The 72,089-nt window shown below is 37.4% G+C and overlaps 1 protein-coding gene across 1 annotated transcript; it reads right to left on the reverse strand.

Moving 5' to 3' along the window:
• Positions 1-4,446: 4,446 nt before the first annotated feature.
• On the reverse strand, positions 4,447-54,613 carry EPS15 (epidermal growth factor receptor pathway substrate 15; the record flags this gene model as incomplete). The annotated part of the gene is made up of 26 exons (XM_082003075.1): positions 4,447-4,593; positions 5,861-5,911; positions 6,473-6,651; positions 9,235-9,397; positions 9,912-9,988; positions 11,189-11,258; positions 12,057-12,193; positions 13,072-13,107; positions 14,506-14,596; positions 14,959-15,036; positions 15,588-15,785; positions 17,752-17,949; positions 18,560-18,721; positions 23,639-23,711; positions 29,483-29,568; positions 33,212-33,371; positions 34,263-34,408; positions 35,959-36,159; positions 38,318-38,377; positions 38,841-38,966; positions 39,425-39,490; positions 39,911-40,006; positions 41,012-41,059; positions 41,408-41,497; positions 46,510-46,551; positions 54,443-54,613. The coding sequence occupies 26 exons, from the start codon at positions 54,611-54,613 to the stop codon at positions 4,447-4,449; spliced, it is 2,952 nt and encodes a 983-aa protein (XP_081859201.1).
• Positions 54,614-72,089: the final 17,476 nt, after the last annotated feature.

The raw sequence follows: 72,089 nt of genomic DNA on the forward strand, positions 1-72,089 counted from the left end.
GAATGGCAATGCAGTCAGTATTATTTATGTAATTTTTGTTATTCATGTTTCTTTAAGCAGAATGTACATGAAAGTGACTTCTGTTTCAGGATATTGCTGACCTAGACTTGATGGCTTGTCACCTGACAAATTAGAAGTTCCTTCCCATCTTTTCTGGGATAACAGACACAGGCCAAAATTTACTGTGAAGCTTCCCACAAAAACCCGCAACCAGGGATTCTAATAGTCATTTATCAGCCTATAAAGCACAAAAGGAAAAGATTTCTACTTTATTTTTTCCCCTCCCTGACTTCTGTCCACATAAGAAATTCCTTAACATGATGCTGTCTTCCCGCCCTGTACGAGTACCGAGTGATAGTTCTGTAATGAGTGCAGACAGCAGCTTCCTCATTGTAGCCTCAGAGCTCCCTGGAAACACAAGCTTTCTGGCTGTTTTAGTAGCATCGGAGTTTGACTGGTACTATGAATAGCAGAGATAGTCTTCACATCTTTCTGTCCAAATGCTATCTTGTTGCTGCACCAAGGCTTAGGTGCTACAATCCTGGAAAGTCTGTCACTCCCCAGCTGGTTGTTCCCTTTGCCACTGCTTCAGAGGTTTGTTTTGCTTCCTCCTCCTATCTTTCAGTTTTAATACCTACACTTTGCTGCCAACAAGGAAGACAACACACAAGTTATTCTGCAGAGAGTTCAAGAGTTTGGTAACACTCACACAGGTAACTAAAACTCCACTCTACCTACCCGAAGGGTAAGTTTCAAACTTGGATCAAGAAAGATCTTCAGTTTGGGAAAATTACTGCCTGTCTGCTTCCAGTATAAATTGTTGACTATCTGCCTTTAACTTGACATTTTCTTGTGTTTTATAATCGCACAAGGCAAACAAATCCTCTTCCCTCTTATGATAAAAAAAAATGGCTACAACTGAAAGGCAACTTTCATGTCACTCTAACAATGGAATTAAATGTAAGTGTATTCACTGACATGATATGGAATTCCATAAAGAGAAGATGTATGACTTCAGTTGTCAATGTGTTCAACAGATACATTACTTTTCCAGTTCTATCCTTTTATAAATTAAACCTGTATGCTCTATATTATCTAAAAACATTATCATCTAAAGTACCATTCCATCAGTATTGCAAAAACATGAGGTCGCACATCCATGCACACAACCATTTTGAAGATTTGGGCTGAAGCATGACTAAAACAGTCGAATACTAAAATTATAACTTTGCCAAATATTCAAATTCTGAAACAATCAATTTAGATTTAAGTAGCTAAATGAAAACTGTTAAGAATTTAGTGGGGAAACAACACTAGGCAACATGGTTCTGACAGCTGGATGCCATTTCTGTGAAGAGGCGACATACAGTGGGTTGCAAAGGATGGCAAGAAGTCCACACAAACCAAAGAAACCGGTAAGTCCAATACTGAGGTCTAATACAACAGCTTTTAAGTATTAAGCTGATGAGTTACTATTCTCTGTCACATCAAGTCTCCTGGCTTAAAGGCCACTGGGCAGAAGCAGACCACTTTCTAGAGAACTTCCACTTAGAAGTCAACCCGGAAGGACTTGTCAGTTCCTTCATTAAGCCCATTATTTAATGGCAATAAAGTATTGCCATTTCATTCCTCGTCAATACTTCACAGCAACATAACAGACATAACATCAATCCCCAGTACATTCTTCCAATGTAGTTTCTAGTTAAGTTGCTGCAGATAACTTGTATTGGAAATGTAACTGTCAAGTGGCCAATTCATCTGCTAGACATTAGATAATATCTTCAATCTTTTGAGTGCAATATCCTGTGAATGCAATAGGAACTTTTACATGACAGTTACAACTTCATAGTATAGGAAGTTAGAGAAAGACAGTGAGACGAGGATATCAGATTACTCAAGATGATTAGCAACCATCTTCAATTTCATGATAAAGAGTTAAATGGACTGCACACAATCTGGAGGGGAGAGAAAGCCGAAAACAGCACAGAGGCAAAGTGTGCCCAAGATGGAAAGCTGACAGGGGACTTGGGGGGGGGGAAAAAAAAAAAGGGACAGTCTGCAAAAAGTTTCAGATAGCCACAACGTGTGTGAACCTGATAAAATTAATGAAGATATTATGTTGCCTAATCCAACTGATGTCTCATTAAAAGAAAATAAGCAAAGATATTTGGGTCTGCTTAGATGAGTATATTAAAATCTAGCACTGCTATAACAAAAGGATCAAAAACACATGTAAATGGTTGCTGGAACCCCTAAACCTCTGACCAAGCAGTCTACACCTTGACATGGAAGAGACATTATGCTGGCAGACATATTTAGAAGAGCCATATATGCTTGGTCAAACTAAAGATCTCTTAAGCCCTGTATGTTGACAGCAGCCAGTAGAGGATGCTTACATATCTTCACAGATAAATCTTAAGTATCTAAACATTTGGGCTCTGCAACCCTTGTACAGGCAAAAATCTTGGGACAGGAGTAGCCTGAATTTTCTCTAAAGCTGCCACAACTCCTAATGAAGCAAGTGACAGCTGGGATTAGCGTGCACTTCAGCTAACCTCAAAATTCAGGCAACTTCTTTCTCTGAAAATTAATCCACTCCCATCAGACCACAAATCAGAACACTTTATATTGTTTGCATTACATTTATGTGTTGCTTTTACAGCTCACAGCACCCTTTTAAAGAAATTAGGCAAACAGTTCATACTTACGTACTTAAACTTTATTTCTTCATAATTACAGGCTATTGTTAGAATTTTTAAACAAAAGGGAAGTCTATAAATAGAGGCTAATCCCACCTGAACAAGTGTTTTTTTTTAAAAAAACAGTTAAAACTTCATAAAGTAATGCCATTTAGCTCACAGCAGTGGTTTGTTGGTAGTCTGAGTAAAAGTACTATAGTCAGAGTCAGTAACATGAAATGTAACATCAAATGACTCAAAACTTTAAATTCCATAAAGGAAAGCAGGAATATATATATAATATATACATATAATATTGTGTTGGTCCACTGAGTATACATTTTTAACAAAAGATAAGAAACTATGTAACCCAGTTAAGCATATGATTTGCAAGATTAGTGTACACTCATTACAAAGATGTATAGATAAGTTATAACTATTTAATACTTGCAAAATTTTAAGTTACTTTTTTTGAGCAGGTGTTTAAATGCTCATTTCCCAGTGCAAAAGAAAAAACATCCCAGTCAGGTTACCCATTTTTCTGGAAAAATTGGAAACTACTCTCAAACTTGCACAACAGCAGCACTGATAGGTAATGGGAAGAGCTTAAATATACTGAAGCATGGCTGAGTTCTCCCCTTCCCCCCCCCTCAGTGCTGTGTGTTGAAACGCTTCAATTTCCTCAACAGAAATACCACAGGTTAAAAGTGCAAGAAAAAAAAAAAATCTCTTTATGCTGCTGCCACCCATTTTTCTTAGATAGGGCAAAAGATTATTCTTTTTGGAATTATTTAATGAAACTGATTCTGCAGAATGATCTTCTTTCAAAATGAATAAGTTATTTTCATTAAGTTATTTTCATTAACATTCTATCCATCCTACTCTGACTCAGTGACCATAAAGAAATCATTCAGTTTAAGGTGCAACTATCAGTTGGCATTCAATAAATTACATATACAGAAAACAACTGTGGTTAAAAAAAAAATTCAGACTACCTGTTTTTTATTTGTATTCTCAATCCTATTTCAAATGGAACTTATTAATTTGCCAGTTCAGCTGCGTACTTCACAGGCAAAAGTGGCTCAAATAGCAGTGGGGTCTCGTAATTTGACAGTCATGTTGGCCAACAGCAAATGCACATGAATCTTCAACTTAATTGCTTTACAAAACAAAATAACAGGTCTGTCTTAAAACCTATGACCTTGCAAGAAAAGCATTAAAGGCTTCAGAAAGACACAGTCTTTCTGACTTAGACTTCACGGAGATTGTTATTTCAAACCCAAATGTAGACCCTTCAATGAAGAGAAAAATCTATATGCATACGTATAAAGTAAAGCACTCCACAACTCTGGCATTACTAAAGTCTTTTAGAAGGATAAAAGGTTTCAAATGACTAACTGCTTGATGGGAGACAGTCAGCCATGGCAGAATAATTGCTATGTTCACTTTATGCTCAATTACCAACTGCTGACAGATTACAGTCAGACTACAATCTCACTACCTGCATTTTAAACTGATTTGCTTACAGCTGGGAAAAGTACTTCGTTGTCCTGAAAACTTGAGAGAAACTGAATGCTAAATTTAACAGTTTTTTCAAACAATAACCAAAAGGATTGAATTTAGCAGAAATATTCACACCACTTTCAGAAATTAAAAACCTTTCATAGTTTCTTGTATATATGTATTTTCCAATTAACATTTAAATAGGTTAGGTATTCAGGAAAAGGGACAAAACAGTTGACATAAGACAAAAATCTTATTCTAAACTTCATGCTTCTGATATTTCCGATTTACTGAGTGCAATAGCCAGTTCCAAGTCTTCTTGCTCTTGCTGTTTTAGTCTTGCCAATCTTTCTTTCTCTTCTCTCTCACTTTCCCTCTTAGCCCATTCAATCATGTCTTCCTCAGTAGAATACTGCATTTTTAAAAGACAAAATAAACCAGATTAATCATACAATGATAACTAATACTGTCCAAGTCCTTAGTTTAAGGGACAACTACAGTTTTTCAAAATATTGTATATACTCTTCAAATATTACTAGCATTTTACTTTTAATGCACTATTATGATCAGCTTCGCCTAAGGTTTAACTATTAAGAACTGCATTGAAGCCATTCAACTGATGTATTTTTATGAAATATGCCATGTTTCAAAATTCAGTATTAAAGTTTCAAAAACATTACTGAGCAAAGTGCTATAATTTAAATTCAAACTATTGTGGATAAAAACCAGTTTCTTAAGAAAAATTTTGAATAAATCAGGAGAATATTTTGCAAAATACACCCCTGTCCACACTGCGGGACATCCTGATTTACCCTACTTTCATTAGGGGTGATTTTTCCATGTGACAATGACTGCAAAAATTAGCTGTAGAATGACTGTTTTTAATTGTGCAGATAAAAAATACTTCTACCAAGCAGCAGCAAAATAATAAGGTAACCATACAGTTAGAAGCCTAGTAGTGATATAGAGAAAGGTCAGTGTGATACAAGAGGAAAAAAAAAAGAACAGATGCTTTCCATGTATATTGATGTAAACAGAATGTGAACTAAAATTTCTGTGTTACAATCATTATAAATCAGACACAGTGAAGGGTATTATCTTAAATAAAATACAAAAGATTATGCAGAAGTTTGTGTCTAGTCAGCATGCAGAAAAGCTAAGAGGTAGGTGAAGTCCATGTCTTCATGAAGGTCCCAATGTTAAGTCTGAAACAGTTTTCATAATATACTCTAGCTAGTTTCTGCTTTGGGAAATAAATGTAGAAAAGCTTGAGTTCACTTAGTATTTTCAGTAATTGCAGCTGGAAAAGTACACTTTTTCCTTCATAAAGATAATGAACATTTTTGCTTTCTCCTCCACATTTCACATTCTTTCCTGCAAACTAGCTTCTCAGTCCCTCTAATACAGTGATCAATAACAGCATTTCAGAAATTATCATGCTACAAGACACATCAACCAGTGTAAGTCAATTTTGAGAGCCTGGCAATCCTCAGTTTACTTCAATCAAGCACAAAGTTTATTAGGCCTGAAAATAAAAAAAAAGCAGTATGATCAAGATACTGTAAATGCAAATTGCATTTAACAGTTACCGAAGCTTGAAAGTGAGATGATGCCTTTCAAAACTCCTATTTGCAAAAGCTCAAAAGAAAAAAAAAATATATATATAGGCATGCACAAACCTTTAGATTTGCTTCTACTGCTTGGACACCACGACTTCTATGAAATGGATTCTGGTTATAAAGAGACACTTACTACTTTTTACTTCATTGTACATAAGTCTGGAATTTACTAGCCATTAAAAACTCACCAAATTGTGTTTCATTAACATACACCATTATGAGGCTGTTTATCAGTATTTCAGTACATTGAAATTATGACCAAATGGTTCAGTGACAGCTAAATTAAAAGCACACCTTTTGATTTATTTTTAATTGGATAGTTTAACAGTGTGCTTGTTACAGATAGGTAATTTAAAGCTTCTGCATGCTCTGCTAAAATGGATAATCCCTGTAACATAGATATTTAAGAAGTCCTATTCTCTAAAAGCTAGGAGGCCTTCATGAAAAAACTCACAAAAGCAATGCAATTTAAACATTAACTACAACATTTTGCAGTATTTTGTTTTAGGACAGCCTCAGCTGTAAACTAAATGTAAATAGTGTCTTAACTGGAAGCCATATCCCTTTTGTGCATGGGATGTGTTTTAATCTTTTAAATTAGACTGGTGACTTCAGTGTGAACAATTCAAAGCTGTCATTATACTGAAACAAATGTAAAAAGTGTTTACTCACAGTACTGAAGTTTGCAAAATTGTTGGGGTCAGCCTCTTTACTGATGCTGGTGGGAGCAAATGGATCACAGAATAGATCTGCTTCTTGTTCTTTGGGAATGTCTGGGGTGGGGAAAGGCTGAAATGGATCGCTCGGTTTAAAGGAATCTGAAGAGTCTATTTGATTGATAGGTCTTTTCCCTTAGATTAAAATGAATTTAAAATGAATTTAAGATAGCAGGTAATAACATGCCAAAAATAGTAAAAAACAAATTCAAAAGCTACTTGGAATGCAACCTCTTCTAGTAAACTAGTGGAGTTGCAATGACTTCAGAGGCAGGGTTGCCAATTTAAAAAATGAGGGTATGGTCCATAGTTTCGTAAAGGGTAATCAGATAAAAGGACACAGGCATGTTAATTAGTACATAACTGTGTTCTTGAATCATTAACTGTTTGGGGAAGAGAATTTCTAACAGTTTTGAGCCCCTATTCTATCAGCACGGTATTTTTTTTCCTTCTGCTTACCAACTGTCCATGATAATTCCAGCAAGGCTCTTTTATTATTAGTTTGGATTAAGGTAACACTATTTCATTCAGAGACCAGAAATATATTTGTAAGTCTTCAAAACAGCACGTCCTCTCATTATGCTAATATGGAATTTCTGTAGTTTTTAAACTAACAGAATGAAGGAGTATGGTAACAAGCACTCACAGGCTTAACTATTTTGTTCACCCTTGTCTAAGTAGCTGCAGATACAAAGTCAGGCACAAGCCCCCACTTATATTGTTCCTTCTTCAGCTTAACCCCAGACAGCTTTCAACACCTTTGAAGACATTAACCCAAATACTTCCAAGAATAGGGGAGCTGAATTTCATCCTGCCATTCTCTCCATATGTTACTGCTGACAAAAAAGGTCTCTCTGCAGTTTCTTGAATTCAACTAGTGGGTTTTGCAAGTGGTTTGACATTGGTCATATTTTAAAACTTGCTTCTGTTGCCATTTTAGATTAAAACTGCAGAATCGAACGAAAGTGCTTATTATTTTGCATATCAGTGTGGCAAGTTAGTCTAAAAATTATTTCATAGACCAGAAGAGATTCTAATTTGGCAATGATTTAGAGAATACCCCCTCGGGAATGTACAATTTATTTAGACACTTATCAGATAACCTTGCTCTCACTCACTGATGACGTTCTATTACTGGCAAAAAACACACGTTTATTTCTTGAATAATGTGGGAGAAGCCGCTCCAAATGGCATTTAGGGAATTTTATTTCTACATGGGAAGAATTAATAAGTATAAGAATATGAAGTATACAATCTCCAATCTGCCCAAAAAATCATGACATGAGGGTACTAATCAGTATCTAGAAATGCAACGGATTTCAGAGGCAAGCAAACAGCTTTGCTGCACACTGTCCAGCAGCGTGATAAGTTAAGACAAAAATTTTGCGGTATTTCTTTGAAAAAGCATTCTCTTGTTTTGAATCAGACCAAGGGAATAATTAAAAACAAATACACTTAAGTATTTCCATTTTTTATTTCCAGTAGGAAAATAATTTATTGGGAATGGTTATCAAGATAACCACAGCATCATTTGTAATATGTGCAAATCAAAACAGGCCACTTCTTTTCTAGTCCTGTGTTGATAAGGATGCTGCTGTTCTGCCACTAGAAGCTTGCATTCTAAAAGTGGATCTGTACACGTCATAGCCACTCCCATACTATGAAGTCAGAAATCCCTTTTTTTGTTTTAAATAAGGACCACCGTAAGAGGAAACATTATCAAACAATCAAATTATCACTTGTCAGCTGTTTTAATGTTATTTACAATGAAACTGATTACTTGCGCGGCGTAAGCATGAACCAGATCTCACATCAACATCAGAAATTAAACAGATGAGTGTCAAGTTTAGTATTAATACTCTGACATTTGCCATGTTCCCCTTCTTTTGAGGAAAAAAATGAATGCATGTTTAAGTTTCATGCTACAGTTTTCCCAAACACCTTAAGATTCAATCATATAGTGTAATAGTGAAAAAATGATGCAGAAGTTTTTAAAGAAAATGAAACAAAAGACAGAAACTTAAAAAGGAATACTAGTAATATATTTTCCAATCTATGCAAAAAAATTTGAGAGCGAGGAGTCTGTTGTAACACGGGCTTGTTGCAACCACAAGAAGCTGTTGTTATCTTTAATAATCACGGCCTTTTCTGGAAAGCAGAGTGGTTTGTGTCATGGTGTAGACCAGAGGACTCCGCTATCACTGAACAGAAAACAGCACAGGAAACCTGGGTTTATCGCTATGACATTGGCTAGGTTTACCGCTACAGACCTCTGGGAAGGCCACCTGGAAAAAGTTAATCTGAAAACCCGAGACAGTCATTTAACCTTATTTAATTCATTCTGCATTAAAACCAGAAGTTTTGCAATGGATAAAACACACTGAATTCTCACTTTAAGCATAGTTTAATGCAAGATTCACAATGTATCACATTAGTAACCATTTAATTTGCAGCCGTGCTACGTTCTTGCAGGTACTTGTAATAACTCTGTTTTTTCCTGTTTTCTAAATCCTTTCTCTTTTCAAAAAACGAACTATGATCCCAAACGCCATGCAGAATTTAACTCTGAGGAAACCACCAACACATCAGGAACAGACTTGTTTCACATCTTGCTAATTCATTCTAAATTCGGACACTTCACCATCCCCTCGTAATTCTTGTCCCAATGCCAGTATTGAAGAAGCTAATTGTTAACAGCATCTCAGTATCAGCTCTTACCAGGTGGTGGTGGACAGGGCCTTGTAGGAGTTCCTGTTTTAGGGGGCAGTGCAGGAGGAACATCCTCATTTTTAGCTGGTGATTCCTCAAACAAGTTTTTAGTTATGATCACATTGTTGACAGAACCTGATGTGGAAGAGCTAAAAGGATCCTCATTGTTGGCCTTCAACAAAGAGAACAGCAACATACAAATCTTCAGTGCAATTCTACTAATACTTTCCCTTCTTTTCAATAATGCAGCATCTATTTAGAACTGAAAGTTTGGACTGACACAAAATTAAAATGTTTGTGTTTGGTTTTCAACGTATTATCCACATACTCCAGGAGATTGAAAATAGAGAAAAATGAGGAATTGTTAGTGTGTACAGCAATATAAAGTTGAGTAGAGTTATACATGCAAAAAGTAATACCTTCCCTGTTAAACTCAGAAAATAGTAAAAAAAAAAAATTATAGTATCACTTCAAATACACAGAAAGTACTTATAAAGCCACAAAGATCACACTACATTCTTCACAATGTAATTGCAGGACAATTTACTACAAAGATCTCTTTTTCAAGAAAAAGTGTCAAAAGTCAAGTGTCAAAACTAATAAAACTGTCGGTAGAGAGAGTCAGCTGTATCTTGTCACTGCAGAGTTTCATGCATTTTCTATGAGTGGCGGTAGCTTCATATTACCTTTGACAGTGTGCTGAAGTCAGCAAAGCCACTTCCAAAGGATTCATTTCCAAACAGAGAGGCAAAGGGGTCTGTAGCTAAATACACAGAAATCAAGCAAACAGAATGTGATTAAAAGTTAAAAACTAAAGAGATTAAAAAGAATCTCACAATAATAAAAGCAACTGTTACATATTTTGCAGCATAGACTAATTGAAGTGAAATGTTTTATGAGGTGGGCACTTTAAGTAGCTTTTACAAAAACTCTTAAGTATCAACTACAAATTAAGAATAACAATTCTCCTGAACAGGGAATAATTCAAAAGAAATACTGGTATTCTGGTTTCCTACATTAAAAAAGTTCAATTCCAGTGAAAGTATCAAATAACCATACTACTGGATGTTCTGTTGAGATACATCTAGGTACTCTTTGTGTGCATACAACCATAAACATACATAAACAAACATATATATGTGTGTGTGTGTGTATATAAAAGACCATGAACAATAACTCACTTCTGACTGTAGGCCCACTTGCGGAATAAAGTATCTAAACCTCCTAACATCTCAATCTAATTCAACAGTACCCTTTCATTCTTATGTGCCTCAAAATATGTAAAAACTGCTATTCTACTATAATGCAAGATGTGCACTGTCTTTGCCAATACTCACTTCAGCATCTCTAGAAAACAGCATTTTTTCCCTACAGTTAAACTGAACAGGTTTACAATACAAAATTGCAGGTGGATTCATGTTTTAGATTACCACTTGTCAGTGCCAAATTCGGAAAACAGAGATTAGAATCTTCCCTAAAATATCGTTGGCCCTCAGGTGAGAGTGGGTCATAGCAAGACAAAAGGAGCAAACTTTAACAGTAAAAATTATTGATGAAGTAGTTACTCTATCCCGCATCTCAATAGTACAAAGCCATCTTGTATGTTACTTAGAAAGTGATATGAAATCTCTAAAAACAACCCTAATGGGTAGCAGTACAAACCATTCAAATAGTCCAAGCACTTAGATCAGGATATTTCACCTGTTTTAGGTAAGGCAGAGGAACTTTTTTGAGGAATCAGTCTTCAGTGATATGCACTAAAGATAATGAAACAGTTTTGTTTTATAAAAATAACCCCCTGCAAACTTGCACCTTATGTCGTACTTTATAGGAAAATTCTGAAAATGTAGGAAATCTCTAAAATGTTCCATCACAAATTCAGTTAAAACACCAGGGGAAAAAAAAAAGCAAAAGGAAATAAAAATAAAACCCAAGAAGTCTGATATGTATAATCTACTTTTACCTAGATCATTTGATGAAGTAACGGTTGTTCCACCAGGAGCAAAAGGGTCATTCTTCTTCGATATCTCTGTCTAAAATAAAAAATTCCTTTGGAGGGAAATTTGTTTTTCAGCATAAATGATTCCTCATTCCAAGAACACAGTCACGATTTATTTTAGTTTAGAAGTACAATATGCTGTTCACATTATAGCCGAGCAGTTATTGATTAGTCTCGAGCCTATAATAAGGTAAGAGTTGGGCATTAAACCTCCTCCGATGTAGGACAGAACTTGATGACAAGGTAATATTTAGGGCTGACAGACAAATGAACTAGGAACCTGAAATTTTTCATGTCATAAGTTTGTCTACTTCCTTTTGCCATCTTCTTTCCTTCTCAGTGCTGCTTCTGTTCATGCCTCACTTCCAATTTTGTTTATAAAATATACGTATACATCTATAAAAGTTAAACTTACATGTCGATTAGGATTAGAAAGTTAAGTGGCTGTAGAGTGTACCTGAGGTGAACCCAAAACAGCCAAGATCGTGAGAAATCGCTGCACCTAACAGTGGTGTCCTTGCCTCTCCACATGGTGTGCACATTATGCAGATCAGAGCTTAGTTTATTATTTTCAAATGTTCTTATCTGTGGAGCAATGAAACTCCACACTGAAACATTTTAAAAAATGTTTGTATTTTTACTTCTATTTCATCTGTGACTATTTCTAGAAAATAGGACATACAAAAAAAAGACAAGACAGAGCCATGGGGTAAGAGGTAACTTTTTATCTATGCGATTACTGAATATCAGCATTTCAAGGCATGTTCAAATATACAACGTATATGTCCAAATCATATACAGAAAGAAATAAAAGATATGCTATTAAACTTACTGTGATATTATTACTGTTGTCTGCAGCGCTAAATGGATCCGTGCCAGCAGTCACAAAAGGATCAGTGGAGGACTGTTTGAAAAAACAGTCAGCTGCAAAAGGATCTGAGCCTTTGAAGGGATCACCACCAAAGGGATCTAAAAGGTAAACATCTCATTAACATTTCTGCTAGCTTTACTTAGCTTGATATTTTAAAAACCTGAATGTTAAAATGCTTTTTTCATACTGCAAGGTGACACATTTAAGATGAAGGATCTTTGAAGTATGAAATTAATCTCAGAATAATTTGTATTCTGTGATTCAAAACATTAGACAGGCCAACATTTTCTGCATATCATGAAAAATTCTGCACAGTGCCAATGGTTCAGTTCCAGAACCATCTGAGCATCTAGGTTCTTTAACCAAGCCCCCTGACAATCAAGCATTTTACAAAACCTAGTGTTTCTCAGAACTTTCCTACCTTCCTCTTATTCACGCCCCAAATACAATTCATGTTTGTTTTTTTTTATTTAGCACCTTGTGCATGCTATTTTGCTAGAGCTTTCCTGCTGGCCATTTTGCTTTTTTGTCACCAGTCACTCCATTCAGCACCAAGCAAATAATGCAATGACATTGCCTATACAGTCAGTCTTAATAGACACTTCCCACCTTCTTCAGTATTTAGTTCTAGAGAAAGTTGGCAAGTTAAGGAGCCTTTAAAAGAGTACAGTCCTACTTCTTTGCATACAGAACAGACAGCAGGAGTTTGGGGCCTTCTGTTCACCACCTTCACATACTTGAGCCCCAACTAAGGATAATTCCAACAGCAAGAGAGAAGTTCACAGGCAGTGGGCTTCTCTGAAAACCTTTAACACAAGTGGCCAGCTGCTACTGCCATATATCTACCTATCCTCTCTATCTATGACTTTTTGGGTCATTTCCACCTTTTTTTGCACTGAAACAGTTTTTCCCACGTACTCTTCTAGTAGGAATCGTTTAGAAGAACACACACATTAGAAGTTACGAAGTTACTTACCAATTTTCCCAAAAGGGTCATCTTTGAAGGGATCACCTGTTTTAGACAAAAAAAAAAAGCATGTACTCAGTTGAAGTCTTTTTGGATATCCAACTCATTTCTGTACGTAGAATTTAAAGAACTCTCAGAGGAATAATTTCACTATTTTCAGTGGAATGGCAAGAGCTAGCATTACATGAAGCAAATATTAATCAAGTAGCTCATTACCAGCATGAAACACACACAAAACCTGCCATCTCAAAGATGCATTTCTGTGGGCTATTGTCCGTAAACACCCACATTATGTGGTATTTCCCACCACAGTAATCCAGGCTAAACACTGATAGAAGCTTAGTCCCAGTTTTGATTAATTCTTACAGACTCCATGGATAGTAGCTCCTAAGTGTTCATTTCTGTACTGGATGCATGGTTGTACTCCCTCAGCCACATCTAAGAGACGTAGATGTACCGTCTCTTAGCTGTAGGTATCTACCCCTGGAACACAGTGAGCACACAAAGCCCAAAAGGTTGGCTTCTAACAGACATACCTTTCTCCTCTGAAAGAAAGGCCTTGTCATGTGCTGTAAGTAGGACTACTTCAATATAAACAAAAAGCAAGCAATATCTACACAGAAACATTCAAGCTGTTTTAAATTAGTTTAATTTATTCATTAAAAGTATTAAGTCTGCACTGCCATTCTTTCAGAAGGCATGTGATCTTAAACAAATTTAGCTTATTTTCCTTTCAAAGCAATTGATCAGATCATGTTGATTCTGAAAGCATGTAACATCACATTAATGTGGCTGAAAACATCTGCTTCAGCAGTTAATCCAAATTAACTCCCCTTCTCCAAGTGGCTCCATATAGACAGATCACTTCTACCAACATAAAAGGAAAAAAATAAAATCGGAGCAACAGCATTCGTAAGTGACAAGTTCCTAAAATAAAGCATAGCACTTCCACAAGACGAACAGGTGGTGCAGTTCCACATTACCCTTTTCTGAGTGCCTAACTCCCCATAAGTAGGCCACAGCCATTCATTCTCAACCACCCACACCCTCCCCACACCACAGCTCACTGAACCCTCAGTTGATCTGTTTGTGGATCTGTGCTGCAAATTAGATTAATGACACCACATGTACCACAAGTATGCCCACACCCTGAAGACCAAAAATGCGACCTCAGTGTCAGGGGGGTGGGAGAAGTACTGGGGAAAAGCAGTAAGGGAAAGGTGCACTTCACTTCAAGCCCAGATGAAGGAAGGAGAAACAGGAGAACCCTGAAAGTCTCTTTTCTATCATTTCTATTTTTGTAATGCTATTGGCTCCAACCTCCTGTCGCTCACTTTCACATTTATTCTATAAAGACCAGTTCCAAGGTGAAGATTAGTCTGAGATGTCTTCATATAAGACCTGTTTCTGCACATCTGCACTTAGAGAAAAAAGTTTACTTACTGCCAACAAAAGGGTCAGACTGGAAGAACTCTAAGCTGGCTTCAGAAACTAAATCAGGCAATGGATGAGATTCAGCATCAAATGGATCTTCCTGGGCAATGCAAAAGTAGTAGAGAAAGCTTTTAAATTTTTAAGACACGCAGGATGGAAAACACTTATGTTTTCTTGTGTTACCAGTTAGTAGTTTCTTAAAGCTGAGAAAAAGAGAGACACCTAGAATTCTACATAATTTATCAGTGGAGATCCAGAATATTTCTCAACAACAACCTGCCTACTATACGAGATGAAATGTTTTCATGGTATCACATTCTAAATAAAAATTACTAAGAAGTGACAATTTTATTTCTTTATTGTTTTACAACCATCATGCAAGTGACATGATGCAAGCCTGAAACAGTTCAACTAGGATTTTTTAAATTTACTTTTTCCTCTCCCAAGTCTGAACAAACTCACTTTTTTGGTAATACTTGTAGCTGGGGTCTTTTTCTCTTCTTCCACAACAGAGGCTGTTGTTTCAGGACTATTCCTTACCTATACAAGGATAAAAGCAGTTCACCATAATAAGTAAATAGAAGACTAGAGAATATAATTTTAAGTATTAAGTAGCTAAAAGAATATACTAAGGGATACTTCAAGAGGTTCATTCTTATTATAGAACATACTGAAGTGTTCCATAAACTCTGTGAAAGTTAAAAAAAAAAATCAATCAAAAATGTACTGGGACATATGGAGGGGCATTTAAAGCAAGACAGCTTAGATTTTCTGTACTATTCCTTATTCCATTCTTGTTGCACCAACTGGAGACAGCTGCTCTCCTTTCATGTTAATTCTACTAGTCAATCTATATTTTGCTTTTGAAACAAATACAGAAAAATTTTTATTGCCACTTTCCAGCCAAGCTAAAATTGCCTCCTTTTTTGCTTATCAGCTTTCAGACTGCTGAAACATAGTCCTTCAGAATAATACCCTGAAATTTCACTTGTGCAAGTGTTTAAAAACATAATCAATCTTGACACATTCTTAACTTATTCCAACTTTACAGCTGCATTGCATCATGATCAAGCAGGCAAAACACTACTCACTGGAGACACACTGTTTATTTGATCATCTTCTGCTATACTTTCCCTTTCAGCATTCTCATTAAGGTTAGCAGTTTCACTGCTGCTGTTGCTAAGACTAGAATGATCCGCAGTTCCATTAACAAGTGTATTATGTGGCTGAGAGTGCCAACTAAATTGGTTATTTTCCAATTCTTTCAGCTCAAGTAGTTTTGTCTGCACCTGTAAACAAACAAATGTATATGCATCAGTATGACAGTACACAGAAGCTAGTAAATGACCACCTCCTCTTAAATGTTAAGATGGCAGTTACATGTCTGAAATTCTTGTTTTCAAAAGCAAATATAATAAAAACCATGTTCTTTCAATCAAAGGGTGAAATCTGAGACATAAGCACAAATCTGAATTAGAAGAGATGTAATGTGGTTGAAGGACAGACCTGAGAACCTTCTCTTGCCAAGGAAGCAGACTGCATCACTGGCGACTGGCGACATAAAGACTTGTTGCTTTGTTTCTACTCAAACTCATAGGAGTTGCAAAGCTTTCAGAGGTTTTTTGTTTGGTTGTGGTTTGGGTTTTTTTCTGGTGGTGGTTGCTTCCTGCCCCCCCCCCCCGAAATTATGTATTTGCAATTGCCTTAAACTCACATTGAAAAAAGGGTGCTTTATCAGAATTCTCATCTTCCAAGAAGGAAAATTACAAATTCACTATCTTCTCCCATATGACCTTTTAAGTCTACAAAATCCACAGTATTTCTTCCTAAGCAGTTACATCCACATTATTATTTCAGCAATATGCTTAATGCAGTGCCTCACAGCAAACATTTACAACCAACCTGCCAGTTATGAAGGAATTAATGGATTTGGCAGACTATGCAGAAGGATGAACACAGTTCAGATATTTAGCTGGCTAAATACCACTGACGTCTGGTAGGTCAGTCACCTAATAGAGTTTTCATTGCCTTGCACATGTCAAGTCAGATGGCAACAAAGACAGCACCGGGTCTCTTCATTTACCTCAGACCAACCATTAGATAATCTCACCTAAAGCACCAAAGCGCCTATTGTTCATTATTTGTGAACCAAGAGCAATAAAATCAGTAGTACTAATATAAAACCTAATTTTTAAAAAAGTTTGTAGTACAATCAAGCATAATCACTTGCATTATCAGCCTCAAATCTGTTCATCACAAGTTCACCACTAACATACTAGTATATTAATATTGAAATAGCACAACCTTCTCTCTACCTGTGATGAAACACTGGAAAACACATTTGTTTACATCTCAGTTTCTAAATCTCAAAGCCAAGTTTTAAAATTATGAATGTGTTATGAGGCTCTTCAACAGAAGAAAGTGTTCTTGCATGAACACTAGAAGTAGAAGTCCCAAGAAAAAAAAAAAATTGTTAACAAGCATGTTAACAATCATGTATTGGATGAAATGACCAACCCAAAAGTCAGCCATATCTAGGGTTCAAAGTTAATAGAAAGGCTTTTCATTTTGTTTTTAACTTTGTAACAATGTGACTCTGGCTAATATATTAGACAGCTGGCAAGTCAAAGACCGATGAGGAAAGGGTGTGCAAGCTAAACACATCACTGAAGTAATTATATATCACTGATTACAGATAGCAGCTGAAAGCATTCCTTTAACGTAACAGCAGACGCTTCAAAGCGCAGTGCTTAAAAACCAGTGCATCTATCTCTCTACTTCTCAGTATCTAGTCTCAATCCAATTTATTCTTACTTTCACCTTACTTTTCCCCCTCAATGTGTAATTTTATACTGACATCACATCAATTAAAGAATAGCAAGAACATGCCCCTGGCCACAGCCGAGGAAGAAAGCTTAAATAACTACTGTATATAAAAGAATTTAAACATGCATTACCCATTTTTTATTCATTACACTAAGACAAATTATTTATGAAATATAATATATATATAATCCCTTTTTATTAACAAAACTTGGATAAAAATCATGAAGTGTCTTGAGTGACTTGAGTCAGCCTCTAAGAATCCTAACAACTACTCGCATAGAACACATGTGTAAGCAACTGAAAGACATGAGCAAACAGTGAAGAAAAAAGAAAACAATGTCTTCCCCTTAAGAAAAACCACACTAAAGTTTGCCAGCTGGAAAAAAAATTTTTTTTTTTTTTTTTTTTTGGTCTTTCACACTGCCTTACTGAATTGATTTCCTGTTGTGAATCCTGCAGATGTTGCTGAAGAGGTCCCAGCTGTGCTTTCCCCGACTCTATGCAATGCTCTAACTCTGCAGTTTCTTGCTGCAGGCGACTCAGCTCCTCTTGAGCTTTGGTCAGTTCATCTTCATACGCTGAAATCTTTGATTCCTGGCTTGTTATTTCAGCCTTCAGCATGGCAATCTAAAGCATGAACAATATTTCAAAGCCAAGTAAAAAACCCCAACACTTCCAAATACATCCAAATACTATTATTTATGACCAGAAAAAGTAAAAACCTCATAGCTATTGCAGAGATTATAGATTATACCTGAATGAAAAGTTAATTCCCTATTGGTCTCAATAGGATGATAGTATTCTAGCTGTTCTACTGACCAACGCAGCTATTTCTAATACTGAAAATATCATTTTAGACCTTGAAGAAATACTATAGCTTTATATTAGAAAAAAATCTATGTAACCATATTTTTTTTTAACCACTAAGAAATCAGTCCCAGTAATTAGTGTTTCTAGTTATATTTATATTGCATTATAATTTTGCATTATTTGTTTGCACTTAACCTTGTGTGCAAGTATCTCTCAGTATATTTGTTGACACACTGATACTAAATTAGGAGGTAATGGAAATGAGTGACATATTTCCTATTCTCCACTGGTCACAAAAATCTTGACACTCAGGCTGTTTATTCGTTAAAGTTTTTTCTCCTTCCCTAACAACCGTAACACACTGCAAGGGTAAGTTCTTCAAAACGAGGGATTTACTGTTTCAAGGGCCTTAGGCATTAGACCTTACCAAATGGGCCTCCTCTGCACACTTCTGCCTGATATCATTAAGTTGCTCTTCCAGCTTGGCCTTCTGCTCATCAAGATCATTAAGGATTTCCTGCGCTTCTTGTTTCTGAGCTTGCAGCTTTTGCAGATTACTGCTCTCCCGCTTTACTTCATCTTGTAGGTCCTGTAATAAAACAGATTTGCTTTGCAGTTGTCTCCTTTCTCCTCCTAACCCCTAAATCCAACAATATAAACTGCAGTATTAACTCAGATTTCAAGGTATCAACAACTTAGCTTCCAAAAGCTAGCATTTATAACATATCAGACAAGCAAGTGTTCTCAAATTCTAGTTCTAAGACATAAAAATAATCAGGTTATTTGCTTTTTCTTTTCTTTAGTAAAAAGAATCTCACCAAAGTATTGAAGATGGTGCATCAACACAGAGATGAACTGTCTTACTCACAGGGAGGTTAGGGTTTAGTTTTGAATTTAGATGTCACCTTTATTCAGTCTGCTACATTATATCTCTCCTATGTTTTAGCAATATGCTTTACTGAGTTCCTTAATAATAGAAGTTATTTATTCTGCTCCTTTCCCCTCAGAAACACATGGCCAAAAAAAGGAACTCGTTTTATCAACATGGTAAAGGACCAAACCAGTGCATTATTAACCCAAATGCACTCCCTTCTAGAGCCTCCCTGCCTCTGATTTTGCAAAAATCCATTATTTTCCATCTAACAAAACTGGTAAGAAATACAGATTCCATACATGACAATGCGGTCTCTTTTATTTATGAAACAGCAGTAAGTATGCATCCTGTATTCTAAGTACATTAAGCAGCATCATATAATAATTAGATCATTTCTGAGGAGCAGGAATGGTTATACTTCAACAAGCTGCAGAGATAACACTGAAAAAGAAGTCAAGAAAATAATTTAGGAAGAAGAATGAATCATCAAGGTCAAGAGAAAGATAATACAGGAAGATCAAAAAGGAAAAGTATTAGGTGAAAAGAGAAGATTCCAGTCTTTCCAAAAAATATGGTATTTGAAGGAAGAATAATGAACAACATTAAAAAACAAATGAAGATAAAATAATTAAGAAGGATAAGAAAACAAGCTGATGTGAATTTCTGATTAGATCCTGCATTCGTGTGCTGCTTTAAGCTAAGATCCTGTTGTCCTTTTTTAGGGGCATTTTGTTTGTATGGTTTTGTGAGGGAAATAGTTCACCCACATGTGCTAACACCTCCAGATAATCAGGACAAAAACCACAGATAGAAAGGCATATGGTGCAGCAGTCAGACGCTAAGTAAATTGGTAATGTCAAGACAACTGAAGACTGTCTAAAGAAACATCACAGGTGCTTTTATAAGACAAACAAAAAAGTCCCTCCAAACCCCAAGACAAACAAAAAAACAACCCCCAAAATCAAATTTGAAGTTCTTTAAAGGGTGTAAGACTGATGTACAGCGGTCAGACTAGGTGAATTACTGGTTATTTCTAATCTATGAAATATAAACCAGTGCCCACACAAAAAGATCTGACAGCAGCTACTGATTTGGATAATTGGGACACTCTTGATCCATTCATTTTTTACATCACTTTGAAAAACAAGTATCGGCTGACACTCAGCACAAGCAACAGGGTAAAAAGTAACAGCTTGAAGAGATTTTGCTCTCCTTTCTCTGAAAAGAAGCAAGAATTCACATACACACAAGCTAAATATAGGTCACCTCCATTCTTGCTACTGTTCCTTGAATCCCAATGTCTGACCTAGGTAGGCACAGCAGTAAAGAAGCACTGAAGAGACCTGACTAAGCCTGATAGCTCCCAGAAGAGAGCAAAGGAAGAAAAGACAGACAAAAAACATGTTCACACAATCACTCCAAAACGAAACAGAGTAGATAAAATACACAGAACTGGGGGTAATACTCAAAAGATCTATCTTCATGAAGTAAACCAGGCTCCAATTAAGCTTCAATTTTAAAGAACACCCTCAGCAGAGAAGCAGCATCTTAATGTTCAAGCACTGAATGAGATTCTATATGAAAACCGTTAACATATTTGAGGTGGTACAAACTAGCATTTTTATGGTAATAGTAATCCTTGTACAAGATTTATGATCATTATAATTCTCCATGCTAATGCAGTATAGGACAAGGAAGTCTAGAGATCTGCATTTCCACAGATAGACAATGGATTTCATAGCTTGCCAGTCTGTACTTCACCAAATGATTCATGTGCTGAAACTGTTAAGCCTGAAACAGCACAGAAAAGTTAAACTTCACTGACTTTCTAATGGCTTTGGTGCACTGCAACAAAGAATAAAGAAAATTGATCCATCACAGACCACATCCAATGCTGAGTGGGGTACTCGGAGTGTAAAATCTGTTCAAGAAAACTCAGGCGAAGAAGGAGATCAAAAGGCTAGAAGGGAAGGTCAGAAACATTCTAAACTACTTGGAAGGCCACAGTCCTAAAACATCTTTCACTTTCCCTCCGCCCCCAGCAGCATCTCACATGCAGGTACATTTTTTTTCCATATGTTATTCTTTGTTCAGGAGATAATTGCATTTGTTCTAAAAATTTCTTTACAAAGTTTCAGTGTCCTACCGAAAAGCAAAGCACAGACGTTTTGACTTCATGCCAATAAAATTCTAGGGAACATGCAGTGATTGCTGGGAAAGCCAGGAGAATCGCCACTTATTTCAGTCTTAGCAGGTAGACTGACAAACCACACCCATACATGTGAAGTGCTAGATAGACGATGAGAGTCTTGTGAATGTGTCTGAAAGCCCACTGCTTGAGGTAGTGTTTAACTGCTGAGGTATACTGTCCTCCAATGTTCGCGTCTAGAAGAGCAGGCTAGTGATGAGAGAGCGAGGGGACAGCCAGGTAAAGGCACTTTCAGGTGCCACTTTATATGTGGTCAAAAACTAATGTTTTGGTGACATGTTAACTCTGTAAAACAAAGTTCTCCGCTGCCAAGAAGAACATTTCATATCTGAGCTTACTACTCCCATATTTATAGGGAAATGCTAATCCAATCACAGAATAAGTTAAGGAAATGGTGCCTTGGAAGTTTCTTGATCTTTGTTACTCTGCCCATAACTTTTTAAGAAAAAAAATCACCCCTTAATCTCTGCTACTAAAGAGCTGATATTTTAATAAACACATTAAAACCCATTGGTATGCTGTTTCTCCTCCCAACTCTTTTCCTGTCTTTGCTTTTTAGTATCTATTTACATAGCATAGAAGTTACTTTATAGAGGAAAAACTGTCATTCTTTTCCTCCTCCCATACAAATCAGTTTGATCCATCACAGACCATAGATTATATATTGTAATTTGTGTCCGTGGAAGCAATTCTGGTATCACAAACCCTGGAGTGTGATGCCATGACACTAGCTGGATCCAAGGCGGCAGATTAGAACACACTGGTTTTTTACATCAGCTTTAGAAATGTCACCATTAGAATAAAACCAGGAGAAAAAAGCATGATGTAAAGATATTCTTAGTCTGTCACCACTATTCTCTGAAGTTCTAGAAAGTTTCCTGAAACATGGAGGTCAGGTCCTCCAACATTCAGGAGCAGGAAAGGGACCAGAGATAAAAGGCCACCAGCTTATAGAAATGCTGCAGCCATATCGGATTTGATCCTGATGGTTTCTCATTTTCCAGTCAGTAATAGACTATTCCTTCTCTGCAAACTGACAGAACTCTATATTTAACAAGGGACAGATAGCTTGTATGATCACCACGAGGTTAAGGACCTAAGACAGTTGGTTCCATCATTACTGCTCTGGAACTAATGACTTAATTGATTCTGTGATGCTGCTGACTATCAAACACCAAACATGCAGATGACACTAATACTGTAACGTTAAAGATAAGGTTTTTATTTAGCTTTATATACCTTTTGTGCAAGGGCACCAGAGAACTCAACCTTCACGTGAACACACACAGATCCCAGAACACACTAACAAAATCTTCCTGTGCGCAAAACCAGGAATACCCATAAAAATTCTTAGCAGTGTGAAAAGGCAACCTGCAGAGTGGGAAGGGGAATGACCACTGCATGCAGAGACAGAATCACAGACATGGGCAACTTCCGTATGCATTCCTGCAGCTGCTGGAATTGTGACTGGCTGCCATTGTGACTCACAGGCCAGCATCTGATTATCTTCTGAAAGGTTGGACTATTAATTATCATCCAGGCTTTAAGGGTATTAAATAGCCAAGCACAAAATTCACAATGGTTGTAACACATTGGCTCTTTTTCTGCCCAGTACAAAGTAAAATGCAGAAATCTTGCATTATTTGCTTTTAATCAAAAAAAGGTTATTTGAAATAATAAAGATTCCTAAAATAAATGTAGAAATAAACGTGAGTGATCAGATATCACGCGGAAGTTTTTTCTTAAAGCAGCAACTCCAGCTGCTTTTGCAGCTTAAAATTTAATTGAAATACTGCTTTGCAGCATTTAATTCAGGGCTTGGCTAGACTGTTAGCACCCTAAACATTGATGCTGTCTGTATAATTTTTAATCCCTGTAAAACACTTGTAAAATTTAAATTTTCCAACATTCTGGAAATTCAATGTCAACCTTTCAAATAAAGATCAAACATTATTTTTTAAATTCACTTATATTAGGCAAAATTAACTTGAGGCAACATTCCTCCCAAGCTGGTAATTACTGTGACTCTTAAGAAGCAGCCCCATATATGAGCCCTTTTAATTCAGCCACTTAAGTTTATTAATTTGCACTGCTACAGTGTCGTCTTTAGTTTTAATTATACATTAGATAACCTTGCTAAAAAACAAAAAACAAACAAAAGAGAAACCCATTCTTTTATAATATTTTTCATTTAAAACTCGATCCAGGCTACATACCCTAGGAGCTCGCACATCTATATAAATATACACACCTACACCAACCCACATTCATACAGAAAATACACTTCGAAGTACATTCTGTTTCTTAGCCACCAATTTTTTTTTCTTTTCTTTTTCTTTTAAAGACTGAGTAATCCCATTGCCATTAAAACACCACATGGTGCAATATTAGGTGTCTGAATAATAATTTTGTGTCTTATTTACCTGGACCTCACATGTCCTCTGCTTGATGGTATCTTCTTTCTCCTTCAGGTCTTGCTCTACATTATTCTTTTCCCTAGAAGACCAGCAAACAATGCAAGAATACTTAAGAACATCAGCTACAGCAGGTACAGTTATCCAGCCCCCTAAGCCTGTATCTCTCTTTAAATACATAGTGAAACATTAAATACAAAAGATGTAAGGGATTTCTGCTTTCCAAATTATTTACAAGACAGAAGCCCACATAAGTGTTCTGCATAAAAAAACCCCCGTCTTTTCACCCAACTGCACTTCAGTGATAGGAATGGCTCAAAAATGGAAGGGGGTGGGAGGGAGAAATCAATGAAATACTGTCTCCAGTGATCTCACTGTTGCTATGGAGCACTTGTCTAATGAAAACTGCTGGGAGAAGTGGGAGGGATTGCATCAGATTCCATCTATTAACCCCTGCAAACACAGTAATTCCTATGCTAACAGCAGCTGGAAAACATTTCCAGCAGGCCGATCTAGCTGATTAATTAACTTTGCCTATCAGTTTTTAAATACATCTGTTGGTAAGATCAGTCAGAAGAAGAAAGGTTAGCTTGCTGTAATCACTATCTGCTTAGAGACTCCATGCATAGTTATGTGCTGCGTCATATCAAGTCTGTCTCTACAGACATTTAAAAGTGACTATTGATGACAGGGGAATTATCATCAATAAATTCTTGGCAGACATAACAATAGCTTTAGGAAAAGGAAAAAAACCAACATACAACTCAGAAGTGTTACTGTTTTAAAAAAATCGTAGGAGCATTTATCTCTTGACAGCGTATGGAATCTTTTCTCCTTTCGCAGCTGCAGAAAAGCATTAAGCTTTACAGTTTTAACACTATCTTCTGTATAGAGATGTTTACTTTTATAAAGATTTTGTTAATAAATCAGCACACACATCAAAAGCTAGGTTTATTGTTTGGTTCAAATTCTAACATTTCTAAATGAAATACCATAGTGAAAAGCTATCAAATTATATTACTAGTACAATTAAGGTAACTTTATAGTTTAATAGCAGCAGACTGGTAATCAGTCTGGAACTGTTAATCTTATTGTTCACTCTTATTTAATACAGAAGAAAGCATTTCTGTCTTCAAAGTAAAGCATTTCTACTCTAAGTTTTTTTACGCAAGCTGAGTAATACTTGGTTACTGCTAAACCATGTACAATGGACAATAAAAACACCCAGATGTCACAGATCTTAAATGAACATTTGCTCTGAAAAATAATTACTATAGATTATGTTTTGCTATTATCTCAGTATCTGATTAAAGAGCAACTTGCTGAGTGTGCCCAAAGGGAAGGCTTACTTGGAAGGAGAAGGAAAAGGACAGATGTGGAAAGAAGGACTTTGAAGAACAAGGCTAGCTATTTTGTTAAGTGTGAACCTTCGAGTTTCATAAAATTCCTCACTCTCCATTCATCAGAAAAAAGTATCATGGAAATTCTAAGCAAAACTTCACCATTTCTGTCAAAGGTATAGCACATTCCCCTAACTCAATAAACTAGTACTGGTAGCATAGTTGTACTTAGATATTTAAAGCATTGCAACACAGGGATGAAACAAGTTCTGTTGATTATGCCTTCTGTAACTTTCCATGAACAAAGGGTCTCGATCTCAATAAAGCACTTCCACAGATATAAACACAAGTCAGGCTGAAAAATACCTTCAAGCCCTCAGACATGCATCAAGCACAGCAAACATTTAGGTATATTATTCCTGATTGAAGATAAAAGAGAATAATTGACTAGGTAAACAAATACTTGTTATTTTCCCTGCTTCAGTATGGAAACTGAGCAGGAAATAGAAATGCAAGCAGGCATGGATGCTTTAATATTCAGCCTTTCCACACTGATGTCACTGATATGCACAAGAGACTGTCAGAGATGAAGATCACTTCCCTTTCATTTCAACAGAAGCCAGGTACCTAAACCTTGCAATCTGGACTATGCTAAGCAAGCAACAGGATACAATACCCACCCACAGGCAGCTTACACTGTCCAAATCACAACACAAACAAGGAATGGGAAAAAAAATCAAGTGAAAGAAGTATTGTCAGGCAGGACAAGAAAAGCTTAGGCAGCAGTCTCGGGCAAAGGAAAACAAGCTGAGTGTATATCGTCTACATATAACACATTCCCTCCTCCCCCCCCAGTAATGCATCTTTGTTTCAAAAAAAAGACAACACAGACCTACTTAATTCACTAATTCTTCTGAATGCCTCCATTTCTTTTACAAACTATCTGGTATGCCCCTGTAGGAATGCTCAGCAACTGAAAGAACCAAAAACAAGTAACAAAATTGATTTATTGGATATGATAGATTTCCTGGATCATAAAGTCCCTTACCACATCAGCACAAAAAAAAACCCCAACCAACAACAGCAAACAACCCAAAAAGAACTATGGTCTTGCCAATAAAGGACACTTGTAACCAATTCAAGCCAATTTATGAAAACAACATAAGTTCCTTATGTATTTTAGTAGTCGTCAGGTCAGGAGAACCTCGTATCAAATAAATTAAAAGCAATGATTAAAAAAAACCCCTGGCTTCTCCAATGCAGATACTTCATGATTTACAAGCAAATAATCTTAGTAAGTCCGTAAGTTTTATACTAATTTGTGAATGCAGTAATTTGTAAATGGGAGCCAGCATATCGCAGATATTTGTGATAGCTGACAACTGAGGATCTCCCAAGTCAGTAGAGGCATTAGAGCCAAATATGAAACAATCCTGGCCGGACTTCTTGATGGCCAACACTTAGAACCATCATAGTTACAAAACAAAAAAATTCATAGTGCTTTTCCATAATAAGTGACAGATGACTACTCACAGAGCTGGCAGCGTTATCTACACTCACAGTTGCCCAACATTCTTATTTTCAAATACATTTGTCATTTTGGGAATTCCTAGTGTAGTAGTACTTCAGTTCAGCAATGAGAGAAAAAATGCCTAAGCTTTGCCTAGTTTCTTCTCCCCTTTGTTCCCCCCAACCTTTTCAGTTCCAACAAGCTCAGTTACTTCCAACCCAGAAGGTGGAAGAAATAATCTAGCCTACATTAAAATTCTTACTATTGCTTTACTAAGAAGCTGTAGATCTCTGAACTTTGAAACAAAGGCTTGATGCAAGTATATGGCAGGGAGAGGTTTTTCTGTTTTTCTGGGGATGTTTTGCTGTTTCCTTACTTTTGAGAGACCAACTTACCAGCTTTATGGTCCTTTTAACCTGATTTATAATCAAGACAATATAACTGTTGCTGTCCAACACATGTGAAGGACACCACCTTTGGTGAGATGTACTAAGTTAAGCTCAATTACTTAACATACTTAGAGAGGAACATAGGATTGGTAAAGCTTGAAGAAATTCCATAAATTTGTAGGCTGTAGCTAGCTTTGAATGCATGAAAGCAAAACAGGGTTTACTAGGGAAGAAAAAGGTTTTATGGCTCAAAAAAAAGAATATTAAGAACATCTGGTCTAGCCTCCCACAATGCTGATCAAAAAAGCTCCAAATAGCTTCCTAAAAATATAGTGCAACTGAAACAGAACTTACAGGCAGCAGTGCTGACAGGCTCAAAATTATGCAGATTCCACAACGTCCACAGACAAATCATTCCCCCAGCCAGAGCGGAATTATCCTTGCTAATACGGGTTCTGCATTTTATTCTTCTGATCCTCAACCTCCACCTTCCTGACATTGTTTTTATTGAATTAGACTAAAAAGCTATTGGCTACCAGATATCATACCCACACAAACTGTTGAGCCACAAACACATCACCTCTGTATCCTTTGCTCCGTCTCTCAAAAAGCTATGTCTTCCAGACATTGTCATTCCTTTGAGGCATTTCCTCTGCTGCCTTTTTTTTTTTTTTTTTTTTTTCAAAGTGCACTTCAAAAATAGATTCAATTTCTGTTACTGGGTCTCAGAAATGCAGCTCTCATGGATACTTCTCAATGGAATCATAGACTAGAACTATTACATATTGAGTTCAACAGCTGAACAATATATCTTGTTTAATAATGAACAAAAATAACTGAAGTTTATATTACATTTTTATATGACAGCTATCAAGACTCTACAAAGTACATCAAAGTGTACTTCAATTATAACAGAAATGTGGATTTGCCAAAGATGAAAAAAGTTCCCCGCATTTACCACAGAGATTGATCTGTTGCCTAGCATTGCCACCTGCTCTTAGGGAAGGTACAGAAAAGTAACATTTACTCTGCTACCAAAATAACTCTTCTACGGTGGCTAAAGGATTTCCAAATAATAAAAAAATTACTATTCTTGAAAAAAACTAAAATGAAAAAATTTTACTCACATTATGACAATGAGAGTTTACTAGTCATTCTCAATGAAACCTAAGAAACCTCTTACTATTTTACTCCAGTTTGATGATACAGGCTTAAGACTCTGATAGTTAATCCAGCTCTATTCTGAACCTCTAAATCATATCCAGGTAAATTGCCCCTTTCTAAAAATAAATACATATTAATAGTTGCCCCTACCAGATCTTCAACAACCTAGTATCATTCAAATGTGTCTTAAATAATTGTCCAAGTATACTTGCCACTAAAAAAATGGAAGCAATGACTTTCCAAAAGCCATGGTTCCTTCATACCTCCCAGTAAGAAAAAAGAACAAGACTTTGTCTTGTTTTCAGACTGGCTTGTATGTTATGCTTGCATGCAAGCCCATCTACTGAAAGCCAACTTGATCTAAAAAGTCACACTAGTGGACAATTTATTTCCCTCTAAGATACTAACAGCAAATATACACAGTTGTAAATTGTATTTCAAGTTAATAAATGTGAGAGTCCAAAATTGGAATTAATACAGCCTGAAGAACAACAGAGGAAGGCAGAAGGGAGAAGTGAGTAGGCAGTGGGAGTAGTAAGAAGGAGAATGAGCAGCTGAAGTGAAAAAACATTTATGTATTTAGGAAACAGACTGTGCTTTGACACATTGCCAAATTAAATCATTCCTACAAGTGACATGAAAGACAGACAGATTTCATCATTACAAAGCACCCTCACTTATAAAATAGTAGAACTAACTGTTCTTAATAGAATTCTCAGTAGATTTATGATAGTAGCAAAATAATCAGTTAAGAAAAATATCTGCTATGTCTTCAGAGTATGATGAAGACTACACAACATATGAACTTGATTTTTTCTTAGTCACTTGAAGTCACCTTCTTAATTACCTTAGAAATAATTAATGGAACCCAAGAGTCTGCAGACCTCAAATTAAAACAATTTTTCTCAGTGCAACAGTTCATTTTACTAAACAGGAGAGAACCATGTCCATCTTTACCACCATCAAAACCCTAGCAGAGGTCAATATACAAACTGTCATCTTCCCACTCTCTACGCTACATCCTTCTGGATCTCTCTCATCTCACTTCCTTCCTGTCACTAGAAAAAAGTCCTTAGAATTCCCTCTACAAAGCAAAGACAACTAATACCAATTTATGTCATGGTTCCAGCAACCTAAATAGCTGCTCCATTCTCATCTGCCAATAAAGATGAACAAGAGAGACTGCTTCCATGTGAGGATGCTAAGATATGCAGCGTTCTGAAGCATACTCAGAAGGCATGATGGACAGACATTTGACAGTCTTGCTGTTATTAAATGCCCTCATATGGAAGTGTTAAACAGTATTACAGACATGCTAACCATTTATTTTAGCAAAGCAGACTATTACCACTTGGTTTTCTCTTATGCATTGAGTTGTTTTTTTTTTTAAAAAAAAGATAAGTAGCACAACTGAATCTAAGGCAACGGTGTCTATTCCTCCTTTACGTACCTCTGCAGGTCTACTATCTCATTGTTTAATGTATCAAGCTCTTTAATTGCAGAAAAATCTGCTACAGAATTCAGTCCTTGAGTACTCTGAAAGATAAAAAAATAAATACTGTTAGTTTATCGTTTATGCTGCCTAACAACTATATTCACTTTACTTTTTGTGACAGCACGAGCTATCCTCTTGTAACAATTGTTGGTAGCATTGTATTTCAAATCTTCAATCTCAAAAAACCCAAAACAGTCCAGATGCTATATTAACGAACACAGCATACATTCAATGCATCCAGTAATTCAGAGTTTGTCTCCTGTAAACTCTTGAAGACTTCTTCCACAAAAGCAGAGGACCACCTGAACAGACCAAAAAAAAAAAAACAAACCCAATCTAGTTCTAAAGTGAGATTCATCTCACAATTAACATTTAGCTGGCTTCCTAGCATTCATTTAAGAATGATCTGGCTTGTTTACTACTTTTATATTTCTTCACCCTGGTGATCCTCCTCTTGCAAAGTATAGACACTTGTTTGCAATGCTTTAAGTGATATTGAGCTGGTTTAATGTGAACCTCCAGAGCACTGATTGAAACTTTGATAATACAAAGTCATAGGTAAGTTATGCCCATGAGTTCCCATTTACTTTATGTCTTATTATAAAGACAACCACTGTAATACAAATGATTTGTTTCAAAAAAAGTACACATAAATGACTAGAGAACAAATGCTGAAGACACAAATTAGCAAATACTGTAATTGTTCTACTGTGCCTTATCACAACATGAACATGTTTAGGAAGCCATAGTCACTGCAGCTACCTTGTACAAATACATCAGTTCCTTCAAGCCTTGAATAAAGTCATCCAGGACAAATACAAAGTTCGGAGGAAAAGTACATACACATAATTAAAAAGGCAAGTGATACCCCCAAAATAACACAAAAGTCTTTAAATGCTGAAGTTTCTCTAAAGATAAATCAAGATGCTATTAACTATGTATTTATTCAAGCTTATACTCGGGGGGGGGGGGGGGGGAACAAACAAACAACAAGAGCCATGAAAAGACCTAAACAGTAAATCTGAGCACACTGTGGCACAGAATATTATATTGCAGAACTATAGATTATTCGTGCATATTTTACTAAAGCAAATGGCATGAACTGAGAATAAAACAAACAAAAAAAAAAAAAATCAAACAGCTATTCTTAAACTGGTTAGTGTACAGCTTCTCAAATGGGCAAAATAGCTATGAAGTTCAATCCTATGCTAAAGGAATTACACAGGAGTTTTGCCGAGTTGCTCATGGCATTCCAAGGAGAAAGGTTTTACTCCTCCTAGGAAGGGGACAGAAGGAAAACATGGAGCTATTAGCTACAAATACAAACTCTTCCCAGGCCTCCTTCTCTCATCAGTTAAAGAAATTCTGTACACTAACGCCAGCATCAATCTTGAATAAAATGTAGTTCAATCTTATTTTCAATTTTTCAGGAGAACTGGTGTGGGGGAGGAACATAAAAGCCAAATTGTGTATTGAAGCTAAAAATGTTAAAAAAAGACAAAAGTTTGAATTATTTGCTGCCATTTACTACACTGCAACATGCATGCAAACAACACTTTTTAATTCAAAAATAGTAATAAAAGCTAATTCCTGACAAAATTCTTTAAGAGGAACTTGCACGTAAGTTATGGCTGGTAATTCAAGTGCAATTTGGTGACTACAAACAGTTCTAGGTAAAGAAATAGAGCAACAAGAACTAGACTGCTGCTGTGTCCCATTCATGGGATTTGCATTCAGGGCTCAAAATTGAAGTAAAAGTTGTACTACTGTGACAATAAAATTCCGTACAGAAACCAAGCATTAGGTAACAGCAATCCACATACGTATGCATTCTGAACACCTACCAAGAAGGATCACAAGTTAACTCTCCCTACTTTAAAAACATAACGGGTTACCGTTATACTTACTGATATTTCTGCTACTACCTTTATATTGGTTAAGTCAGAAGATTAAGCCTAAGGGGTTTTGTTTTGGTGGTTTCCCCCCCTTCTACAATGTAAGCCACTCCAAGAAAACCAGCAAAAAGCTTATTTCTGCCTACTGCTCTTGCCCTTTGGGTTCAATTCTTGAGTAACAATCTTGGACAAATAGGTTCTTTCATATCAACAAGACATCTCTTTTGAAAAAAATCAAAAGGAGCTGAAGGTTCAAGCTCAATCTAGTAAAAGTCTTGGTAAGGATTTACAAAGCTAACTAAAAGAACTCTTACCTTCTTTCACAATATTCTTACTCTTATAGTTTATGTTATTAATGCAAAAAAAAAAAAATCACACTGATATCTTTGAGAGTTCTATAAAAACAATTTACACACACAGAATAGCAGTAACCAACACTGATCTCATGTAATGTGTTCTGATCGCTACATTTTCTGCTATATAATCAGTAAAATCATGGGTATTAGTCCTAATAACTGTCAACTGTCACGTCAGGTTACTGCTGTCACCACCTCCCCAGCCGATTTCAACTGGGTAAGACATGGCATTTTCTTTTAAGTTCAAGCAGCACATATTGCCAACAGGTAACATCCACAGAGGTCTGGGTTCAAGGAAAAACCTTAGGTGTTTGTTTTGGTTTGGTTTTTTTTCCATCTGGGTTCTTCCAGATGAACAGCAATGGAAATCAGCAATAATTTGAGATCGCAACATACTGTGACACTTCAGAGAAGTGCTGTGCTATTTCAATGATTATGTAAGAAGCTTAGAAGGATGTTCATTATTAAACCATCAGACAGTAAATATTAGAAAAGCAAAGATTCTCTAACCTTGAGAAAGCAGAGTTAACAAACTGACAGAATAATAAGGATGAAAAGCAGAGTGGTGCAGAATGGAAAAAACAGTCCAAACTAGAAAAGAGACATAGAAAGGAAAGCAAACATACAAAAAAAGATTAGTAGAGTTGCAAAATAAAGCAATTACTTTTTAAAAACAGAATGTAAAAAGAAATTAGATACCAATTACAGAAACTCAAAAGTAGTACCAAATTTTGAGTTTCATTTTTTTGAGGTGCAAATTTTTCATTCCATTTAAGAAAGTTCTAGGATTAGGCCAATGTTTTGCACAACCAAGAAAAGGTAACCCACATCAGACTTTGTGATGCATAAAACAAGTAAGAATTTGCGATGACCTCTACCATTTTGATAAATGCAACTTGAACTGCTGAGGTATAGTCTACTGCTGGATTAAGATAGATGGCAATCAACAGACTATGAAGACATTTAAACTATCTGTGAAGTACAAAATGGAGGACCACTTACTTTTAAAACTTTAAATATATAATTCTGAGCTTTATTTAGTTCACATTGTTTCCAGACTTCTTAAAAAAGAAATGTAAAAAAGGTAACTGTGAACACATTAGGAGAAAGGCATTGAACTTGTGCATGTTATTTCAAATGCAAACTAAAATTTCTTTAGACAGGTAGTAGAAAGACTATTCTTTCAAAATAGAAAATAATGCTTTCTCAACATAAGATCTCTCTGCTTGGTTGGCAGGCATAATAAATGACAACTTCATTTTGAAACATGAATGGAACAGTATTTTGTCAATTCTTTGCACTTAAGACTTGTTTTCTTCGTGATATTATGGTAAGTTTAAGGTATGCCAGTACTTAAGGTGTTTCTTGTGTAACCTTTGAAACTGACATTCTTTCTTTGAGATTTATAGCAAAAATGCCAAACCCATCCTTACCTTCTGTAAGCCGACACCCCTGTCTGAAGGTGGAATCATCTCTGGAGTCAGAGCCTGAGGCGGATCAATGCCCTTTGTTAACTTCTGATTAATTAAATAGAAAGCCAAAGCAAACTGTTCCTTTGAAAGCTTCCCGCAATCCTTTATGTCACAGAGAGCCCTGTACAGAGATGCACATGAAATAAATCAAATTCCTCATTTCTGCAGGTATAGCCCTGTTTATTGTACTTGCTGTCATTTAAAAATGTAAGAATTGCTAGTGTGTATCTCCTCTTCCAAAGAATGCAATATAGAAGTAAGGCACGGTAATAAATAGGAAACATTACTCAAATATACAAAACCACTTTCTCTTTGCATGCTAAGGTCCACAGCTCTGTTACGTAAGTTCTGAGCTGGTAAAAGGCAGAATCAGGGCTATGAGTCACTATAACACCACCCGAGTACCTGTAACTGAAGTTCCTTCTAAATTAAAGAACTTTTCACAGCCAACACAAGTTTTTCTAATTTTCTTCAATTTCCTACATTAGAGGTTATGCTAACCATACCGTGAAAAAAAGAAGTTTTTCCTATCAGAGTGCCCTGGAATACCTTACAGTGAGGGAAGAATTAAAAAAAGCAGTGGGTGTCACTACTAGCTGTAATGACAGACAAACAATTTGCAAAATTAAATGAGCCATAAGTCTCACATGCTAAGAATTTTATACAGATAATTCTCATTACCAGTATATGGATAGTGTCTGTGTTACACAGCAACACTACGATGTCTTAAATACAAAGATTTAGCTGAAGTGCAGTGTTTGTTCGTAACAATCTCCGTTCAAGTGCTTTACTTACTCCCCCAGGATATGATGCTTAGCATAAACCTGGTTTCCCTCCACTTCTGTCCAAAAGTAGAAGCAAGTTACCACTACTTATACAGAGGCCATGCTATTATATATAAAAAACAGCTTTCAGTTTCTAGAAATGTCAACTTTTCATGAAAGCTGCTATGAAGGAGCAAGAACCATGCCTTCGTCTAAACAGCTGTCATGGAAAAAAAAAAAATCCCTACCAGATATGTGCAAGAAGAGCAGAAGGCAGTCCTGTTTTCAAGAATAGTTCTCTGGCTTCCACACCTGACACAAATCCATCCATGTCCTTGTCAGTTTTCACAAAGATCTCATCATACTTAATTTTGTCTGCAGGCGATACAACCCACTGAAGGGGGGTGGGGATGGGAGGAAAAACAAAAACAAAACCCACAATACTAAGATATAGGCTGTTTTCAGATAGTTACTTTCAGAGTTAGATAATTGAAGGACTACAGCACAGATTTAAAAAGCAATATAGGTGCCTAGTTCATGAACCAGTTTTATCCTCCAAAAGGAGATATGCACAGAGATCCACAAGCAACTCCAAAAGCAGAAGCAAAGTATTTACATCAGTGAAGCACCAAGGCTGGCTGATACTGCTCTGCCTCTTTGCTTATGTATTAAAAATATTCCCTGGAGCCCAGATCTCCTCCCAGCTTGGGGTTGTACCCTTATCACTGTGCTCGGTCACAGTCCTGCTTACTGTCTGGCTCCATCAATTTTATTCCTCTTTCCACAGCTGGACAGCTTTAGCTGGAGGGACTGAAGAACTTCTCAAGCCCAGACTGTTAGTAGTTGGCACATTCTAAATTGTAGCATTTACTCCAATCAAGGTAAAGACAGGAATTAGAGCCACTTCTCTTACTTCAACAATTTTTCCAAACACTAGAGATGTTTTTTGGGTTTTTTTTTGAGTGAAAATGACTTCAGGTGCATGCTTGTGGATGCTAATTCATTTCAGTGTAAAAGGACACTTAGATGAATCCCAAATGCTGCTGTACGCAAAATATACACTGAAACACTCATCCGGAATAGCACTGCTTTATAATCCACACAGCAAGACTTACCAAGTAAACTGCCAGATGAAAACCTTGGCACCTCCAGAACGACGATGCCAGTTTCTTACTGATTACTCAAATATGGGTACCCAAATGTCCAAGCAGTATCTTATGCACTAAGTACTACAATTCTTAGCTTAGATCTCCTTCTCAATTTTCTCTTAATTTGAATAGAGGAAGTTATAATCTACTTGGAAAGACATTTTCACAAATATGCATTCTAAAATGACTAGGATTAAATAAGATGCCTGGGGCAGGGTTAGGAGGCATCAAGTATCTTAATAATTACATTCGAAACAAACACAGTGTCTCATGTGTTTAGGTAGATATGTCAGACCTTTTGTTTCCTTTTCCCATTGCTTGCATTTATCTATTCCATTTTCATTAATGTCTTCTTCAAATTACAGGCATGCACACACACATACATGCCTGCCACAATTTGTTTTATGAACTTGTCCATATTCAAATCACACTTCAGCCAGAAGACTTACGTTCTGCAGATGTGTGCCTGGACTACATTTTCAAACTGTTTTCTTAATATTCTGACCTTTGCGTTGAGCTTGATGCCTTGAAATATTTTTTTTAAGTATCTGCAAATTTTTTACTAAATAATATTCTTTTATTCAACTGTTTATATCTGAAGACATCTAGAAAAAGCAGATGATAAATTTCATACCTCTCCACCTGGTCTTCCCATCAGCCTCCTCAAATTCATCAACCAATCAATAGGGTAAGAAGGAAACTAAAAACCTGTATCAAGGTCCTTCATACAGGCAGTCTCCAAAGCACAACATTAAGAGCAGAAATCTTCTAAGCCCAAGTAACTTCAGAACTATACCTGTGTTAATGGTGTTTTGGCAGCTAAAATGCCTACAGGTGGCAAGGACTGATGAGACTCTTTGGTAGATGTTGAAGATGGAATTAATGGCATTGCTCCTGGAACACTAATAGGTTTTCTCTTGGATGGTGGCACCAATGCTGCAGGCAAGGACATTGGCACTGGTTCTTTCTCCAAAGCACAGTACACCAAAAACATGGCCTGAACAGGAAAACAAGGTGTGTGGATGTAAGTATATAAGAAATAAGCGCCTATATATATATAAAAAAAAATTAAGAATTAGTTAAGATTTAAGTTTGTAGCATTTGTTCATTATGTTTCTCCTTTACAATCCCCCTCAACTGAATTGCAGTTTATTGCCATCTAACCCGTATTTATCATTGCTACTTTCTTTTGAGGTTCAGTGCTTAGCAAATTAAATTCGGCATCTTTTAGAACATTAAAATGATTCTCCTAAATATTACCAAGCTTGTACCACCACTTGTGGAATTTTATTTGGGCAAACACTAAACAGTTTTAATGTATTCACTGTTTTTCCAGGAGTCACTCCCCTTAGTGACTATTCTTCTGTTGTGGTTGTACATTTTAATAATTTTATGACTGTTGTTCAAGACACAGAACTGCATCTTAAATAAATGTTATAATACTTTACAGATTATCAGTTTATCTCCAACATTTGCCTAGAGAATATCAATCCTGTGATCTCAAAGCTAAAAGTCTGAAACATTACAGCATAAACACAGGAAATCACATATAGGTAACTACTACGGTCTTAAAGGAATTGGTTTCAGAAGAAATTGAAGCATATAGGTGCCTGAAGATGACTAGAACAATATTCAAGAAAGCAATTTTAACACTTTTATCCTTTCTCAAAAAATATACATGTGTCCTGGTTTTGGCTGGGATAGAGTTAATTTTCTTCCTAGTAATTGGTATAGTGCTGTGTTCTGTATTTAGTATGAGCACAATGTTGAATAACACACTCATGTTTTAGTTGTTCCTAATTAGCGTTTACACTAGTCAAGGACTTTTCAGCTTCTCATGCCCTGACAACGAGAAGCTGGGAGGGGGCACAGCCAGGACAGCTGATCCAGACTGGCCAAAAGGATATTCCATACTGTATGACATCATGCTCAATACATAAACTGGGGGCAGTTCTCCAGGACACCACGGCTGGGCATTGGTCAGTGGGTGGTGAGCAATTGTATCGTGCAGCACTGATTTCGTATATATTATTATTTTCTCTTCCCTTGCTGTCCTATTAAGTTGTTTTTATCTCAACCCATGAGTTTTATGTTTTTTTAATTCTCCTCCCCATCCCACCACAGGGGGAAGGAGTGAGCAAGCAGCTGCGTGGTGCTTATTTGCCAGCTGGGGTTAAACCACAGCAACATGACAGCACAAAAAGATAAATCCATCATATAAATTCATCATATTTATGTTACAAACAAACAAAGAAAAAAGGCGCAAAGTTTTGACATTGTCTGTAACATCAATTCTTGGCTATTAAACAGGTGTTTTTAACTTTCTTTTTATTTTATAATTTTGACTCTGAAGGATAAGCAATAGTTTAGTTTGTAGAAATTAAAATTAAAGGCTGTCTTGATTCCCACTGGAGGACAGAAAGGTCACATTACTTTTTCAAGATTCTTGCAGTGCAGAAGAATCTGCATATTTTGTTAGCTTTCCTACACCTTTACAGTTAGGTTTGATACTTCTCTGCATAAAATGAAACCCTCTCCTCCAGAGTGAATGTATAATTCCTTCCTCTCCAATTCACTTACATGTGAAAACAAGCTGCAAGTTTTGAGAAAAAGTTGATGCATGGTTACTATTGCAATCAAGACAGTCTTCAAAAGCAAGAGCCTCCCAGTCTCTTCTCACTTGCCGTCTCTTGGGGGGGGAAGTTAAACTTATTTACCTCTTCTTACATTATTTCATCAGTCCTGGCATTTAATAGTGTTAAAATTCTAACTTGCTACAAACTTTTGAAGAATTTATACAGAATTTCTTTAAAATTTTCCTCAAAGATATCTCAAGGCATTCAAATACTATAAACACTGAAAGTCAAGGTAAAACCTATTCAGGGAAATCACTCAGTCTCTCATGGGACAGCAGATCACAGGTATAAGTTTTTAATGGCTCATTTAGCCCACAAAGAAAGTTGCTGCTGCGTAATGAGACACACTCAATAAACTGACAGAAACATTAATTGAAGTACGAAAACTCATTTAAAGTCTCTGAATAAAGGCAGTAAATGAAGCACACAAACAGCCAAAAATTAATACACAGTACATCTGTTTTAAACCTCTGCCATTAGGCTTTCGAAATCCCAAGAGGGATCCCAGAAGATACTTACAACTGCAAACTCATCTCGATCCAACATTCCATCACGGTCAATATCACTCAGTTCCCACACCTACCAATAAAAAGCAGAATATAGGGATGTTTGCCTAAACTGCAGCAGTTTTCTATTTAAAACCTCATTAAAAACAAATGTGAGAACAGCCTTCCTCCACCATATCCTAAGTTCTGTTAAGATTAACAACATGAGTTTTCAGCAGACAACATACATTCATATAAACCATGCAAAAGAAGAGAGATTCTTAAGTTGGAGATAGAGCGCACTTAATGGCACCGTGCCCTAAACCAAATGTTAGAGAGTACACGTAACTGATACCCTGTGGTAAGAGGCAATCTATCAAAAGATCAAAAGATATTTTTTTTTTTGACAGTGTAACAGTTACACACGTGTGGCCACTCCATAAGATAGTATTTAATAGTTAGGCTTATTACTACAAAACTGCAATTTGAGAAACAGATATTGCTAAGTGTAATACGGTTATTTGTGAATTAACAATTAAGTAGAAAAATATTCTTACTCGTCCTAAGATATCCACTGGCAGTTTTGAGTTAAGGAGCACAGGTTTCACCTTATCACCTGATAACAGTCCATTCACAGGATTTAGGCTGTCAAAAATAGCGTCATACTTGGCCTTGTCTTCCAGCTGTAGGCGCAAAAGAAAAATATTACTTATTGAAATAGTCATACTCATAGGCTAAGAAGCAGTAGTTCTTTCAAAAGTATTAACTTTTTTTTTAGGTTACAGTTGGAAACACACAGATTGCAGGTCCTGACATTTAAAAGAAAATACGAAAAACATATTATTTCTTAGTCAGCTAGAGACTCATCCAAAACTGAGCGAGATTTATTCTTCAGTTATTTTCATGGCTTCAGGTAACTATTCCCAACAAATCAAACTTCTAAACACAAAGAGATGTCTCAAGGGAAAAGTGTTTTTATCACATTAGGTCTACTAGCCCAATTACAGATTTGACATGAATGATAATTTACCACACTTCATAAATTATAGTTACCAGTAGCATTATATTTTTCCTCAAACAGACCTGTGTTTTCTTGCAAACCACATCATAGTTCTAGGTAATAGCCTGATCTTTAGTTTACCTTAACAGCCCATGGTACATCACTTGATGCTGTTCCACTGAGTAGCAAAGGACTACTAGTATCAGTCTAAAGAAAAACAGGAAAAAAACCCACACATTAAAAGAGAAACGGTTCTGACCTTGGAAAACCACTCCCTTATTTCAGAGGGTACTCCTTCTCAAAGCCAGAACTGCATTTTAGTCTCTCATACCTTAGTTAAAGATAACAAAATTTACAGTAAGAAATGTAAAATGTTTCTTCCATTAAGGACAACGCTAACAGAATAAATATATATATTTAAATTATACGCTATTCTAATCCCCACTAGAACATGTAGCACCTTATTCTTATTCCACATGGCTTAATTTTCCCCTATTGTAGGGCCCTATTGTCGTACAACATCCATTTCAGATGTGTTTAGTATTTATACCAAGCCTTCCTAATTGTTCACTTAAAAGCAGTTCTTATTAATGAGTTTATATATTCAATTAAAAAAAGAAATCTTACAAATCTTGGTGGAGGAACAGGCAAATTAAGACTACTCAGGGAAACATCCAATCCATTCTGTGCACATGCTACAAGTCGTAAAGCCACAAAAAATTCCTACAGGAGAAAAGAAATTTTAAAGGATTTATTATATGAAATTACTAAAATTTCAGAAGAATTATGAGCTTTTCTAGCATTGCTATATATACAAAGAGTTGCAAATGGCTTCAAAGGGGGTCACAAAGTGACAGATAACAACAGTCAGCAACCACTGAACACCTCCAGTGAGGCAAAGTTTGTAATTACTAGCTCCAAGCATGGAGTAGCTTCCTGGCTAGTGTAGTCAGTTCTCAGCACTCAGCTCTTCCACAGCAGAGCAGTGAAAATTTAAAGTAGCAAGTTACAGCTGTTTATCTTGGTGGAACTGAGTTGATCCCAAAGGTGGCAGTTGACAGGGAGGAGGAAAGAAAGGTAGAGCATGTGCGAAAAATTAACCAAAAGGAGAAGTCTGGGGAAAAAAAAAAAAAAAATTGTTTGGTAAATGCTACCAGCTCCTCCTTTTCTTACCATGGGATGAAGCAGCTAGCTCTCCACAGGCCGTCATTTAAATAACTATACTTCAAACTAAACAGCAATTAGCTTTTCAGTAGCACCACTGATATGCGAGTCTGACTGCCATACCGCTCATAGCTACAACTTTGGAAGAACAACTCCAAACAGCATGTACTAATGTGAAATCCAAAGCTAGATAAATAAGAATTTTGAAGATTTTACTAGAATTTAATTTCTGTATTGTTTCCTCCAAGATTAAGCGGAAGTCACCTTTGTAGTAAATACAGTACATTAACCCTCAGTATATTGTATTGCACAGCTACACAGTAGCTCATTTTATGACTTAGAAAAAAAACTGATGAGGTGGCTGAAGGCTGCTTAATTTATTGTAGCTTACACTACTGTAGCTTACACATGGGAAGTACATACCTAGTTCTGATTACAAAAATCTGGGGCAGGGAGGAATCAGCTAGAAAAACTACCTTCCTGAACTAGAAATCTTAACTTTTATCTTATTTCAAGATTTACTAATGGTTAGAGTAACCTCATATATCATACAAATTATCGTACCTGTTTGTTCAGGATACCTTTGCCATCAGTGTCAGCCAAGTCCCAAATCTAAAACAGAAAAAAAAAAAGAAAAAAGACAAAGTGTTCTACGACATTGAGAGGAAGCTGGCAAGTTCTCACTCCATTTAACAATGCATTCTCAGATGAAAGTTCAGGTCTTAACTTTCATGATAGCACTTATTTGTGGTGACAGATTTAAACAGTGTTTTAATTTCCACCATGCACTACATACATAGTAAAATAAGCAAGGATACTGAAGTTGGAAACTATTGGATAGCACAACTGAAAACACATTAGAGAAGACCACCTATTCTGTAGTACCACCAAGTACTTTAATTTACAGAGGATACTAACCGAAGCAAGAGACAGGATAATTAAATAACTGTCATTAAATACCTTTCCAAGTACCAAATCTGTCAATCCAGACTTTTTCAAGAACACAGCTGCATCAGAAGCTAACACTCTTCCAGCATTAGCAGAATCAACCTGGAAGGAGAAAAAAAATTTCACATGACAAACTAGCTTTTGAATTGATGCAATCTCTTTGGCACAGGCTCTCAAAAAGCTAGCAAAGAAAAATGCTCAATCTTCAGACTTCTTTTAAAAAAGAAAAATTCCCTTTCATTAAAAATGTTATATTAGAAGACATTTTGAACTAGCTGCTCCAGATTTAATATTCACAGGCAGGCTTTGGAAGTTGGTATCTTAAACTAAGACCCCCAAATTTAAAATGTATTATGCATATATATCTAAGCATCTTTCACACTGCAATGTTTTACAATGTTCCAGAAAAATACACTATTACCTCCATCTGTCAATATGCAACCCAGACACAGAGAATAAGAATTTTGCCAAGATGACCCAGTTTGGGGCAGAAGTGAGGAAGGTAACCCAGGTCTCCCAAGTCACAAGCCAATACCCCAAACACAAGCTTACTCTTGCAGGTTATCAATGAAGATTTAGATTAATTCCACTTAAAAACTGAGGAAAACACATTAATACATATGCGATCAAATGTGCACTGCCATAATTTTCTAACTATTGATTATGCCTGGATTTCAAGTTCTCCAGTAGAAAGTTTCAAGTACGGACAAAGGCCCAAGAATTTCTCAAGTTACACAGTAGATAGGGAAGCTTGTTCACATTAGGCCATCATCTGAACCCATCTAATTAGTCCTTTGTAATCATGGCATTTTGATGCCTGCAAAGCATTTGATTTGTAAGGAAAGAGAAGTCCCAGAGTTTGATTGCATTTAATTGTCCAGCTCTGAATTCATTACTGTTATGGTCTGAGAAAGAAGGCTCTGCTTGAAGATACCTTTACCACCCCAAAAGAGGGAAATGCTTAATCCCTGAAAGAAGTTGTTGGTGATAGTTTTAGCAGAGTATCAACCTGCATACGTTTCTCACTGGATCCACAGGCAGATAATTAAAATAGATTGTTATTAAAGTTCCTAAACAAAAACAGTACCTCAGATAAACCTTCAGGTGGAAGAAGCAATCAGTAAAACTTATGTCACATACATGAGGACAAGGAAAATAGACGAAAAGCTGCAAGTCTCTGAAAGCCTAAAGCAAAAGGTGCCTAAAAAGGGCACAGGATGGAGAAGAGGACTAAGGGTATCTTCAGTCAATTCAAACTGTCAGGTTTACTACATCAGAGGTAGTTGTACAGGTCCTACAAGATCTAGAGATCAAATATTTTATAGATAAAAATTACACAATATTATCTTCAAAAACAATGTCTTCCCATCTATGATCAGCTGAGATGCCCTGAAACTCTGAAGAATTTGCGACACAATAAACATCTCAAAGGACAGGAAAGAGGCAACAAAGGTCACTTACTTTCCACACTTCCTGGTGAGAAAGAGACAGAGAACCAAAACTGAAAGCGTACAAAGAAGTGTGCATGCATGGAAAACTGAAGTACACACACAGAAAGAGTAACTTGATTTAGGATTATATTTCCCAGTACTCCTTTTGAAGATCAATGCTTTTTGAGCACTTGCTGAACACTGAGTCATCATGGCCATCTTTGAAATAGCCTGAGAATGCTTAGTGAAAAAAGGTGCTACAGATAGAACAGCGAGTTTGGGAATATAGAGCAAAACACTTGATGACGCACTGCATCATTTACAGTCTCACAGCTTTGTGTTTAAACAAAGACTATATTCAATATTTTGTTTGGAACATAAAACCAACCTTGCAAGGTGCAGCACACACAAGGTACTTAAAGCAAACAGCTCCCAAAGATGGGTTTAGAACTAGCTACTGAAAGACTGTGGAGAATTTATCATTTGGAAAGCATGCTGCAGCAGATGAAGGTTGTGTGTAGACACTTCTGCTTCTAGAAGTGAACAAAAAACTCTGAAAGGAATCCCAAAAGCATCATTTAATATGAAAGTGAAAACATCTTTTGTTTTCAACTTAACTAATATTATTTTAGTTACAAGAGGTTGTTTCCTATACTTGAGGGCAATAAAAGTACCAACACTGCAGCCTTGTAGTTAGCCTGCTCCTCAGATTTTTAAAAGATCTAATTCAGTCTGTATGAGAGAGCTGTTAATATCATAGGCAAAAGACACCAAGTCACTGCATCAAATTCCTTTTTCAGTTAGTGGAGTCAACCTTGCTCATAAGCACAGTAATCTTGGCATCCACTCAGAAAGCATACAGCCTAGGACCTTTCTACTCTTTTGGCAAAGTCACAAAGCAACGCAATACTAGCTCTGTTTATTTTCTATTTCCTCACCTCCAACCCAGAGGAAGGTGACTTTAAGGGATTTAAGCAGGATTCTTATTTAACCTGGCATGGATATAGTTTCTTTTTGTGCAACTAATTACCCAAATTTTAGGGAATTTTTTTTTCAAGCGCTGATTTCAATTTCTTTACAAATTACTGCATCTTGCATGCTGGGATGGGGATACTTATTAACCATTAAAATAGCACAGAAAACCGGCTTACATTTGACTCGCACTGAGAAGATCGCTGATGTTTGTCAGTTACACACCAACTTGGTAGAGCTTTTTCTCTGACGTGCAAAAAGCAGTTTTCACAGCTGTATCGGCCAACAACTCTCTTGTTGCAAGTTGTTTTTTTGTGGGGACAGGAATGATTAAAATTTAAAACCGTACAGCTGATGTCATTAGGTCACAAGGTAACAGTAAGAAGTACCTCAACTGAGGATTCATCAAGAATTCATCAGCAGCTCAGGCATACTGCTTTCCTGCTACACTGCATCACATGATTAAGTAATTTCCTACTATTTTATCACAGGTATTTAAATTTATCTTTTAACCTCAACCTGTTTTGAGAGTCAGTCTAGGAAAGGTTGTATTTGAAAAATACAGAAAAACTTGTATTTGAAAGAAAATTGTCCCTATTGAAACGTTAAGATTTCAACTGCATTCTAAGTACAAAGCCCAGGATTTGCACCCATTTTACAACACATGTTATGCAAGATGAATTACTTTAAGTTTGTGATAGAACTGGAAGTGTACTAAGCATCAGAGCTATTTCAAGTGATGAATTTATTCTCAAGTTGCATGGAATGCTCTGAAGTGCTTCTGGTATGAAAGAATGAAAACACGCTCTACCAGCACCACAGGACAAAGTGGGAAATGTCTAACATTTCTATTCCAAAAGTTGACAGCTCCTTAGCTAAGGGAGGGAAGGAAATCGTTACATAGTGCAACTGAAAGTCTTTAAACATAGTACATTCAAAAGCTACTCTTTAGGACACCTGCTTGCAGAAAAGAGTTTGGCTGAGCAAGTCAGAAAATTAATCCTCTGGAAAACAAATCCATTGGCACAACTTCACCAACAGTAACATCACGTTTAAGGAATCCCTGTTTCTGCATACTACTCAGACTGCTGGACAACAAATAGTGCTCCAATTTCACTACGCTATATATTCCAACAAATGCAAGATGCTAAGTGACTTAGGAACCAGTATCATGTTTGTGCTTAAATTCAGTTTCTTTATTCAACGTTTTGCTTCATGCTTCAGTGACTAGGCAATTGCAATCAGGAGGAAGAGACAGACAGGCATGTGGCAAAGATGATACATGACTGATAATCAGTAGTACTGAGCTAGGAAACCTATCATGCAAAAAAAATTAGTTCCTTTTCTTGTGACCTTACAATGACCACCACAGTATGGGATTCTCCTAAGGCTTTTAATCCAATGCTTAGGGATAGTCACACAGTGCATTTGTCCATCAGACTGAAGGAAAACTTTGTGAGGGTGATACTAACTCTTCCAACCTTCAGGAGCCATCTGAACTTAGATCAAGGTAAACTCTCTCCCCTTGTTTAGCAATTTCAAAACTGCTACTCTCCTGCAGTGGAGAAAAACCCCTGTTAAAGCAAAATAAAAAGTTCAAACTTTTCAGGCATCATACGCTGATAACACTTTAACTGCTGTTTTATATGCTTGATAATGGGACTAATCCTCTAAGCATAATCCAAAAATAGAACGTGGATAGAAATCCTGGTCTTCTCTCCCCCAGCAGATAAGCTTACATTCTAATGTTAACACCCAAAAGAAGTTCCTAAATAAACAGGTCATATAAACTATATCCTGTCTTAGGACAAACAGACAGGAACATTACCAGTTGCACAAAGGTAAAAAAACTTCCTATAAGGTTGGTTTTTTGTTTTGTTTTTTTTTTTTTTTAAACAGGGTTCATCAATTACTCATCAGGTATTTTTATTAAAAAAAAAAAATCTATTTTTAATTGTTTTATGCAGTCATTCATTTAGTTTACATTTCCCTAAAAGTCTTCATATATCTGTACAATAACGTATATTATGCACATGATACAAAATATTGCTATTATAGAGTAGTTAAAACAGCTATTTTTTAAAAAGCTGTATTTATAGGCATTAATATACCTTATTTTTGCCAGACTCAAATATAAAAGACAGATTATAAATAAAATTTATATTATTTATAGGTATATTTTTACATTATAAAGTCAAAAGATTTGTATCCGTTGAGTGAAGCTGCAAGAACATGTATTCTTTTGGCATTTAGTGGCCTTCCATCCAAATTTCACTCCTTAATATCCTGTAAGAACCCCTGGGGATACTCAGAGACATGCAAGTCTTGCATAATGCTAACTGCACTATAAACACAAGAAATTTAGCTTCACTTATAAAAAGGAACAAAGAACATATCAACATAGTATTTTGCAAGAATTTACTCCATTCCTAGAGCTAACAGTCTGTTATAACTGTAAGGTCATGTATATCATACATACCTGGCAGTTCCCTATGAAATTAAATAGGTCATCTTACAAACAGTGTGAAATTTATACTCATATAGCTTAGGTCTAAGTGTCAGTTACTACAAAAAATATATTTTAAAGCAGAATAATTTTCCTTGAACCTTTATTGTTTACACACTGTTGGCCATGCTGAAATCTATAGCAAAAGAATATTCTTTCTTTTAAATACAAAATAAAGTTTGTTCTCTTGACAAGAACATACATACCTGTCGATAGAATTTCTCATACACAGGATTTGCACTCGATAGCTGTGAGAGAGAGAGAGAGAGAAAGAGAGAAAGAGAGAGAGAAAGTTAGCCCTAAAGATCCATATTTCAATTCCCTTCTCCCTGGATAAATGAACACAGAAAACACTTTTTAGTGATCTTCAAAGAAGCATTAAGCATTTATATAGTTCTTTTCTTTAAAAAGATGAGAACTATGACAGCTCTTCATGCTGTAACTTTTAGAAGACTAAATTCTTGTTTTGAAGTCAGTGATACTAACCACTATCAGATTACTGTCAGTCAGGTCACCAAGTTAGGTAGTGTGAAACAAGAATTCTTAAGCAAGATCATCTATAGGCAAAAGAAAAAACCTGAAACTATACAGGCTAGGAAGTGGTCTCTAATGAATACAACACAATATAATTTTATTTTGTTATCCACTGTATCATTCTTTAGAATTTAGTGTCATATGCAAATGAGTCTGTAAAATTTTCAGACATCCAAATTAATTCCTGGATTCACAACTAAATCCACAGCAATAGTGCAAAAAAAAAAAAAAAAAAAAGGTAATATTTTAACTTATGTTTTTGTAACTTGAATCCTTGCCAGAGAGAAATTCTGCCTTAATTCCACAACCATCTACCAGACATTCAGTGCTCACCTAAACTTACGTGGACAAGGATAAAACAGCTTCTTTGGAAAAGGCCCTTTCTTTATGAATTTATTTTTAAACCATTCTTAGAAACTCTAGAAAAGCCCAAGGCCTGAAACCATGCAAAACCTAATATCTTGGCCTACACCAAATACCCTTGCCCAAGAGATTCCCAAGAAACGTCTTGTTAAGGTTACCTCGCTTTCTTGACGTAAAAACAGGCACAAAATCAGATACTATTTTCATGAAGTGCACATTGCCTAACCAAAGGCTGTGTGCTTGACTGGGTGCATTTATGCAGAGGATAACCCTAGAATTATCACTATGTGTTGCCCTCACAAACCCAGCTGGAACAACTGTTATGCAAGTTAATTACACAATACATACTAAAAAAACCCTCAAACACACAACTTCAAATATCATCCAGTAATAGAATTCTCTCCCTTAAGAGGAACATGATCTTAAAACCCAGGATTACAGACCTTTGTACACACCAAATGCAAACAAGGTAGCTTCTTTGGCTTTAAAATTTACAAGTTTGCATTGAACTATGAAAACCAACAGTATTCTAGATGTTGTCATCAATCATACAGTTGTGGAAAACACTACTAACAGTGTGTATAAATGGTGACAGCTTAGATAAAACCACATGCATTTTCCTACAGCAACAACTAATACAGTTGCTCTTTTGTTGCACTTAGATGTTCACAGGTGCCGATTATCAAAGAATATTAAAAGGGGAAAAATCAGGGGTTTAGTGTGATCCCGTTCAACTACAGAAAAGTATGCAGTATCACCAGGACATCCAGAAAGATAAATTATGGAGAACAGCTAGAAATAACAGGAGAACTTTAATTCCACTTATTCAGCAAGTACACTGGCCCAGAGAGACTCAGTTTCTTCTAGGAGCCACATGGCGTTTCTGATTCTCTAGGGATTTTTTTGTTTGGTTTTGTTTGTTTGGATTTGGGGGTGCAGGTGAAGACTGCTGAGTTTTTCTTTGTTGGGGGTGGGTGGGAAATACCTCTCACATAGCAAAAATTACGTATGCTGGGAAACTGCCATTGGTATTCACTGTAGTACCTCCACTTATATACCTTAACCTTGCTCTGACTTCGCTTTGGTGCCCAAAGACTTTTATTATTTCAGCCACCAACTAAGCAGGCATTTACACATCCCTTAAAATAGCCTGATGAAATACATTCGATTTTTGCCAGACCTCTGACTACTGTAACACCAATATAACAAACACCACTTTCAATCACTTTCCAAAGTGATTGAAAAGCTCCAAAGCAAACTGTATTTCTTAACTAGACCTCAAATGCTGTACTTACAAAGTCAGCTACACCTTGAATAGCAATCTAGAGGGGCAGTTCTCCTAAACAATCAAGTATTTTACTTACTAAGTATTACTTCATTATAATGTAAAAGTATAGGCACAGAATCAAGTTAAAGCTATAAGCAGAAAACTAGAACAGAGCTGGAGAGCGCACAGGCTACGAGTATCAAGTCTCATGCATCATCCCTCTTGCCCAATATCACCCTTTGTTCAGCCAAATGTTTCACTATTACAGCCAAACCGATCATTGTCACTCCTGGACAGGAAACATTGTGTTGAAGTCCTGCAATGAAAACACTAAGTGCAAAACAATCTTTTCATTCAGTACTTGGAGTACAAGCCAGTAATTCTCATTTATTTCATTAGTGTTTCCAATATTCATTTTAACATCAGTATCACCACATGAACTGGAATTTCCTGTGACGCCAAATAGTATAATAGCAGCAAAAAAATTTCCCAGGCTATTTTACTAGTAACAGACTTGTTTTTTCCTTCAAAGTATACCCCACAATAAAACAACAGATACAAACATAGACGAGGATATTCTTGATCTTCTGAGATAAAAAGAAAAATACTGCTCAACATCTTTCAAAGTGCTGCTGTAGAATTTATCTGGCAAAATTATTTTTATGGGATTTATAACAACCAATTGCAGAGGTTAAGTTCAACTTGTTTTCAATGCAAAAAAGAGGGAGGGAGAAAAGGTCAGATTCCACAGCACACAAAAATAGAAATACATTATTATGATTCCATTTAAAAGTTTATCACTTTAAGATTAACATCTGTTCTAATTACAACCTTTGTTACAAACCTATGAACTTTAGAATACCAACCTAGGAAATAAAAACCCACCTTCAGGGACACCTGCCTTTTTCATCTTCTGGTGTCAATCAAGCTTTTATATCCCCATGTTTTCATCCCTCTGGCACACTTGCATTTAGGTGTAATAAGATAGTACTACCAGTCTGTCCACCCCATCCATCCACCACCTTCCTTCACACAAAATGGTTTAAAAACAAACAAAAAGCTGTCCATTGAGAAAAACAAAAATAACTTTCTCCTCCGACCCAAATGAGACAGAAGGGGAAAAACAAGCTATTCTTGATTAAAGTCCAAAATACTGTATTCTATCATGAGGCAAAGCTCTAGGATTAATTTTATGAGTTTTCAGGCCAAACGACACACTTTGGTCATAAACGCTCTTTCTTCATGTAGTCATCCCCTTGCTGCTTCCTGGCTCCCAAAAGGACCCTTCCTCCAAAACACTGCAAGAATCCCAGCTCTCTATTTCCAAGAAGACAAGAAGGGAAGGGATGGAGGAATAAAGTGCAAGCAGTTCCTCTCAGTGCTCTTCCACCATTAGATGCAGCTTCCTCCTAAAGTTGGAGAATAGTATGAAATTAATCCAAAGAGACAACTGTAACTACCTGGAACTATCTTACTTGGAACCCCTTCTACAGCAGTGGGTAGCCTGGGCACAGTGCTGCTTACAAGCAAGAGATAAACCAGTAAGAAAAAGAAAAAAGCTAGCCAGCCCAAAAGCAGGTAAGTTAAATGCAAGCTGGTTTTCTTACAATGTGCTTTCCAAAGAATAATCAACTTGTCTCTTTTCCCCCTCCTGCTTTACTGTCTAACCTTAAGTGTTTCATGGTAAAGCTTTCTACCACTTTACATTCTATAACCAAGCACATCTCCTACAGCAATAACAAAAGTAAAGTTAAGAAAATATTTACTCCAAAACTCAGCACTTTCATTCCCCTTGAACAGCTGAAGCATGCGCAGAAACTCTGCCATCTTCTCTCTGCATAGATGTCCGTCACTGTGTAATTAAGAATGGTTCAATTTAATTTTCAAATCGCTACAGGAAACCTCCACCATCTTCTAGTCAGTACTGAACATAGCCTGTATAACATGGAACAGTAGCTCACTGCCTTACTGCCTTTTGAGATGCAGCTACTCTCTAACATGGTTGATGCAATATCAAATTAAAAAAAAATTAAGTTCTACCTGCTTTAAGAGCAGCCAGCCTCCAATATACACAAGTGTGCATGCATACTTAGATTTCATGGAGGAAAGAAAGAGGAACAACACATCTCTCATTTCAGTACAAAACCCAAAGATCTTAATTTTATCATTTTGTTGATCCCTTTAATAAAAAAACCCCAAAACAGAAGTCTGCCAGAGACCTCAAAAGCTTTGGCTCTATGTTATAGATAACATATATATTACTACGAGAGTGTCACTCATACTGTAAGTATTTACATTCTATGTATTCCAGTAACAAGATGCGAATGCTGGCAATGCATGCATTAGACAGGTATCTATCTAGCATAGCCTCAGTTGTAATATTCCATGCTTCCCTTCAACAGCAAAACTCAGTCATTCTGGACTCTGTGACACAATACTGAAGTTTAAACCACGACTCACAACTAATTATGACACAAATTGATATTGCATGTCTTTGTCTTGTTAACCAAAGCAGCTCACAACTATTAAGATGACTACCACATTTTTCACAAAAAGTATTTCATGACATCAGGAAAACAAACACATAAAATTATCTCCCCATTCTGTCTTAATATTTCTTTACAGTCCTACCCCAAACTGCGAGCTTCCTCCTCAATCACACATAGGCAGTTTTTCGGAATAAACCACAAGATTAATTTTCAAGAGCAACAAGAAGTTTTTGAAAGTCTGTATTACACCAGCTTTCAGCAAACATATCTTCCCCACTCTCAGCATGCATTTTCTGCATCTTCAGTTTTCTGTTCTTTCTCCCTTCCTAAATTAAACAGGCTGGATAAGCAATCATCCTTGGCATGTCAAAAATACAACTCCTCATATTGGCTATAGTTTTCCAACAAGAGATGACAATTCAGGAGATACGAGCAGTTCCTTCTCACTGATGTTGCTACCTTTTTTCCAAACTAAAGGCAACCACAACAAAACGTTGACTTGGTACAAGTTCCCTTAGAAGTTCCATATTAAATTCACAGTTATGCTCAGCCCATAACACTTAGTGAGCAAATGCAAGTGGCAACAATGGGTTCAAAATGGGGAGATAAAAGGTGCTTCAGATTATTATTAAATTGGGGGGAGGATGGGGAGATAATCACCCTCAGTTTGTAACACTCTCTCAAGCATACCTGGTGTAATAAATTTCACTACAGGTACATGGTCCTGACATATTTTTACTCATCAGCCAACAGAATACAATTAGCACCAAAAAGTTTCAAATTACTTAAACAGAGCTTTGATATTCAAATAAAGCATGTCCAGCCCTCTCAGACACTGCAGCTGCAAAGTCATCTGAAAATACCCTAGTCTCATTTGGAAATACCCAACTTCCTAACTACGTTAAACCACAGTCAAACCAAACATGGGAAGGGAAAAAGAAAGTCTGACAAAATTGTGAGCTTGACTGCAGGTTAATATGCCTCTTATTCTCTGCACGTGGTCTACAGCAGAAAGTACCACTCTGCACACTTTTTATTATTGCTGGTGTTAGTAGCTGAGCTAACTGCAGCCAGTAACCATATCCTCCTCCCCGTACTGTCATTTTCACTTCCTCATGGTCATCTAAACAGATTTAGAACACTTAACAATTTGTTATGACTTTTCATAACCCTGAAATTCCAGAAGTTAGAAACTACATTGACGAAATTATCTTTACGTTTGCTTGACTTTCTCAGACAATTCTTATGCAACACAAGAAAAAAGAAAAAACAAACAAAAAAGAAACCCATACACAAATGGTCAACAACAGAAATAGCTTCCTCAATTTAACCACTGATGTAAGCTGTACTCACAATAGTTTTAAGGATACTGGCGATTTTTCTGCTTCTGTCAACATTATCACATCTGTATTTAGCCCCCCTTCCATGTGACCAAAAAAGTAAATAAATTCTACAATGAAAGGATTACACAGCCTGTAGGCAATAATGTCTTGCTGTAGAAAGCACTAGAGCAGACATTCCCCCCTCTCTCCCCAAATAAAGGGCGAGAATAGCCCATGCCTTTAGACCAACAGCATTAAGGCTGCTGGTCTATGAAAACTTTTACCCCTTCAGTAAGGAGACGTTTTAAACTTTTTGCTTTTGCTTGAAGACTCTTGAAAAAACAGAGACACAGAAAAGGCTAACTTAACATTTTTTAATGTTAAAGCAAGCTTTCGCAGAAAGTACTCTACTTCATAACGATCTATCTTTAGACTTTTAAAGACACTTATTTTCTCCACATATTTGAAGTTCATCTTTTCACTGAACTATCCTCCTTTCTTTCCTTGAAATAGTTGATGATTTTCTCAAAAGTCAACTACATAAGTGAGTAACCGCAAACTAAGTAGCCTTGCTGCCAACTTTTTAAGTTTACTTATATATGCATAAGTGATTCACGCTTATTTACCATCTTTACTTTCTGTAAATGTGACAATTATCAGATTGAAGCATCCCAAGCCAGGAGCTTGCGCACCAACAGGCCTGCCTCAGGCTTATGTCAGGCAGGAGTGCAAACTTCTCATGTCACTCTTAAATGAAATTAAAAATGTATCAAAAGTGCAGTTTATTTGCTATCAAATCTCTAGGGAATAATAAGTAATCCCAACAGTATGAAGCAATTCTACTACCAGCAGGAAAAAAATGCAAGCAACAAAGATTTAGGCAAAGTGAGATCACCTGAGCACAAAATGGTGACAAGATTCTCCAAGTTTTAAGACCATCACCTGCAAAGCTCTTCATTATTAGGCACCTGTACAGGCAGTATGCAAACAGGCCCCCCCATACCACGGGGCCAACAAAAAAAAAAACAAACAAAACCACACACCCAAAAAGGTTAAAATTGCTTCCAAACAGTATCTTCGGAGTGAAGTTTCTGTTAAAACAAGAAATCAAGCTCTCCCTCCCTAGCTAATCTTCTCGCACGCTGCTCGCTCACCCGGTGACACTGTCCCCTCGATCCCGCTTCTCGCCGCGCTGACAGCTGCGGAGCTCCGGGAAGCGAGCGGGAGGCCGGGCACAGCCACCGAACCCAGCGCTATCGCCTTTCAAACCCTCAGCCAACATTCCCCTCGCCTCCGCCCCGCTTCAGAATCTACCGGGCGGGTGTTTTTGTTGTTGTTTAAACCAGGCGCCCTCGGGTCTTTAGAGCAGACAAAAGATCAGCCGCGATTACAGCCGCCACAGTCCAGACCGCTGCGGGCTGCCGGCCACGACTGCGGCGCTGCCCGCCCAGAGGGCCGCTCTCCGGCCCGGGGGACGCCTGCGGCCGCGCCTCGCCGAGCTCCGGCCGGGTCCGTCCCCGCTCTCGGCCCCGGGCAGAGGCACCTGCAGCCGGGCAGGATCTTGTTCCACACCCACGGCGCCCCCGGGTCGCGACTCGGGGCTGCCCGGCCACCCCCTCCCTCACAGACACCCACCCGCCCGGCGCTGCGCCTCAGCCGCCACCTGACAGCGCCGGCGGCCGCTAGCGCGGCGGGCAGGGCTGAGGGGCGGCGGCGGGCACACAAAGCCGCGCCGCCCAGGCGCCCTGCGGGGAGCACCGAGCCACTCCCCAGCGGCGTCGAAGCGGCCCCGCCACCCGCCCCAGGCCCCGCTCCTGTCCCGAACCCCCCATCCCACCCCCCGGAAGGCGCCAGGCCTCGGAGGGCGCCGGCAGAAGGAGGCGAGCGGCGGGCAGGGGCGAGAGCCCCCTCCCCGCGCGGAGGCTAGCGGGAGGTACCTGTGTCAGGGAGAGGTGGGCGGCCATGCTGCTTCCATCATGCACCGGCCGGGCCGCAGGAAGGACGCGCCGCAGCCCCGGCACTCACGGCCCAACTTCAGCAACTTCCCCAGCCGGCCCGGCCAAAACCCGGCACCGGATCCCCACCCGCCCGGCGGCCGGAGTCTCCTCCGCCAGCGCACGGCAGCGAGAGCCGCAAGCAAAACCGGGCGCCGGAGCACGCTCGCCGGAGCCGGAGTCCACTCGAGACAGCTGCAGCAAAAACCCGGAGTCGGAGTTACTGGTCTCTTAAGGTGGCCAACATCCCCACTCCCACTTCCTAGCCCTTCCCTTCCCTGTTGGCCCTGCTGTAGATGCTTCAAGCATTTTGAACGGTTACAGTCCCCTAGTTTCGTCATGACACAGGTGGGGGAAGTCCCAAAACAGGAGGTGCATCAGGTCTGGGCTCGTTTGCAACAGAATTGGGCACAGGGCCCAGGAGGAAGCAGCGCGTGAGCCCAGCAGGATGTGCTGACCCGACGCATCCCCTCCTGGCTCAGCAGCAGTGAGGGGCAGCCCCGGGCTTGGCCTCCGGCCTCTCTCTCGGCTCACAGGAAATGCTGTGCCTGCCCAGGCAACTGCTGGTTGTACACCTCCATCTCCCCGTCAGACTGCTTGTGCTCGGTGGAACAGTAAGGGGAACAGCGGGTCTTCTGCAGGGAGAAAAGCAGAAAGGGGATGTGCAACTCTTATGACAGGAGAAACCGTGAGACAACATGGGCAGTTAGAGAACGAGGAGCAGGCTGGAGTGGGAAGCCATCTTTCTCCTAACCCATGAGAAACGATTGTGTATAAACTGGCTGAAAGCGATATTTGTGTCACCACTTTCTCCCCTGCTCTCTCTCCCGCTTAGGGCTCCGGCTTCACCCAGGCACATCTCCTCTGCCACAACAGCTGGTGAACGGGAGAGCATGAACTGCTCCTCCTGTACCTGCTCACACCCACACACTGGCTATTTCAACTGCTATTCTGAGCTCTTTGCACTACCACATCATACATCAGTCATCGAGGGTGGAGAGAAAACATTCCTGTTTTTTACTTTACTCCAAGATGGATTAGGCACAAATTTAAACTTGAAATACACATTCGGACCCATAAGAGGAAATTCCCTGGAGTCATTTATCAGAAAGGTTTCACAGTGTGTTTTGTTTTCTTTCTCTGTTCTTAACTCTCTACCACTCTGCATTTTTTGTCCTCTTCAGCTCAGTTTCATGCTTGTGCTAATGCTCATGCCCCACCTCTGCATCCTGTCATTCCTCAGCTGGCAGTCATTCTGAGCAGCTATTTCTTATCATCTGTCATGAAACATGTGGCATCCCTCCTTCCCACTTATTGTCTAGTTTTATAGGTTTTATAGAAACTCTGCTTTTACTGACCTGTCAGTAAAATTACTGTCAATGCTCCAGCAAGAAAAAGAAGACATGGAGGGGAAGAATATAAAAAGCAAACAAAATAAATATAAAAACATTCACACCATACACATACTCACTGTCACACCTCTACTCCACCTCACACTCATTTCCTCCTATGTAAAAGCCCTAGAAAATAGCACAGGCTGTTATGTTTCCAGGTTGATTTTTTTCTTCTTTGGTTAAGATTGGAATACTATCCCACAATAATTAATACCTGGAAATTAAACCAAAAGATTGTAAAACTACAGCTGTGTCTCCTGGGGACAGCAGTATTTGAGCCCGTTAGTATTTGGAAGGGGGCCTGGAGGACCTGGGTTTCCATGAGCTGCCGTGATCTCGCGTGGATGCCCTTTGCTCTGTCAGTTGTTTTCTCCTTCTCTCAGTCTCCTCTCTCCGGGTGAGTAGAACAGCTACAGCTTGGCAGCAGACTGGTGGCCTCTCAGGAGAGAGGTTACGCCCAGGCTGATGTCTTCTCATTGCAAATAGAAGGAAAATGCAAAACAGGGTAATGGGACCTGGCTCTGGAGTTAAAGGCTTGATGTTGAGAGCTGTTTTGAGCATGATTCTGTGGGCAGAGTGTCTGACTAGCCAGATGTGTTCTTGCTGCTGTTCTCTTTCTCCCTGCTGGGTATTGCATCAAGTGTGTCCCATCTGGTCCAAGACCAGACCCACAGCTACAGCGAGACTACTGAAATAAGGGTATTGAGTCAAGGAACACCAGGGACTTGTATGGGTACTTGCCTCTCCCAACAGAGCCCTTCATGCCAGGCAGCCTCATCCAGAGCATGATCAACTGTCCCATATTCCCTCTAAGCAGAATGTGCTGTCCAGAAGGTATGTCTGCTCTGGCCGACTGACTGCCCCTGAGGGCCTGACCTTCCTGAAGCCTCTGGGTTAGAAAATAAACACAACAAAACCCACCATTTTGCTTCCTCAATCTGTGAGGTGCACAGCAGTCTGCTGATCCAGAGAGCTTTTTCACCACTGCTGTTGAGCTGTCCTAAGCAGCGGCAGACTACGAGTTGCACTTGCTGTTTAGGAACTAGCAGGCAGTGCTAGGTACGTAGTTACGTACCTTCACGCCCTGGCCATGCATATAGCACGCTTGGCTCCTCTGAGAGGTGGGCGGACTTTCAAAAACACATGGTCATGATGCATGACCACTCTGTCCACAGTTGCAAGAATCACTCAAGGTAACCACTGTGGCCTCTGCAAATTAAGCTAATAATGAGTTCCATTCAATCAACACTGTATTGGTGTGGTCATGTAGATCTTTGCCATTGTTGAGCATTCTGTACCTCCCACAGACAAACATTGTCCTGGATAGCTCCAGCCACCTGAGTTAAAACAACTAGGTCACAGCCTCAGACAACTCTATAGTAATTACAACAGCACTTGTCAGCCTGCTGACAATGAACTGTTGTACTGCAGATCTGTATGAATCCAAAATGACATCTCCCAGAAGGAAATAGCTATCTGCTGCTAAGCTGGAATTGAAATGTCATTTCCTGACACAGGGTCATAAAACTGGACTTCATACTTATTTTCAGTCAAGACAAAAATAAGATCTACTAAAATTTACCTGAAATTGTTGGCAGGTTTGCAAAACAATGCCCTCCTTTTGGCTTAGCCAAAACCAAACTTGGTTTTCTTGGCTTACTTTCTTGGCTTAGCCACGAGCAGCTCACTAGAGCTTGGCTAGGGTGGAAGCGCTCCTGAAATCTGGAACTGGGGGACTTACTAAATGTACCTCTCCCCTTATTTGCTCCTCAGTGGAAACCCTGTTTTTCTGTCTCTTCCTTTGCTGATCCCATTAATCTTGTCCTTCTGCAGTATCTCCTGCACTGAGAATTGCATAGATGTTGACAGGGTGGTGGGATTGCGTGCTGGGGTTTGGGGAAGCTTGTTGAGAACATAAAGTCAAAAGGTCAATGAACTAGGTAAAAACTTAAACTAGAAAATCCTGTCTTCACTGTTTCTTTAAATGTACAATGCACAAGGTTAAGTCTACACTGGACAAACAAGTGACTACTAATAAATCAAAACCAGCCAAAAGGCTTGTGAAGAATGGGGCTTGCACCAGTGCAGCTACAATAGCAACAGCGTAACTGTTTTGGTGCAAACCCCCGTTGTAAGATACTGCATAAGTGTATAAAGTGACTTGTACTGGTACAGTTGACTTGAATATGAAACCTGTGCTGCACAAGACAGCGTAGAAAGGCCTTATACAAGCCAGAATCAGACATGAATGACCTCTGTGTTTTTATAAATCTCTTCTGATCACCAAATATCTTTTTTAGTAAAGCTAACATTTTAATCATATCCACTGGTCTCTCTGGAAATAAGATCTTAAGTGTCCATCCCTTCCTTTAATATAGCTTTGTTTACATCATGGATCAGCACACAGGAAACCCATTATTTTTTTTCCAAAACAACATGAAGGCATTTAGTATGACTTGTTCTGCTCGTTCTAGGAAAAGTGTTAGTACAACCCATGAACACTCGGGAGGCTGACTAGAGGAATGACTCACTCCTGCCTCCTGCACACGTCAACGTGAAATGACGTATCCAGCTTTCTGGAATTTCAATGCAAAGAAGGTTAGTAACTCCAATATTACATATATAGAATTAAGGACCTAAATGTCAGAAGGATTAAACCATTTTGAGTTTTACAGAACAAAAGGAACGATATGCATGAACACACAAAATCCTGGCAAAAAAAGAATTCTTATTCTATGATCAAAGAACAAAATGCAAGGGAACTGGCTCACAGGTAAACAGAGACTGTCTTACGCTGCACAGGTTTCAGAACGCCAAGCAACAGCCGTGCCCCTGATACAAAACAGCATTTTTCCACACGAAGATTATTGAAAGATCCCTCCTGAGAAATGAGGAAGATCATCATAAAAACTTTAGTCATCTTTTGGACTGAAGGTACCTTTTATCAGAAATCTCAGACTGCTTTCCAGGACTAGTGACACAAGTTGCTTTAGGAAGTCACAACTGCAGGCGTGCCTTTAACTAGAAATACAGCCCAAGGATATGCTTTATGTGCATTTTATGCAGCTGCAAGTTTTCCACACATAGGGTTACTGATAGGCTAGTATCTTTTAAGGCCACAAGAGACCATTACAATAATCTAACCTGACCTTTTTCATCAGTCTTCCATAGAGAACTGTTAATTTTTTGCATAAAACCTGTAATGTGTGAGTCCTACAGTGTACCTTCTAGGAGGATGTCTAGCTACTAGAATATGTACACTGATCATTATGAAAACTGCATAAGAATAATCTGCTAATTCCTCTTGTGCTGTGCTCTCAGGTCCTCATGGTGGTTTGCAAAATTTCAAAGTTATAGCTGCCTTGAAAGTGTTTTAAAGTGGGTTGTGGGATGATCAAATTTATACAAAACTGTAGCAGTATTAAAGAAGAACAAACTAGGATATTAAGTTATCTTTGCATATTTCTTCACTGAACAGTGTTTTCTGTTCAGATGTTCAGAAATACTTGAATATATCTGAATTTTATTTCTTCATCTGGCAGTCTTATGTCACATAGAAACAGAGTAGGGAATAATTGTACCTCTTTGTTTTTGTAAAATGATGTCATTTATATTGCAAATATTTAGAATCCCAAAGGGCAAAGCTATTCTTAAGTGTGATAATTAGAAAGAACAATCTTGAGTTTTTGTTACGAGATCCGTATGTTACAGATGATAATAACCTGAATAAGGCTTGAGTGAATCTCTTCAAAATAATTACATTTGATGGAAGAGTTGGCAAACTTAAAATGCAGCACTACAGACCCATCTATACCATTTTAAAACATACACAATTTATCTTTTCATTAAGACTAAGTATATTTTCTCCAACTAATTTGTATGAGCCAATTTCATGGGGCTATACCTCATGCCCCAAAAGTATTAGAGAAAATGTAAATATATACAAGAGTTCAATTTGACCTCTTTATAAACTACATGGATGACACACAGCACACTGACATTTTTCACATGGGATTTAATTTTTAATTCAAGTTCGTATTTGAAACCCAGAAAAATCTTCAATAGGTACTAATTTGACATGATGTCCAGCTAACTTAGCAGTTGGAGATTTAGCCGTTCCTTGTACAGCTTAATATATGGTCTGACAGAAATAGAACAAGCAATACCACTGCTGAAACAGCAACAGTCTTCATTATAAATTAAACACATGAATATTGTAATGTGTATCATAAATTCGACCAAAATGAGGGTTGAAAACTAATGTTTACAAAGTATCAGGCAGAAAGGCTTCTACCAACAGTTTCTTCTGTTCCCCTTTTCCTTAGGCATGTTGTCTGTACTGTAAATCCAGGGAATGCATGGCTCGCCTCTCTGAAACAATTACAAGTCTATTATGTTTTAAGTAAATAGAAAATATATTAAAAAAAAAAAATCTACACACTGAACTCCCAGCATTCCCCCAACCTAGAACTAATTCACTCTGCACTTCACAATGATTAGTAATTCATTTCAGAATTTTAAAATACATGAAGTAATTAGGTAAAAGAGCATGTTATTGACCATTTGAATTTTTTTTTCTCATGAAATGGCTTGTCTTTAAGACAAACTCTTGACTATTTATGGCATGATGCCATTCTTATGGCATTACTGTAAATGCTGATACTAGCAAGTGTTTCTTCTTGAGACTTTCCTTTTTTGTCCTCCTAATTCTTCTTATATATTCTTACCTTCTTCTCAATTTTCTTCCATTTTCATCTAGTCTTAATTACAATCATAACAATGTCAAAATGGTTTGGAAATTATTAAAATAAAATAACACTGATGCAATAATGTTGGTCATAAGACAAAAAAATCCCTAACTTTCCCAAATCACAGTAACCTACTATCTGCACCACAGTCTTCAAGCTGAGCAACGATTCAGGCACTAACAAAGGAAAACATTTAAAACACATGTTTAAATTCATCCTTATTCAGGACAACACAATAGTCATGTTTAATTTTACACTAGTAGTTAAAAACTTTCCTAAATTTAAATAATATTCCACTTGGTTTCAGCAATAACCTCTCTCATACATGTGAACTACTGCAACAAGACCACTGGTGACAGAAGAGATCTCAGCTGAGTTATAGTACTGTGACCGCCAAAGGTACAGTGAGGAGATGATTCAAAAGCCTTAACAACATTGGGCAATTTGAAAAAGTGTTAATGATTTTGCCCTCAGAGTAGACAAGGACAGAGATGATTCGACCATGTTAGTTAAACATGATTAAGCCACATTTAAAGCTGTGCTAACTAAAATATGTGTCTTGATGCTTTTGTTGCCATGGAAAAGATCACAAATTATTGACAAATACAGTGAGAAGCAAGAGCAAAGCGTTACTTGCCTACATCTGTATCAGTCCTACGTGCTCTAAGGGAGACTGCAGGTTACACTTCATGAAAGCTATCAGATACCATATTGCAGCGTTCTTTCTGCAGACAAAAGGAATTTGGTGTGAGTCTGTAGGAATCTCTACAGATACTCTTTCTGGTGCACTCCCTCTTCTCAGAGCCACAATCCTGCTATATGTCCATAAATGAGAAATCACCATGTGGGATTATTTTTGATTTATAGCTCTGTAGCAGGGAGAGGAATCTGTTCTGTTACTTGGCCAACTGTTGCACAACACCAGCAGGCACAATATTCCTTTAAGTGCAAAACATATAATCCCGCTGGTGTCAACAAGTAACACTGAGGAATGTTGCCTTAAAACCCATCTTTGTTTTCTGGACTCCTGAATTATTGATGCACAATTAATTTTTTTCATTCTTCTAAATCAGCTTGGTACTATCAATAAGAGTAATATAACTTGACTGATGAGATAGCATCTAAAATACTCTCCTTTATGAAAAATGTTTTAAACACATACAATAAATATCACTGCTAAATATCAAAGACTGAATATTATCTCATTGCTGTGAAGTATGGGTGCAGTGAATAGTTCACAATTTAAAATACGTTCTTGTTTGGTTGCACACACAATGCAATTAAAACATGAAATATCCTTAAAGATGACTAAATTATTTGCTTAATGACTGATTTGTTTTCTGCTTGGTTTTGTGTTTGTTTTTGGGTTTTTTTTTAAGATTAAGTTTCAGAAGTAATGCAGCAGTGATTCAGCCTTGATGGAACTGTTTAAGGTGCGCACATGACTGATCAGATGCAAAAGAGCATTAATTGAATTTGAACTCCCATCAGCTGACAAGGACTTGCTTAGCTCTGTGTCACCTTATGTTTCTTTCCTATTATCTGTAATAAAAGATATTTCATCAGCTTCAACTGTTGTGTTCAACAGATGTAGCTACAAAAGCCTGGTGACCATTAATAAAAAAAAAGTTTCTAACAGAGTTTTAGTAGCAATTAAAGCAGCCACAGAAAACACTTGCAGTGTAATAATCACTCACTGTGACAACTACGTCATGGATTTCAGTAACTTCACAACAGCTTTTCAATCTGTTAATGCACAAGTATCAAACCAGACAGATTTTTCAGATTCCCATACCAGTTTAATTTGTGTAAACATGATTAATAAATTTGTCCTTCTTTAGAAGGACAAACCCCCCACGGTGCTCACAAGACAAATGGATGTGGTGTATAAAAATGGCCCAAAGAACACTGAGGTCCAAAAGAGGAAAGTATTGAGGTTTTAGGTCTAAGACAGAGGAAGAAACCATATAAACTAGATAGGATCAGATAGCTAGATGAGTTTTGCAGAAACAGAGGATATATTCTTCCTAAAAGAATCTCCATGATTCAAAAGACATTCAAATTACATCCCAAACTGAAACATTCTCGATTGTCAGTCTCTTCCTGTTTACCGAAGAGATATAATTTGTTTATGTTCAAACCAAGTTTACCCTAGTGATTTTCTTTAGAGAAATATTTGTAAAAAATGATTCAGTGAATTTCTATCGCCTTTCTATCTTTCCTTGTGATAGCATTAGATGATAGTAAATTACATATATATAGAAGAGCATGAGAAAAAAAAAGCTTTGAAATCATCAGTACAGCTATTTAGTTAACTGTAAACTGAATATATAGATGAGTTACTTAATATAACTCCAATTCTACTAAGTAGGGAATAAATCCAAGTCTAAAAATTAGCGTGGGTCTCCTACATGGGACTACAGAACAAATCCACTAACTAGACAGCACAAGTGTCGGCCCAAAAATAGAAACCACATAGGTACCTTGTGGAGATCAAAGTCAAGAAAACATACATTGTTGTATTTATAAATACAGGTATCTGCTGTTTATTCTTGCTTTTCAGTATCCTAATTTTTGTAGTTGGGATTCTCAGGCATGCAAGATGTCTGTTGACTCTAAACAAAGGTTTTTGACAGGCCTGGATGATATCACAAAGTTTACTGTATTCAAAAGTCAACATAATATCTAATTCTGGTAATTTCAAATCCTTTCTTCCAGTATATGGAGCTCCTACAATCACAACTTAAAAATCTACAGTTATGCAACTTAAAAATCTACAGTTATCCTCAATATAGGATTGAGACTTGCATTTACAGAATAAAGTAAAAGATTAAGTGAGTTACCAACCTTGTCACACAGACACAGGCTTTGAAAAACCTTGGTGATAGATCTCTGTCTTTTGCAAAAATAAAGCACAGGAAACAAAGCTGATATGCACAGCATCTCAGAAAGAATAGTTACTAATTAAAAAAATGAGCTAGAAGACCTGGGGTAGTGGTGGAGTTTTTTGGGGTTTTTTTAACTCCATTTATCATGTGCATTGGACAGCAAATTGGAGCAGATCCTACAGCTAGGGTTTTTTTTTTTTGCTGCCAGTGAGGCTTGAAAGGGGAAAAGTATCCAAAAATTGCTTCAGGACATGGATGAGGAAACTTTTGATCAAAGTCTCTGATATAAGCAGAGAAGCTTGGATCGCTTCCTTGGGTTTCTAAATCACTTAATAGGTATGTTTCCAGTCAGGTAACTGGAAATTACCATATTTTTAATCTAATTCCTACTTCAAGAAATGCGGTATAGAGGCAGGACAGGGGGGGCTTGGCCTATATAACGACTGGCACAGACGAAAGCCAGCCAGATGGCATTAGCCTAAAAGAGTTCTCTTGCCCAAATCATAGCACCTATGTCCTTGGCAGATTCTAAAACACAGCAGTGAATCGTTCTCTCTCTTCCCGTTACCATTATCATACAGCCGACTTTTTTACATATCTGCAGTTCTGTCCCCTGCCCTTGTAGCTTTGTAATAACTTAACAAATTGTTCATATGAGAAACACATTTATTCTATTAAAAAGATTCAAAAAGGCAAAATTTTAATTAGACTTCTTTTTCCTTTCAGGTTACATTTTGTAACATTGCTGAAACAATGTTTGTCAATTCCTGTAGCTCTTTTGGGATTGCTAATTTAAAAAGTAATACAATTTAATACTTGAGTAAGCAACATAATATAAAGGTCTATTTTTTATCAGCTGAGCAGATTAAACCACAGAATCACAGAATCATTAAGGTTGAAAAAGACCTTTAAGGACATCAAGTCCAACCATCAACCCAACACCACTATGTCCACTAAACAATGTCCTGAAATGCAACGTCTACATGTTTTTTGAACACTTCCAGTGATGGTGACTCCACCACCTCCCTAGGCAGCCTGTTCCAATGCTTGACCACTCTCTCAGTAAATAAATTTTCCTAATACCCAATCTAAACCTCCCCTGGTGCAACTTGAGGTCATTTCCTCTCATTCTATCGCTAGTTACTTGGGAGAAGAGACCAACACCCACAAAAGTAAAATTCCTAAAATTTTAGATGTGCAAATTGCACATATACAATTATTTGATTAAATGAACTATGTGTGCTACTTCTAGCAGGAAGAAATATTTCCAAGCACCTCACTCAACCTAATGTCATAATTAGACTCTTTATGCACATTGAATAAGGTCTGCCCAAACAATATATCTACATTTGGTCAATGCTCTGTTCACAATTTATTATAAACTATATTACTTGAGTCTGAGCCTCATCACCAGAGGACTCAAACTTTGCTGATAATGCAAACAATCTGGGGTTTTGGCTAATGTGAAAAACCTATAAAAAAGAAAATAGAATAATGTAGAAAGAGAATCTATGACAAAATTACATTTATCCCTCAAGTCTCCTGTCTGGTTCCAGATTTACCATTACTTTCATCACTGCATTATGTGAGCCAAACTTCCTTCTCTCATACACAACTGCACAACTGCTACCCCAGTCCATAGTCCCAGTATATTCCATGAACAGAAGATGGTCTTATGTCAGTATCTACTGCTTGTAAAGAAATCTTTTCCATCTCCAGCCAGCATGTTATTCAACAGCTGCAACAGAGCTGCACAATGCTGATGAGAGGGAAGTAATGTGTTCCACTGAAAACTGGACAAGGAAATGCCTAAAACTGCAAGCTGACTGAAAGAGTAAAAGGAATTGAGTCAGCATTCTGGGGAAAGGAAGGAATAGGGAGGGGTGGAACAAGCAGTATATTCTTCCAAAAAAAGTACATTCAAAACAGATAACATAGGAAAAAGATAAGTGTGACTAGTATGCCATAAATAATATAAAATTTACCTAATGCACTATTAAAGTTTACAGATCAAATCCTCTTTCTTGGCCAAGACATACTTGCACAACAAAGGCCCTCAGGGAATTGGTTATAGCTTTCTGATTCACTATTCGGTTCATCTCTAGCACTGTGATGGGGCTGGAAATTATTGATTAACAGAGGAAGCCAAACTGCAGTTTTTCTACCCTACAATCCCTTTAAGACACTGTTTAAATGGGCTGTAAAACTGGTTACTGTATTAGCTCTTAGTCCATTAAGAACTTCAGTCTAAAAGAGAAATTTCCTAGCTGTAGACGTTGGGTGGTTTTCTCTTATTTTGCACTGCCTGAGCACTGTACAAGGGACACAGGACAATGAATATGGGCAAAGGCTTTCCACTTACAACCCTCCTCAGGTTTCTCCAGCTGTATGAATGCCTCAATTTCTCCAAAATAAACAAGAGTTTATTTAGATGTATGATTGCACATCCATGTTTACAGATCACTAAACTGCAAATCCAAATCAAATTTCCTGTGTTTGGGGGAACTGTATCCCTGGATGCAATGTGCCCTCTGGGCATGCATAATTTGAAACAGATGGCTCAACAGATCAGCTGCCAAACACAGAAGGCCAATTCAAACACCATCCAGAAGTAAAAGTTAAGTGGGATAAAAGTTTTCTTTCTCCCACTTTATCTAAACAGGGCCTATCTGCTTGGAAGATGCTCTTTTCTCATTTTCTGCCTTTATACTTATCCTTTTCAAATATGACATGCTCTAGAAAACAAATTCAGTTTGACCAGCTACTAAGATTTTATCATATATTTTCCAATTTTTTTTTTTTTTTAATAAAGCTCCAGCCTCTGGAGTTAAGAGCTTGCATGGGTTATTTAAACTTTAGTTAAAAAAAGCCAACAAGAAAGCAGCAAAATATAGGACCTTGCTGGCCTTCAAGGTTGCCAAGAAAAGCTTGAAAATGTGAACCCTGAAGGTTCAGAAACCAAAATTCCTTTTTAACTTATGCTTTGGTTGGCAGGGCTTAAGCACAAATAAATAATTTAAAATGCCTGGAATATGAAGTCAACTGATTTCCCATTTAAACAATCTGATATCGGAACAGCTACCAGAAGGTTCTCTCCAGCTTGTAATGCTTCCTAACTTTTGCACAAGACCCCCCTGCCAAACACTTGGTCCATGGCTTGCCTAAGTGGAGGCATTGTTCCTGCTGGCATTATTACACCTTAAGCAGTGCCTTTACTGTAAAGTAAACCTGATTTAAAGCTACCATATGTCTTGATTTTCCCAGATATGCCATTTGTTCCATCTGGATTTTTTCCTGAGGACACACACAAATCTATGTACATACATATCTGTCTATTAATCTGTCCATCTCCCCAAACTTTGTATCTAGTTGTCTGAATTTCTTAACATCAGGAATCCTGCCACAGTACATTGAAAAAACCCAGAGGATGGCAGATTGCATACCTCAGAGTTTCTCTGTACATGAAAAAATTGAGTATTTCCAAGAAGTAATTGCTTTGTCTGAGGATTCATGGTACAGAATAGGCCCATGTTGCTACTAGGAACAGAAATGACAGCCATCACTTAAGTCAGCTAAGCGCTACTAAGATCAGTTACACTGCAGAGTACTACCTGTGCTTCGCACAGTCACTGCATCAGCTGACACTGCACTGATTATCCCCAGAAATCCTTGAAGTATTACAATGCTACAGCTAAGGATTTGTGGGTATACAGGATTCAAGCTAAAAACCACAAAGAAATTGTAATTTCAGTTAACTCTACAGCCAAGACAAATACTCAGGGTATAAGATTGGTCCACTACCTACAAGAACATTGTCCTTCTCATGTTTTAGAAATTCAGTGCAATGAGTAAATTTAATGCAGTGACTCTGTAGCTATTAAATGTATGCGACATCACCCCTGATACTTAACAGATTAAATTCCCATCCAAAAGGGTAAAGCCAAGTAGACATAACATTTTACAGGCAGAATGGGTTAATGTTATCAATATGTAAATGATAGCTGGATCAGGATAAACTGTGGGTGGGATTTTGTTTTGTCTAAAATTGTCAGATATGTAAACCAAAATCTGAAAGACTGATAAGACAACAGTTCAATTGTTACTGATTTGGCTATATTCAGAAGAGCTGCATCTTTTCTCTAGTTGGCATACTAGAAACAGCATAATTAGAACTAATCAGCATAAACTGGAGAGTGTGATACTAATGAAAAGCTCAGAGCCTCCTCTTTTCTTACGCAATATGAATAGCAGAGCTTAACTTTGGGTATTTACATGCTTTAATCTTGAAGTCAATGGGATAAATTTTGGTCTTGATTATGTACGTGTAACCACATCAACACCAATGGAACACATAAGTATGAACAACTTTTAGCCTGTTTGGCCTGAACTGGAAAACGCGTGACTAAACTCATGCTTTTGTTTGTTGGTACCTTACTTCCAAAGACTTAAGGGTGCTAATCTACAAACTATGTTGCAAATTTGACCAGTAAATTAAAACAAACTATTTTTTGTGTATACTTCAAGTAAATACACAACTGTAAGAAACTATAATGTCCCAAACATTACCAACTTCAGCTTATGCTATGGAAATCAAAGTCTCACTGTATACTACAGACTATTTCTATAGTTAGACTTGCTTGTTAGTATATTCCTCACAAGTTTATTTTCAAAAATTAATTCTGTTGAGCAATGGAAAGCAAATGATGTAACTCTCCATTTTGACAATTGTCCAGAGAACTTGGTTAACACCAGTAGCTTTTACAGATGTTAACATTAATGTTATTGTAGCATTTGCTTAGAAGTTACATTGCAGTTACTGTCCAAGTTAAATACTTTATCAAGGCATTGGGAAGTACAAATAGAACAGACTGAACTTTTGAAACTTGGAAGTAAACAGATGCAATAAGGCTTGGATTTTCAACAAGTTCTTGGCTTACAAACTGAGCAACAGAGCCACCCTGCTTGTGCTGCTGCCTATGAGCTGAGTAGGATTCCCTTTGTTTCAGTACATGACATCTGGGCGTATTTCAGCAGTTCCGAGCAACTTCAGCTTCAGCGAAGGTCAGTGAAACTGCTAATGTTAGAGAATGGGCAAGTTTTGACTACTAAAATGTAAAATTAGGCTACAATATCATTAAAGACTCCCACAGAAATTCCATTCTTTTACTGGAAAAAAGACCCAACAACCCAGAACCCTCCTTGAAAGGATACCTATGGAGTCCCTTAGCTAACTCTGTGAAAATAAGAACATAATATAAGAATAGAGGTAGTGGCTCAGAACAAAGGTTCACATAGCCCAGCACTACCAACAGCTAATAGCTATGAAAAACAGTAGGAGCAGATAAGCACGTAGTGAGGCTGCCCTCAGTGTACTTCCCAAAGCTGCAATAATTTACAGCTCAGAAGTACCTGAGCGAGAATTGCTTAATTGGTGTGAGTGGTTGTTTTAGTCCAGACAGCTGATGAATGTGTCCTATAAAGTGTCCCAGGCTTTCGTCTTCATACTAAGGTTGGAAACCTAGCCAAGTGTAGGCTAGGTTTTTGCATTTTTGCTTCCATCAGAACAAGAAGGAAGCAAATCCTTTAAGTAGGCACCCAAAAGGATTATTTTAAATTCTCAGATAAGAAGAAGAAGACTTCTCCAATTTTTGGTAGAACAAACCTTGCTACCTTTATCTCCCATCCTTATCTCTCCATCCCATCTCCCTTACAAGAAACAGTAACCCTAAGGAAAGATCTTTTTGGCATCCCAAAATAAGAGTAGTATTAGATGAGGGATTATACTGTATATAGGGCTCCTCCTATGTACAAATCACTGGGAGTGATTCTAGATCTAAAGAAGAAAGATTTGGCCTTAAATCCCTAAATGAAATGCAGAAGGAGCTGGAAACTGATTCTAAATTGACACAACTGAAACTTCATTTCAACAGACACCCCTTTAATACTTTGAGCTATGGAAATAAAATGAGTAACAGAAGCACTCATGGAATAGTGCTCATTCTATATACTTGTATTTTATGACTGATTGCTCAGCTCTAGATCTCCATGACTTTACTTTTATCCTCCCTTTTGTCTCCTTAGATTTCCCACCTAATACCCTAAGAACAACCATAGTCAGATTTATGCTTAAGTCTAATATATTATTTCTGCTATTTACCTGTTTAAAAAAAAAAAAAAAAAGAAGAGAGAGAAGGAAAAATATATTTTTCCTCCAGATTTTAATAGGACTTTGTACCAGACAGCATGGATACTGTTCATAACAGCCTGATAATATGCATATATTTTGGAACCTACTTGTGTATGCATATAAAGCTAGCTTTAAATACTAGCTTTGATATATCTGTGTCTATTAATAACAAATAAATATAGTGTATAAAGAAAAAATAAACACTCCTTACTGAAAATAAACATAGCATATAATCCTTATGATTAGGGGGAGTACTCTTTAAAATATTAAATTGGTTCTTACCTTTTCCCTTGCTAAATTTGCTACACAGCAAACTCTACAGTAAATAGTCTAAATTTTCTGCAAAGACAATGTATCTATTGCATTCTTGCAAAACAAATGGACTACAATGAGCAAGTAACCTTATTCAAAACATATTAATAGGCCAAACACTATGAAAAGAGGTGATGGTGGGAAAGTTTTGGGAAAGGAGATTATGCTCATTTGCCTTTTCGTACCAGGACTGCAGTGAAGTAAACATTCCGGTTGAGCAGCATTCCTCTATATCTTTTCAAAGTCTCTGTGGAGACTAAAGTAGAAATTGCTTATTTGCGGTTGAGAAAATAGCATGGACTTCTGCATTAAATTTTAAATAAATTCTGCCCACAGGATGATAAGATGCTTAAAGCAAATAATGAGACATTACCCATCTAAACAATGCATCAGGAGTATAAATGTGATTCAGCATGCTGTGAACTCTAAACTCTTGTACTCAGCAACATCAGGCCTGTTGTCCTCAAGACTAAATTATGATTTGTTGTAAGTTGTATTATGAAATAATACTAAGATTACAGTGAATCATTCATCCTGCAAAATTAATTCCAGCACTTTTCTAGTTGCTAGATTGATTTCCAGATTACCAGTGCTCAGTCTATGTGTGGATGGAAAAAGGCTCATATAACTGTTTCTTCAGTATAAAGGCTAGGCAAATATTTTAATTCTTTTGGACTAATTTTACAGTATATATTTAAGTTAGAGCTTTTGTTAGAAGGTGCTTCCCCTATTAAATTTGTACTGCTGTTAATGCTTTCATCTCTGAACACTGAAAGATCTCAAGTATGACAGTGGCATGTGGGAGGAATTTTCTACCCTCCTCTGTAAAGGGATTAGAAAAGATGCCCATATTTCTAAATGGCAAAGCCCCTCAGCAAGTTCAGAACATACTTCTTGAAGAAATGTTGAGTCTTAAAATAGCAGTTTGCACCTCTTGCAACTCCCAGACAAGGCTGTTATGTCAAACTGTCCTGCAAAACTGTAACCTGAATATACTCTTTCATGAGACCATAACAGAATTTAAGCTATGTTATTGTTATAAAGCTACTCAAATTTATAATGTCCTTAAAGTGTGTCTCTCTATAGACCTTGTAACAGGATTTGGCCGGTAATGAGTCACTTGAATTGCTTAACTGAATACCATCACACCCTGTTTTTAACACATACTGCAACATCTGACAAACCTTTCCAAGTCCTGTGAAGTGTTGGTGTTAGTTAGGTGAGTCAGCTGCATCTTTGCTGCATCATCCTCCAGACATACAGAACTACTTGAGAAGATTAAATAGCTACAGATAAAATAAACCTTAGCTTCAGAATCATCTCTCTCTATTTTAAATGAAAGAGAGATTCTTCAGCCCCTTCTTAAATGGTACCACATTTTGGCTGAACATACTCCATGTGTTTTGGGGAAATGGCTTCAGTATCATAATACTCTCCAGTGCAGCCCTAAACAGGCCATGGAAGGATGAGAATCTGGACAATAAGGCAGATCTTTATAATGTTCAGAAGGAAAAGTCCCTTCTCTTTTGAAACCTAGTCTAAACACAGCCATAAGCTATAAGCAGAAACAGAACAAGGACTCTGAGGCCTGAGGGCTTTAATTCTGTACAACCTGTGGTAATTTGATTTCTTCTGGTGTATGCCAATATGGAGTCATTTATAAGACTCAGAAAGGTCTGCTTAGCCCTCAGCAAGGTTCCTCATCCCTGACCTACAGGAATTTATGACAATTCATTAAGATCAGAAAAAAATTAGATTAAAATTGACAGGATTGGGAAAATTTATTGCTAATGGCTTTTATTTACTGGGATCGCACAGGGATTGGCAAGAAAGGCTCAAGATAGAATTATTTGTTTGCCTCAGAACGACAGACAACTGTCTTTGTTCCACTGTAATGCTGATTTTCTTTTAATAAACATTTGTATTAAAAACAGTGACAGTATCATAAATCTATTCAGAAAATCTACTTACGATGGCATTTATTGGCATACTTGATTCTCTTTTAGGAATGACTGCTTGTAGGGTGAAGGTGATTCTCTCGCACCTACATTCCTCTCCATAACCCCCTAAACCAAACATAATTCTGAAGAAATAAAATAAAAAAATGTTTAGGCTCTGACATTGTTTCTAGTGTAGCCAGCATATGCATAGAGGGACTAGAAAATACCTTTAAAGGACAGTAGCAGGAGGCTGAAGATGACACAGAAGGCTTCATCTTCTACTTGATTGTAGTTTATTAGTGTATATGTTACCCACAAAAAAAATCAAAGGAGGAAATTTTTTCCTGA

The sequence above is a fragment of the Phaethon aethereus genome, assembly GCF_964289735.1.
Source record: "Phaethon aethereus genome assembly, chromosome: 8".
Classification (NCBI taxonomy): domain Eukaryota; kingdom Metazoa; phylum Chordata; class Aves; order Phaethontiformes; family Phaethontidae; genus Phaethon; species Phaethon aethereus.